Below are 72,089 nucleotides of genomic sequence, written 5' to 3'. Positions count from 1 at the left end.
TCAATTCTTTGGAGCTCAGCTTTCTTCACAGTCCAACTCTCACATCCATACGTGACCACTGGAAAAACCATAGCCTTGACTAGATGGACCTTTGTTGACAAAGTAATGTCTCTGCTTTTTAATATGCTGTCTAGGTTGGTCATAACTTTCCTTCCAAGGAGTAAGCGTCTTTTAATTTCATGGCTGCAATCACCATCTGCAACAATTTTGGAGCCCAGGAAAATAAAGTCAGCCACTGTTTCCACTATTTCCCCATCTATTTGCCATGAAGTGATGGGACTGGATGCCATGATCTTAGTTAAAAAAATAATATTTCAGGCTCCCTTTTACCTTGCCCTCTCTCCTTTTAAGTAAGGTTATGGAAAAACCTTTGGATGTCTAAAAGTATAAGAGTATGGCTAATATTACTCTCAAGAAAGAAGAATGATTCAAATAAGTGAAAGTGAAAGTCAGTTGCTCAGTCATGTCCCACTCTTTGTGACCCCATGGACTATACAGTCCATGGAATTCTGGACTGGAGTGGGTAGCCACTTCTCCAGGGGATCTTCCCAACCCAGGGATCGAACCCAGGTCTCCCACACTACAGGTGGTTTTTTACCAGCTGAGCCATGAGGGAAGCCAAGAATACTGGAGTGGGTAACCTATTCCTTCTCCAGCAGAAGTGAAACAAAGTCTGATCTATAGAGCCTTCAGTTCAGTTCAGTCGCTCAGTTGTGTCCGACTCTTTGTGACCCCATGAATCACAGCACACCAGGCCTCCCTGTCCATCACCATCTCCCAGACTTCACTCAACTCACGTCCATCCAGTTGGTGATGCCATCCAGCCTGGGGAGTTCCTCTTTCAGTATCCTATCATTTTGCCTTTTCATACTGTTCACAGGGTTCTCAAGGCAAGAATACTGAAGTGGTTTGCCATTCCCTTCTCCAGTGGACCACATTCTGTCAGACCTCTCCACCATGACCCGCCCGTCTTGGGTGGCCCCACGGGCATGGCTTAGTTTCATTGAGTTAGACAAGGCTGTGGTCCTAGTATGATTAGACTGGCTAGTTTTCTGTGATTATGGTTTCAGTGTGTCTGCCCTCTGATGCCCTCTTGCATCACCTACTGTCTTACTTGGGTTTCTCTTACCTTGGACATGTGGTATCTCTTCACGGCTGCTCCAGCAAAGCACAGCCGCTGCTCCTTACCTTGGACGAGGGGTATCTCCTCACTGCTGCCCCTCCTGACCTTGAACATGGAATAGCTCCTCTAGGCCCGCGCAGCCACCTCTCCTTGGATGTGGGGTTGCTCCTCTCGCCAGCCGCCCCTGACCTTGGGTGTGGGGTAGAGCCTTAACCAGCATCATAACTCACATTATATAATCTTCTATATACAGCCCTGCACTTCCCTCACCTCTCATGATTTTGGCTGTGGCTAACAATAAGTTAATGTCCAATTTAAACTGCTTTGAACTTTGATGTGGAAGAAACTCACCATTGAGGCAATATTTGTTTTAAAGTCAATACTTGCAGCATTTCCAAGATGCCTGAATGGTTGTATGGGTTTTTTGATGTAAAAGTCATCTCCTCAAATGTCAACAACAAAAAAATGCTACTCTGGCTGCAAGTATTTTCTCCCTCCCATAATCTTCATTAATTTTTCAAGTTCATTAACAAGTGAAATTATTAAACTAAGCTCTACTGACATCTGCTGGACAAAATCTGTTTTTCATTATATTATCAACTCATTAATGCTTACTATTTAATAGTTATTAATAGATGATTGCTTGTGCTTAATGGCTCACTTTTGTCTGACTCTCTTGCCACCCCATGGACTGTCGCCTGCCAGGCTCCTCTGTCCATGGGATTCTCTAGGCATGGAGTGGGTTGCAATGTCCTCCACCAGGGTATCTTCCCGACTCAAGGATCAAACTCACGTCTCTTTTGTCTCCTGCATTGGTAGGTGGGTTCTTTACCACTGGGAAGCCCAACTAGATGGTTACTACCAATCAAACAAAGCTGTATTAAACAAAATAGAAAATAGAACTAAGCTAAACATAAATCACTCATAAACAAGCAATAAATCTATGTAAAGTTTTCTAAGTCCATTTCTCCAGTCAGTTGAGCCATGTTGAGTTTGGTGGTTTAATACACACTTTCTGAGGGCCCTCTATGTATTGCCCTCTCTATATACACAGTAGGTTCAGTACTTGGACAGAGCCTTTTGCAAGAAGTGGAGAGTCTGGTGGGGAAAAACATATCTAAACAGATGATTTCAGAATGTGTTCTATCCAGAGGGCTTCGTTTCTTAGCAGCAGGGCAATCACATGGTACGCATTGTTCCAGGACCATCTTTGCAGAAAGAATAAAGCACAGCAGTATCATTGTTGCCATTAGGCAATACATAGAGCCTTGGGCCTAGGGATTTTTCCTTTGGTTTTTGTTTGTGCCCCTTTATTCTGGGCCTTTTAAATTTTTATTTATTTATTTTAATTGGCAGCTAATTACTTTATAATATTGTGGTGGTTTTTGCCCACTTTGAAATGAATCAGCCACGGGTGTACATGTGTCTCCCCATCCCAAACCCCTCTCCCACCTGCCTCCCCATCCCATCTCTCTGGATTGTCCCAGTGCACAGGCTTTGAGTGCCTTTTCACGCACGGAACTTGAACTGGCCATCTATTTCACATATGGTAATATACATGTTTCAATGCTATGCTCTCAAATCATCCCACCCTCGGCTTCTCCCACAGAGTCCAAACGTCTGTTCTTTACTCTGTGTCTCTTTTGCTGTCTTGCACATAGGGTCATGGTTACCACCTTCCTAAATTCCATATATATATATGTTAATATACTGTATTTGGTGTTTTTCTTTCTGATTTACTTCACTGTGTATAATAGGCTCCAGTTTCATCCACCTTATTAGAATGGACTCAAATGCTTTCTTATTTATAGCTGAGTAATATTCCATTGTGTATATGTACCACTACTTTCTAATCCATTCATCTGCCAATGGACATCTAGGTTGCTTCCATGTCCTAGCTATTGTAAACATGCTGCAATGAACATTGGGTACACGTGTCTCTTTCAATTCTGGTTTCTTTGGTGTGTATGCCCAGCAGTGGGATTGCTGGGTCATATAGCAGTTCTATTTCCAGTTTTTTAAGGAATCTCCACACTGTTCTCTATAGTAGTTGTACTAGTTTTCATCCCCACCAACAGTGTAAGAGGGTTCCCTTTTCTCCACACCCTCTCCAGCATTTATTGTTTGTAGACTTTTTGATGGCAGTCATTCTAACTGGTGTGAGATGGTACCTCATTGTGGTTTTGACTTACATTTATCTGATAGTGATTGATGTTGAACATCTTTTCATGTGTTCATTAGCCATCTGTATGTCTTCTTTGGAGAAATGTCTGTTTAGGTCTTTGGCCCTTTTTTTGATTGGGTCATTTATTTTTCTGGTATTATGCTACATGAGCTGCTTGTATATTTTGGAGATTAATTCTTTGTCAGTTGTTTTGTTTGCTATTATTTTCTCCCATAATGAAGACTGTCTTTTCACCTTGCTTATAGTTTTCTTTGTTGTGCAAAAGCTTTCAAGTTTAACTAAGTCCTATTTGTTTATTTTTGCTTTTACTTCCATTACTCTGGGAGGTGGGTTATAGGGTATCTTGCTGTGATTTATGTCAGTGAGTGTTCTGCCTATGTTTTCCTCTAGGAGTTTTATAGTTTCTGGTCTTACATTTAGATCTTTAATCTATTTTGAGTTTATTTTTGTGTATGGTGTTAGAAAGTGTTCTATCTAGTTTTATTCTTTTACAGGTGGTTGACCAGTTTTCCCAGCACCACTTGTTAAAGAGATTGTCTTTTCTCCATTGTATATTTTTGTCTCCTTTATCAAAGATAAGGTGTCTATATGTGTGTGGACTCATCTCTGGGCTTTCTATTTTGTTCCATTGATCTATATTTCTGTCTTTGTGCCAGTACCATACTGTCTTGATGACTGTAGCTTTGTAGTATAGTCTGAAGTCAGGCAGGTTGCTCCAAATCCATTCTTCTTTCTTAAGATTGCTTTGGCTATTCAAGTTTTTTTGTGTTTCCATACAAATTGTGAAATTATTTGTCCTAGTTCTGTGCAAAAAACCATTGGTAGCTTGATAGGGATTGCATTGAATCTATAGATTGCTTTGGATAGTATATTTATTTTCACTATATTGATTCTCCCAATCCATGAACATGGTATATTTCTCCATCTATTTGTGTCATCTTTGATTTCTTTTTATTAGTGTTTTATAGTTTTCTATATATAGGTCTTTTGTTTCTTTAGGTAAGTTTATTCCTAAGTATTTTATTCTTTTCATTGCAATGGTGAATGGGATTGTTTCCTTAATTTCTATTTCTGTTTTCTCATTGTTAGTGTATAGGAATGCAAGGGATTTCTGTGTGTTAATTTTATATCTTGCAACTTCACTATATTCATTGATTAACTAGTAATTTTCTGGTGGTGTCTTTAGGGTTTTCTCTGTAAAGGATCATGCCATTTGCAAACAGTGAGAGTTTTACTTCTTTTCCAGTCTGGATTCCTTTTATTTCTTTTTCTTCTCTGATTGCTGTGGCTAAACTTCCAAAACTATGTTGAATAGTAGTGGTGAGAGTGAGCACCCTTGTCTTGTTCCTGACTTTAGGGGAAATGCTTTCAATTTTTCACCATTGAGGATAATGTTTGCTGTGGTTTTATTGTAGATGACTTTAATTATATTGAGGTATGTTCCTTCCATGTCTGCTTTCTGGAGAGTTTTTTTTTTTTTTTTTTTCTTTTAATGATAAATAGGTATTGAATTTTGTCAAAGGCTTTCTCTGCATCTACTGAGATAAGCATATGGTTTTTATTTTTCAATTTGTTGATATGGTGTATCACATTGATTGCTTTGTGAATACTGAAGAATCCTTGCATCCCTGGGATAAAGCCCACTTGGTTATCATGTATAATCTTTTAAACATATTGTTGGATTCTGTTTGCTAGAATTGTGTTTGATAGAATTGAGTATTTTTGCATCTATGTTCATCAGTGATATTGGCCTGTAGTTTCCTTTTCTTGTGGCATCTTTCTTTGGTTTTTGTATTAGGGTGATGGTGGCCTCATAGAATGAATTTGGGAGTTTACCTTCCTCTGCAATTTTCTGGAAGAGTTTGAGTAGGATAGGTGTTGCTGCTGCTGCTGCTAAGTCACTTCAGTCGTGTCCAACTCTGTGTGACCCCATAGACGGCTGCCCACCAGGCTCCACCGTCCCTGGGATTCTCCAGGCAAGAACCTGGAGTGGGTTGCCATTTCCTTCTCCAATGCATGAAAGTGAAAAACGAAAGGGAAGTCCTTCAGTCATGTCCGACTCCCAGCGATCCCATGGACTGCAGCCTACCAGGCTCCTCCGTCCATAGGATTTTCCAGGCAAGAATACTGGAGTGGGGTGCCATTGCCTTCTCCGAGGATAGGTGTTAGCTCTTCTCTAAAGTTTTGGTAGAATTCAGCTGTGAAGCCATCTGGTCCTGGGCTTTTGTTTGTTGGAAGATTTTTGATTACAGTTTCAATTTCTGTGCTTGTGATGGGTCTGTTAAGATTTTGTATTTCTTCCTGGTTCAGTTTTGGAAGGTTATGCTTTTCAAAGAATTCATCCATTTCTTCCAAATTGTCCATTTTATTGGCATATATTTGCTGATAGTAGTCTCTTATGATTCCTTGTATTTCTGTGTTGTTTCTCCATTTTCATTTCTAATTTTATTGATTTGATTCTTCTCCCTCTTTTTTTTTCTTGATGAGTCTGGGTAATTGTTTGTCTATTTCATTTATCTTCTCAAAGAACCAGCTTTTAGTTTTGTTTATTTTTGCTATAGTCTTCTTCATTTCTTTTTATTTATTTCTGCTCTGATTTTTACAATTTCTTCCCTCTATTAACTTTGGGGTTCTTCATTTCTTCTTTTTCTAGTTGCTTTAGGTGTAAGGTTAGTTTATTTATTTGATGCTTCTCTTGTTACTTGAGGTAAGCTTGTATTGCTGTGAACCTTCTCTTAGCACTGCTTTGACTGAATCCTATAGGTTTTGGGTTGTTGTGTTTTCATTTTCATTTGCTTCTGTGCATATTTTTATTTCCTTTTTGATTTCTTCAGTGATCTGTTGGTTATTCAGAAGCATGCTGTTTAGCCTCCATATGTTTGTATTTTTGATAGTTTTTTTTTCCTGTAGTTGACATCTAATCTTACTGCATTGTGATCAGAAAAGATGCTTGAAATGATTTCAGTTTTTTTGAACTTATCAAGGCTAGATTTATGGCCCAGGATGTGATCTATCCTGGAGAATGTTCTGTGTGGACTTGAGAAAAAGGTGAAATTCAATGTTCTGGGGTGAAATGTCCTATAGATATCAGTTAGGTCTAACTGGTCCATTGTATCATTTAAAGTTTGTATATACTTGCTAACTTTCTGTTTGATTGATCTAGCCATTCGTGTGAGTGTGGTATTAAAGTCTCCCACTATTATTGTGTTACTGTTAATTTCTCATTTTGTACTTGTTAGCATTTGCCTATGTACTGAAATGCTCCTATGTTGACTGCATATATATTTATAATTGTTACATCTTCTTCTTGGATTGATCCTTTGATTTTTGATTATGTCATGTTCCTTGTCTCTTTTCACAGTCTTTATTTCAAAGTCTATTTTGTCTGATATGAGTATTGCTACTCCTGCTTTCTTTTGGTCTCTATTTGCATGAAATATCTTTTTCCAGCCCTTCGCTTTGAGTCTGTATATGTCCCTTGGTTTGAGGTGGGTCTCTTGTAGACAGCATATATAGGGGTCTTGTTTTCGTATCCATTCAGGCAGTCTTTGTCTTTTGGTTGGGGCATTCAACCCATTTACATTTAAGGTAATTATTGATAAGTATGAACTTCTAGATGTTCAAGCTGGTTTTAGAAAAGACAGAGGAACCAGAGACGAAATTGCCAACATCTGCTGGATCATCGAAAAAGCAAGAAAGTTCCAGGAAAACATCAATTTCTGCTTTATTGACTATGTCAAAGCCTTTGACTGTGTGGATCACAATAAACTGTGGAAAATTCTGAAAGAGATGGGAATACCAGACCACCTGATCTGCCTCTTGAGAAATTTGTATGCAGGTCAGGAAGCAACAGTTAGAACTGGACATGGAACAACTGACTGGCTCCAAATAGGAAAAGGAGTATGTCAAGGTTATATATTGTCACCCTGCTTATTTAACTTATATGCAGAGTACATCATGAGAAATGCTGGACTGGAAGAAGCACAAGCTGGAATCAAGATTGCAGGGAGAAATATCAATAACCTCAGATATGCAGATGACACCACCCTTATGGCAGAAAGTGAAGAGGAACTAAAAAGCCTCTTGATGAAAGTGAAGGAGGAGAGTGAAAAAGTTGGCTTAAAACTCAACATTCAGAAAACAAGGATCATGGCATCTGGTCCCATCGCTTCATGGCAAATAGATGGGGAAACAGTGGAAACAGTGTCAGACTTTATTTTTGGGGGCTCCAAAATCACTGCAGATGGTGACTGCAGCCATGAAATTAAAAGACGCTTACTCCTTGGAAGAAAAGTTATGACCAACCTAGATAGCATATTCAAAAGCAGAGACATTACTTTGCCAACAAAGGTTCGTCTAGTCAAGGCTATGGTTTTTCCAGTGGTCATGGATGTAAGAGTTGGACTGTGAAGAAAGCTGAGCACTGAAGAATTGATGCTTTTGAATTGTGGTGTTGGAGAAGACTCTTGAGAGTCCCTTGGACTGCAAGGAGATCCAACCAGTCCATTCTGAAGGAGATCAGCCCTGGAATTTCTTTGGAAGGAATGATGCTAAAGCTGGAACTCCAGTACTTTGGCCACCCCATGTGAAGAGTTGACTCATTGGAAAAGACTCTGATGCTGGGAGGGATTGGGGCAGGAGGAGAAGGGGACGACATAGGATGAGATGGCTGGATGGCATCACTGACTCAATGGACGTGAGTCTGAGTGAACTCTGGGGGTTGGTGATGGACAGGGAGGCTGGCATGCTGTGATTCATGGGGTTGCAAAGAGTTGGACACGACTGAGTGACTGAACTGAACTGAACTGATGATCCCATTGCCATTTACTTTGTTGTTTTGGGTTCAATTTTATGAATGTTTTCTGTGTTTCCCATCTAGAGAAATCCTTTAGCATTTGTTGAAGAGCTGGTTTGGTGGTGCTGAATTCTCTCAGCTTTTGCTTGTCTGTAAAGCTTTTGATTTCTCCTTCGTATCTGAATGAGATCCTTGCTGGGTACAGTATTCTTGGTTGTAGGTTTTTCTCTTTCATTACTTTCAGTATGTCCAGCCATTCCCTTCTGGTCTGAAGAGCTGCTATTGAAAGATCAGCTGTTATTCTTATGGGATCACCTTGTGTGTTATTTGCTGCTTTTCCCTTGCTGCTTTTAATATTTGCTCTTTGTGTTTGATCTTCGTTAGTTTGATTAATATGTGTCTTGGGTGTTTTGACACCCAATGATGACAGAGGATTGGATGGTTGGATGGCATTACTGACTCAGTGACATGAGTTTGAGTTGGTGATGGACAGGGAAGCCTGGTGTGCTGCAGTCCATGGGGTCGCAAAGAATTGGACATGACTGAGCAACTAATCTGAACTGAACTGCGGTGTTTTGCCTTGGTTTTATCCTTTTTGGGACTCTCTGGGTTTCTTGGACTTGGGTGGCTATTTCCTTCCCCATTTTAGGGAAGTTTTCAACTGGTATCTCCTCAAGTATTTTCTAATGCATTTTCTTTTAGTCTTCTTCTTCTGGGAACCCTATGATTTGAATGTAGGGGTGTTAAACATTGTCCCAGAAGTCTTTGAGATGGTCTTCACTTTTTAAAATTCTTCTTCTTCTTTTTTTTTTTTTTTTTGCCTCTCTGCTTCATTTATTTCCACCATTCTATCTTCCACCTCATTTATCCTCTCTTCTGCCTGAGTTATTCTACTGTTGGCTGCCTCCAGAGTGCTTTTGATCTCAATTATTCTATTATTAATTATTGATTGACTCTTCTTTATTTGTTCTAGGTCCTTGTTAAACATTACTTGTGTCTCCTCAGTCCTTGTCTCTATTTATCTGTAACTCCATTTTGTTTTCAAGATTTTGGATCATCTTTACTACAATTATTCTGAATTCTTTTTCATGTAGACTCCTTATCTTCTCCTCTTTTGTTTGGTTTGGTGGATATTTAAAATGTTCCTTTACCTACTGAATACTTCTCTGCTTTTTCATTTTGTTTAGATTGCTGTGTTTGGGATACACTTTCTGTAGGCTGGATGTTCGTGGTTCCTCTTTATTGTGGAGTCTTCTCCCAGTGGGTGGGGTTGGATTGGTGGCTTGTCGAGATTTCCTGGTTGGGGGAGCTTGTGTCTCTGTTCTGGTGGATGGAGCTGGATCTCTTCTTTCTAGAGTGCAATGAAGTGTCCAGTAATGAGTTTTGGGGTGTCTATGGGTTTGGCATGGCTTTGGGAAGCCTGTCTTTTAATGCTCAGGGTTGTGTTCCTGCTTTGCTGGAGAATTAGCATGGTATGTCTTGCACTGCAACTTGCTGGCTCTTGGGTGGGGCTTTATTTCAGTGTAGATATAGAGATTTTTAGGTGAACTCTTGTCTATTGATGTTCCCTGGAGTCAGGAGTTCTCTGATGTTCTCAAATTTTGGAGTTAAGCCTCCTGCTTCTGGCTTTCAGTCCTTCTCTTACAATAGCCTCAAGACTTCTCCCATCCACATAGCATAGATGATAAAACATCTAGGTTAATGGTGAAACAATTCCCCACAGCGAGGGACACCCAGAGAGGTTCATGGAGTTACATAGAGAAGACAAGAGGGAGGAGGTAGATAGAGTTGACCAGGAGGAGAAGAGAGGGAGTCAAAAGAGGAGAGAGCAATCTAGCCAGTAATCAATTCCCTAAGTGCTCTCCACAGCCCAGAAGACCCGGAGAGATTCAAGAGTTACACAGAGAAGAGACGAGGGAGAAAGGAGATAGACGTGACCTGGGGGAAAGATCAGTTGAGTCGCTCACTCGTGTCCTGACTCTTTGCAACCCCATGGACTGCAGCACAGCAGGCCTCCCTGTTGGTCCAACACCAACTCCTGGAGTTTACTCAAACTCATGTCCATTGAGTTGGTGATGCCATCCAATGATCTCATCTTCTATCATCCCCTTCTCCTCCCACTTTCAATCTTTCCCAGCATCAAGGTCTTTTCAAATGAGTCAGTTCTTCACATCAGGTAGCCAAAGTATTGGAGTTTCAGCTTCAGCATCAGTCCTTCCAATGAATATTCAGGACTGATTCCCTTTAGAATTGACTGGTTGGATCTCCTTGCAGTCCAAGGGACTCTCAAGAGTCTTCTCCAACACCACAGTTCAAAAGTATCAGTTCTTTGGCACTCAGCTTTCTTTATAGTCCAACTCACACATCCATATATGACTACTGGAAAAACCATAGCTTTGATTAGACGGATCTTTGTTGGCAAAGTAATGTCTCTGCTTTTGAGTATGCTATCTAGGTTGGTCATAACTTTCCTTCCAAGCAGTAGGCATCTTTTAATTTCATGGCTGCAGTCACCAGCTGCAGTGATTTTGGAGCCCTTAATAATAAATTCTGTCACTGTTTCCATTGTTTCCCCATCTATTTGCCATGAAGTGATGGGACCAGATGCCATGATCTTTGTTTTCTGAATGTTGAACTTTAAGCCAACATTTTCACTCTCCACTTTTACTTTCATCAAGAGGCTTTTTAGTTCCTCTTCACTTTCTGCCATAAGGGTGGTGTCATCTGCATATCTGAGGTTATTGATATTTCTCCTGGGAATCTTGATTCCAGCTTGTGCTTCTTCCAGCCCAGCTTTTCTCATGATGTATTCTGCATATAAGTTAAATAAGCAGGGTGACAATATACAGCCTTGACATACTCCTCTCCCAGTCTGTTGTTCCTTGTCCAGTTCTAACTCTTGCTTCCTAATCTGCATATAGATTTCTCAAGAGGCAGGTCAGGTGACCTGGTATTCCCATCTCTTTAAGAATTTTCCACAGTTTGTTGTGATCCACACAACCAAGGGCTTTGACTAGTCAATAAAGCAGAAGTAGAAGGTTTTTTTGGAACTCTCTTGTTTTTTTGATGATCCAACTGATGTTGGGGGAGAAAAGAGAGAATGAAAAGGGGAGACAGCAATCAAGCCAGTAATCAAATCCCTAAGTGAAAAATGGATACTTGAAGATTAGATTCTTAAAAATTCAAAATTGATAATAAATATCAAAAAGCAAAGATTAAAAATCTAGAATAGAGTTCAGACTCTCAAAAATACAATATGAAAAAACAAAACAAAGTCAGTCACAAAATTAATATATATATTTATAAAATTTGCTTTAAAAATAGAGTCTTTTTTGGCAAGGTAATAGTAGGGTATAAAAATGAAAATTGAAGGAGTAATAAAGAACTTAAATTTAAAAAAATTTTTTTAAGTGACAATAGTAAAAACATATCTAGGAATTTCTCTGGAGCTGTTGTGGGCAGTGTGGGGTCAGTTCAGTTTCAGATAGTTCCTTGTTCCAGCTTGTACTTGTTCTCAAGGTCTATAGGCCCCTCCAATGCTCAGTCAATATCAACTGATATTGATATTGTGCTTCCAGAGTAGTTCCCTCTTCTTTGTTTATTTTGGCTTCCTCTGTCTGCCAGTCTCTTCAGTGTCAAATTTCTGCCCTGACACAAGGAGGCTAGGTGGTCACTTATTTAGGTTCAGTTGTGTTGTGGGGAGGGAGGGACACTGCAAACAAATGTTGCTGGCATGTGTGGGGAGTGCTTGCAGTGTAGGGACCACACTGGGTTTGTTTGCCACATGCCAAGGTGGCGTGTGCTTCCCATGTCTCCACTGCTTAGGCTTCAGGGTGCTCTGCAAGGGCACTGTCCCAAGTGGGCCCCGCATTTTGTGCCCTCCCCAGGTCAAAGCCGCTCAGGTCCTTGGGTACTCTGCAAGGGCTCAGACCCTGTTGGGGTGTGCATTTTGTGCCCTTCCCAGGTCTGAGCAGCTCAGGTGACTGGATGCTTGGCAAGCGCCCTGTCCCAGGTAGGCCACGTGTCTCAATCACCTCCCTGGTCCAGCCGCGTGGTTTCCCGAGTGCCCCATGAGAGCACTGTCTCAGGTGTGCCATGTGTCTCCTCTGGGGAGCTGGTCTCAGGCTGTGACACTCCTGGCACATGTCAACCGTCCAGGATCCCAGGAAGACATCGTTAGCAACTGGGAGCCTGCTCACAGTTTGGTGGAAGATGCTGTCTCTGGGGCCGAGATTGCAGCAGCCCTCATCTTCTGGCTCTGGCTTTCACAAGCCTCCCCTCTGCCTCCAGCTGGGGAGGGGCCTATATGCAGCCAGCTAGCTCTCTTTTGGTATTCGCTCAATCCTTTGTTCTGTGAGCATGCCAGGGTGTGCGTTAGAGCATTTGTGGCAAAGTTTTTTTTTTTTTTTCTTCTCTCTGGTGATCCCATGATTTGGGTTGCTATCTCACGTTAGCGCCCTTGGATCATCCTTGGGGAATTCAGGCCCAGTTCTTACCCTAAGGTCCAATGATGCAACTCCTGCCTCCCTGGTGGGGGACTTGAGCCTCTGGGCTACTTCTCTGCTGGCAGTTGCGGTTAGGCATGTATTCTGTGGGGTTTTTTTTTTTTTTTTTCCTCCTGGTTATGTTGCCCTCTGAGATTCCAAAACTCCCCACAGACCCATCGAAGGGTTTCCTATTGTGGAAACTTCTCCTCCTTCACAACTTCCTCCCCAGGTTGCTGACTTTTGTTTCTGTTTTTTTTTTTTTTTTTTCTATTTTGTCCTACCTCCTTTTGAAGAGAATGGGTTGCCTTTCTGGGTGCCTGGTGTCCTCTGCCAGCATTGTCTTGTGGAAGTTGTTCAACATCCAAATGAGCTTTTGATGAATTTGTGGGAGAGAAAGTGGTCTCCTGTCCTATTCCTTCGCCATCTTGGGACCGCCCCGCGGTATTTTTCATGGGCCAACAGATTTGTGTGTGTGTTGTAAAATACAACAAGAAAACAGAAAATTGAAAACACTAAAGTTTAAGTTACATGGCTACAGAATATGTAATGTTAACCTCATTATTTTAAAATTTTTCTCAAGCTTGATCAGAATCATCTGGGGTTGTTAAAGCAGATTGCTTTCTATGTCAGCATATCTGACTTAGTTTGTCTTGGTTGGGTCCTAAAGTTTGCATTTCTAACAAGTTCCAGGTTATGCTAATTAACCTTATTGGGCCAGAGATTGCACTTTGAGAACCAACAATCTGAGAATGTTAATTCACGTTTATTGGCTTGAGCACCTATAAGTGAATTAGGAAATCATTAAGTGAATTAGGAAACTCAGCAAAAAGGGCAATTTGAAGTGACTGGTAGAAAGATGATGAATTTGGCTTTTTCAAGTAAACAGAAGAAAACACCATCAAAATCAGATAGTCATTAATATATTTCAGTAATATGCAAATGAAGCTAATTCTTAACGGGACAGGTGAGAACTGGTGAAGGTAAATTACGACACACTGCTCTTTCACTATAGTAAGTGGTAAACAATACATTGGTGATGTGAGTCATCTAATCTTACATCAATTTCTAGTACAGAACATCCCCTGCAGGAGCAAACTGGCAACCCACTCCAGTATTCTTGCCTGGAAATAATCCCATGGACAGAGGAGTTTGGCAGGCTACAGTTAATGGGGTTACAACAAGTTGGACACGACTGAGTGACTAATCATCATCACAAGCCTGAGTACAGAACATGCAGGGAACACACTAATGTGAATAAGAGTGTCTGCCTAGGCTTACTTGTATCAGTTTCAATTTAGAAGTTAAAAATGAATGAGATTTTCCTATTTCTAGTGACATTTCCAAACTTCCTGGTTCAGCCCTGTTCTTATGCACTGAAGTGTCCTTGGAAAAATGACCTCTGTGACACTATACATCACTTTATGAAATTCTCATTTAGGAAACATGGCAAATGACAGATGGTGGCAAATAAAGTGTAAATGACACCTCTGGTGTACATTTATTACTCAGAACATGCTAAGGAAAAAAAAAAACTGGAGAAAGGGATGTGATTTTTTTTTTTTTAAATACCTTTAACACCACCCTTATTGGCAGAAAGTGGAGAGGAACTAAAAAGCCTCTTGATGAAAGTGAAAAGTGGAGAGTGAAAAAGTTGGTTTAAAGCTCAACATTCAGAAAACAAAGATCATGGCATCTGGTCCCATCACTTCATGGCAAATAGATGGGGAAACAGTGGAAACAGTGTCAGACTTTATTTTTGGGGGCTCCAAAATCACTGCAGATGGTGACTGCAGCCATGAAATTAAAAGACACTTACTCCTTGGAAGGAAAGTTATGACCAACCTAGATAGCATATTCAAAAGCAGAGACATTACTTTGCCAATAAAGGTCCGTCTAACCAAGGCTATGGTTTTTCCAGTGGTCATGTATGGATGTGAGAGCTGGACTGTGAAGAAAGCTGAGCGCTGAAGAATTGATGCTTTTGAACTGAGGTTTTGGAGAAGACTCTTGAGAGTCCCTTGGACTGCATGGAGATCCAACCAGTCCATTCTGAAGGAGATCAGCCCTGGGATTTCTTTGGAGGGAATGATGCTGAAGCTGAAACTCCAGTACTTTGGCCACCTTATGCAACGAGTTGACTCATTGGAAAAGACTCTGATGCTGGGAGGGATTGGGGGCAGGAGGAGAAGGGGATGACAGGATGAGATGGCTGGATGGCATCACTGACTTGATGGACGTTGAGTCTGAGTGAACTCCGGGAGTTGGTGATGGACAGGGAGGCCTGGTGTGCTGCAATTCATGGGGTCGCAAAGAGTCGGACACGACTGAGCAACTGAACTGAACTGAACAATTAGTTGACTAGTCGTGGCTCCTTATAAACTCTAAACAATGGCAAGGGTCTAATTTTCCTCATACAAATCTTGATTCCAGATGATTCAAATTAATTATTTAGTATAGATTATCTTCCACATGATTCTCATATTACCAGAAGCTTAGGACTCTGAATTGAAAGATTCCAAACCCTTGGCAACTTTTCTATTAGAACTGTAAACACATATTTGTTCCAAGTTCATTCCTTTCCCTTGCTACAATCTATATCACAGACAATTGATCTCTTCAAGGCTGTACCCTTTGCTCTGACATGGTTTGGAATTGTGTCACATCAGTAATCAGACTCCAATCATCCCAGCTCTTTGATGCTCTTGCTATTAGTGCATGTGCTCTTTGATCAAAACATCAATCAGTTCTCTCAATTCATCAGCCAACTCCTGACCTTCCTTCCTTCTTCTCTAGAGTCAGGATTCTGTGATGCATTATCTAGTCCCGTGGTACTCAAATGCTCTGTGGCCAGCAGCATGGGCATTGTCTGGGAGCTTGTTAGACATGCAGACTCTGAGGGCTCACCAGACTGGCATTTTAGAATCATCTTAACAAGATTCCTAATGATTCGTATGCAGATAAGGTGGGATTCCCTGGTGATTTAGATGGTAAAGAATCTGCCTGCAATGTAGGAGACCCAGGTTGGATCCCTGGATCTGGAAGGTCCCCTGGAGAAGAAAATGGCTACCTACTCCAGTATGCTTCCCTGGAGAATCCCATAGAGGAGCCTGGCAGGCTGCAGTCCATGGGGTCACAAAGATTTAGTGACTAAAAATAACAACTCTCTGAATTCAGTACTCCTAGTACTGAACTCAGTTATCTACAAATACAGATAGAAACCATAGGTCATAGGAGAAACTTGGACACGCTTGAAATTTGTGGAATAAGGGAAAGACTAGTTGGAAGGTGAACAGGAATATTTAAAAATATTTCCTTGTAATCAGTTGTCTCTTCCCCCATCTTCTTCACCAGACTGAGTTGTCAGGGTGGGGACGTGTCTCATGCACACAGAATCCTCCGCCAGACATCTTGCTTATAACATATATGCTTAATGAACTTGGGGAATAGAATGGTTTTAAAGCATTTCTCAGGTATGATTAAATAAAATGGCAGTCTGAAGCATATGAATTTTGCCAGCAGTTCAGATTATACCAGCAAGGGGGTGATGTTAATACCTGAATGCCAGATACTCAATCAAAATTAACCATCAACTTTCACTGTGAGCCGTTATCAGTCTTTCTCTGGTTACAGATACCTTTCTTAATACCCCAGCTCCATTAGAGAAGAGAAATTATGCAACTACTTTATAAACTGATTTATCAAGAGTCCCGCTTTTCTCTGCATAATGACTAAGTGCCTTACAAATACTTTCTCTGCCGCTTACTTGTAGAGTGATAGAACATTTGCTGCAGATTTCATGTCACCATGCTTGTGATTTGCATGTGGATGAAAAGCTAACATAATGTAGAAATGTGAAATTAAACTGGTCGACTATGAGCAGCAGTCCTGCTAAGACCCATTCATCTATCCTCATTGTTCACCTCGTGGCTTACTGTGTTTGCTGCTTTCTTCCATTACTCACAAAATTGTCAGATAAGTCCCAGAAGACTCACTGGCACATGGCTTCTTCTGGAAAACAGTGTTTGCAAAGCTTACATAATGGGACCAATGAAGCCAACATGTGAAAAAGCCCAGTGTTCTCTTGCCTTGTTAACTGACCCTCGGCTTCAGAAGGAAGAGGGTGAATCTGGATAGGAAACAGAATGAGAAAGCAAATTATCAGGGGACTGACTTGTACTTTTTCTTACTTTAAATGATGCCTGTAAGAGTCGAAAATACATGAGACTTTATGACACAGTCCACAGTGGGAACTATCTTGGGGAAAAAGAAATGACACAAAACTGGTTATTCTATTCAGAGAGTATGGGAAGCAGGGGGTCAAAGGCTTTTTCGAATGCAAAGTGTAGGAAAAAATAAACCACTGTGGCTAAGTTGCAGGAGATGAATTACTTCTTCAAGTTTTGTTTGCTCATGAGATTACAACTGTGGTGCAACTGAAAGTGCTTATCATTGTTTTTCTTCTGGTAGGAAGATGAGCCAGGAAATGGTAAACCAGAGAACAAAGCTAGCTGCCTTACCAATTGAAATGTAATCTTGTGAAAAGGCAGGGGGAATGCTCCACACATAACTCTGGAGTCTCTGGGTGGCCTCTGCAAAGCACCATCCTCTCCACAGCCCTGTACCCACATGTCAAGATGGGGTGCCCTCATCTCTACCTTCATTTGATCAAAGGAGCAAAATAAAAATAACTCAATTTAGCCTTAGCAATGTAAGTCATTCAAATGATAGACAAGGGGAATGAAGGGCATTTTAATCAGAGGTACAGGGAACAAAATGTAACTTGGGGTTGGAAAAAAGTATCTTATAATTTGGCAAATTCTGGTGTGCCAAGTGACACTAAATGGCTGAGTCATGAAAGGAAGTAGTACAGTCATGCCAGGTGACTGACCAGAACTCCTTTCCAACCTCTGTACACACATTTTATAATTATGCCTCATTTAATCTCCCCCTCCATTCAAAGTGCCCTTCAGAACTGGTCAGCAGGGAAATCAATTTCTAGAATGAGACTTTTATTAACCACAGGGTGGATTCTCATACGTATGGGATCGTTAATATACTGCCCTGCTTGAAGCCTAGTAGATTCTTCTTAATTCTATTAATGATCAGATTTTAAAATGTTTTCCTCTTTATATTCATAAAGTACTTCAAATCTTGTTTGACTCAACAATGAAGAAAAAGTCAGCAGCAAGTCCTAGGGAATGAGTATAAAGAAAAAGCCATCATTTACCACTGAAAGAAAATATTTCTTAAGTTTAAACCAAAGTAAACAAGAAGCAGATGACAATGTATGGTCGTAATAAAATTTTATTGAGAAGCAGTACGATAAATCCTTTATAGAACATAGAAATACATACAATTCCAGCCCTTTCCAATAAATGGCAATGTAACATTGGCGTAGGATTCCTGAATATCCCAAATGCTTTGTTTTGTTATCTGTTGGAGAGAAGCAGTTCTTCTACAGCTTAACAACACAGAAGTGGGGTGCTCTGACCTATTTAGGGTGGGCAGCACTGGAGACAGAACTCGGCATGAATAAAGGAGGACTACAGATGAGTTCAAGTGGCTGAAAGAGTAGATGAATAAATGTTCACTCTTCTCATCGTGTACTTCAAACTCAGTCAAGAGAAGGCAAGGCATTATAAAATCAGACACAAATTAACTCGAGGACATAAGAGCAAAGCATATCTCTCAATTAAGTTATACAGGAACGCTGTAATAAAAGAGAGAAAATAGCCACTTTTACCTAAAACTCTACCTACCGTGAAGGCTTTTGATGCCAAGTAATTGGAACTGACATCAAAGATGAAAAGGGAGTCAAATGACTCTAAGGATTAAAGACTGACTTCTTGATGGGACCACAGATCAATAGGATTGATGTAAATAATTGATGTGACACTCACAGAAACACACGAGAGGATAAATGAATACTGCCTGACACAGTTTTAAGGTTTTACTACCTAGTTTTTACATAGAGATAAAAGATACTACTGAGTTTTCTGGAAAGCAATTTTGAGAAGTTTTTCATTTTGTTTTGCTTTTTTAACAAGGAGAAAAATATCTGAGGGAAAAATGATATAACAGAAACAGAACTGAAATGATGCCTCTTCCTTTCAAAACTAAGAAAACTAGTATAAAATTTCAGTTTCTTCCATGCTGTTAGGTTATTAGTCTGAGTTTTATACCCTTTGCCTGAGTTTAAAATCCTATCAAACTTTCTGCGCTCATAAACATAAATAAAACAAACAATGGCACAAGTATAAAATCTTGCCTGTTTAATAACTGAAACTTAATGTCAATATTGATAAATTTGCTAATGGATGACAGTAGCTAAACTGCAATCGAAATACACATAAGAATCTTACTCAAAACGTTCTACTCCCTGCCTTGATGTCTTCCTGGAGTTAAACTAATTAAGATGTTTGGTGAAGCACTGTGATCACTGTCCTCTGGTTAGTAGAGAGTGTTTTTTGTTCTTTCTCCCTTGGTTAGTAAATACAGAAGCTGAAAGTGCAGGTAGCGTATAGTAAGACATGTAACTAAACCATACGGGCTCTGTTCTTTCAAGTTGGACACCCAGCCAAAGGCAAATTAGCTTTACGGTGAATACTGACCCCTTTGATCTGAAATGCTCACGCTCAAGAGAAAGGCAAAGCTGGCACATAGCTTACCAGCAGCACTTCAAAATCTGAGAAGCACAAGGTTGTCCTGACTAACACAAGTCACAGAGTAAGCTAATCCTGGGAACTGAGCCAGTGGACTGTGTCTTAGATCCCACTGTCATTAGCCTTTAAAGGGTCAGGCAGTTTCCAACAATATTAGCTATTTTGGTGCTACATGGAAAATAATAGGGGATTTCTACTCACAGGAATCAACATACACTCAGTGGGAATTTGGTTCAAAGTTCCAGTTAAAAATAGCATATTTTTGTGACCCAGAGAGCTGTGAAATAGGCACATTTAAAATTCTTAGACCCTGTTTTTTAAAGTGGCGAAATGTTTCAAAATCAGTGGATATACACAGAAAAGACGAAACAAGCCTGGGAAAATCAGCAATGGAAGGAGGAGGAATGGGAGCTGATAAGTCAAAACATTGGTATGGAATTTAAAGCACCAGGAATTCTTCACCTACCATATAAATAACCGATCCTGAGGGCTCAGAAACTGATGAGTGTTAAAGCCTAGAGTATGCAGAGACAAAAGCTATTTGTTCTAAGAACGATCACTGGGTAATACTGTCTCAATAAACAGCATTTCTATCAAAAGCTTAGCGATTCTGCCATATAGCATCCTGTCCTCCCTCTTTAAACAAGTAGAATGCTCTACTATCTAGTGAAAAGACCAACATCTAGATAGATAGGAAGGAAAATATCTGATGGCTTGTACCAAGCAGGCAACACTTTACAAAGCATAGTCTTTGCAAGATAAGTAGAACACAAGTTAAAGTTTAGAAGGTCAGTCAGAAAGGGTGGACTCAAATCCTGGGTCATAATATATTCACACATAGAAATCTCATTTCCTGATCTTACTAATTCCAAAGAAGGAACACATTTATATTAAGTAATTCCAAAATGTATTAGCTTATCTGGAAAAAACAAACTTTTTGTTAGTTTATCTTGAAATAACCATCAAATCATAATTTTCATATAACGACCATCCCATTTTAGAAGTTTTTGATAAAGGCGTTGGATTATAGAGCCTGAATGCTCCCTAAAAGGGGCAAATTTGAAAGTATGTTTAGGTAAAGATTGTGAATTTGAAAAATGGTGCTTAGGTCCCTAGCCCAGTTGACAACTTTTCCAAATTTTGTCCCCTTTCATAATCAACCACTTAGAGAAAAGCAAAGTCATAAAACTGTTATTAAAATACTAAAGAGAAGAGGTGGAGGGCACTATCAAACAAGAAGCATGTCTTTATCTACATTTAGTTTCTTTTAAATATTTTTAGAACAGTAACAGATGATTATATTCATAAGCTTAAGTAAGAATACAATTGCCCCTAAGTTCTGAAATATATACAAATATGCCCTCAAAATACTATACATATCACCTACCTTCCCTTTAGAAGAAACTGAAGTTACTTAAGATTTCCTTGGATACTTTAAAATAAAAGTCAATAACAAAAAGGAACTGAACTAAAGACATATTCTGAAAAAACAGTCAACTAAATTACATACAGAGCCTGACTCTATTGTTGCTTTAGCCAAGGTTTGATAAGAGAGGTTCATGCAGTGAGGCGCAGAGGGGGAGCTTTCCTTTTACAGTTCAAATGCGGGGAACCTGGCTTTTGTGGGCACTAGGAGGTCAGCCAAGAAATATATTGTTCCAGCCATTCCTGAAGGAAAAGAAAGAGTCAGAAGTTATTACACCAAAAGATGATATTTTTTATAGAGTGGCTTCATTTTGCATCATAAACAACATGACAATATAATTTATATGATTTGAATGAAGTAGGTGTCTGTTTTTATATGTTGCAGCTCATTAGAGGGGAACACTAGTAAGGTGCCCAGCCTCTTTATGCAGGTAGGAGACAGGAGGGGGAGTGGAGCCAGACTGGTTTAAGGCACGGCCCTACCATCTACCATATGTGAGCTCCTTCATCATGGCCTGACTTCCCTGTTTGAGCCTCAGAGATCTCATCTATGACATGAGGATAATAATACATATTTCTGATGAGATGATTTATGATGACATCTACAAAATGCCTAGCATGTGCCTGGCTCCATAAACAGCAGTCATCATAATTACTACTATTGGATCCACAGTGGTCTGGGTGCTAATGGATTTTTAATACTGAGCTATCATATTAGGAAATAAAGAAGTAGTTTAAAAATAACTATAAAATTAACTTGATAAAATGCAACATATTACTAAGGAGAGAAGTGGATGCTGATATTATAAGTCAAATAAGTAATGTGTGGAAAATACCTTCAAAGAGGGAGAAGGGGGTGTCTGGTGTCCGGCATCCGTGTTCTCCATAATCTAAGCACCATTCAGCAAACTAAAAACGAGACCAAGTTAAATTATTGAAATGACTTCTTCTAGAGACTCCTAAAAGTTGACAGAGGTTGTCTCTAAGATTTACTCTGAAAAGTCAAAAACTATTCTCAAGGCAGGGAAAGGGTTTAATCCAGAGAAATGGATGGTCTAAAAAGAAACTACAAAGCATGGGAGGAATTTAATGAGCTTCTGAGTCACGTCTCCAGGGCTATCAAAGAAGAAAGGAACAAAACCACCTTACAGCTTCCAGCAAAACAACATCCCCCACCAATGCTGTTGAGTAGAATTATATCCTTTAAAAAAAACAAAAACAAACACCTAATTCAATTGAATGATTTTTCTTAAACTGTGTCTGTTCTATAGACTTATGGTTTAAAAAAATAAATGAATTAAATCAGATTAACCAGAGCCATTTCTGCAAAGGTGTGCTGTGTTTGGCGGTCCTGAATCCTACCTTACAGGCCCTGTACAGGTACTTCGCATCCTGCGTGAGGCTGTACAGTGACAGGAAGGCGTAGGCATTCCCTGCAGTGCCGTGGCACAGCCCATACCCCTTCTTCAGCAAGCCGTACTGCCAGATCACGTCCGCACACTGATAGGCATCATTGAGATACCGTTCTTCTTTGAACACCTGCAGAGTCACGGGACAGAGTTTAGTATAAGGGATATAAAAGACACTTCTATTGACCTTCCTTCCTGATAGGAGACAAAAGGAAATGGGAAAAGGGAGGAAGAGAAAGGGAGGTGGCTTAGTAAGAAAGGGTAAAGAATTCAGAGACACAGAGATATGTTATATTGGTGGGGAAAAATTACAATAATTTATTAGCAATTTTTGTTTTTAAATACATAACTGGACATGATCTCGTCTATATGATCTAAGTTTTATATGCATGTGTGTTTGTGTTGTTGCTGTTTTTTAGTTGCTAAGTCTTTTCAGACTCTCTGTGACCCCATGGACTGCAGCCCACCAGGATCCTCTGTCCATGGGATTTCCCACATAAGAATGCTGGAGTGGGTTGCCATTTCCTTTTGCAGGGGATCTTCCCAACCCAGGGATCAAACCCATGTCTCCTGCATTGGCAGGTGGATTCTTTATCATGGAGCCATAGTGTTTGTATAACTGAATGTTACTGGCGAAGTAGCCTTATTTACTTGCAACTTGCTATTATCCTTAGTCACTTTGCAAAGGATAAACACTATTCTCTCTGTAACAATGATGCTCTTCACTATTAGAAAGTTTCTTTATACCCTGAAGAAGAAACTGTTTATAAAATTGATTATAAACACTATACTTTGTCAGAAAAATAGAGATACATCTTTACAATCTTTGTGACCTCCTAACTCTTGATTAAAGATGTGAAAAATACATGTGTGTGTGTTTGTGTGTGTATTTTTTTCCCATGCCATGTAGCTTGTGGGATCTTAGTTTCCCAACCAGGGACTGAACCCATATCCTCTGCAATAGGACACAGTCCCAACCACTGGACTGCCAGGGAATTCCTGAGAAATATTTTCTGAGTAGATATTTTTAATATCTCATTACAGTATAAAAGTAGAGCTAGACAGTTTAAAAAAATTTTTGTATTATATTTGACTTTCTGAAGGCAAAATCTGAGGGCTTATTCAGACCGTAAGATGCCAGAGACTATTTAGAGTCTATAAAACTGTCATTCGTAGAACACGTACCAATGAACATCAATATCTTGGTGTACTTCCATTTTCCCCCCTCAAATAAAAACCTTTGCTTCTTTGATTATGGCTCTGTCATAAAATACTTTTTCAGAAGTGATACTTGCATTTTAAAAATTATGGTGAAATATATGTATGAAAGTTACCATTTTATAAAGTGGACAGTTCAATGGCACTAATTACATCCCCTGTGTTGTTTCAAGATGGTTTAAGAATAGGACGGGCAGACCACTTTCTCCCCCACAAATTCATCAAAAGATTGTGTGAATGCTGAGCAACTTCCACAAAACAACTTCTGAACACTGGCGGAGGACAACAGGCAGAAAGGCAGCCCATTCTCTTGGAAAGGAGGTAGGACAAAATATAAAAGACAAAAGGAGAGACAAAAGAGCTAGGGATGGAGACCTGTCCTGGGGAGGGAGTCGTGAGGGAGAAGTTTCCATACAGTAGGAAATGCTCTCACAGGTGGGTCCATGGGGAGTTTTGGAATCTCAGAAAGCAACATAACCGGGAGAAAAGAAAAAAACAAACAAATCACAGAAAACATGCCTAACTGCAACTGCGGAAAAGAACTAGCCCATGAAAGGCTCCAAGTGGAAGTGAAAGTGAAGTCGCTCAGCTGTGTCGGACTGTTTGCGACCTCGTGGACTGCAGCCCACCAGGATCCTCGTGGACTGTAGCCCACCAGGCTCCTCCGTCCATGGGATTCTCCAGGCCAGAATACTGGAGTGGGTTGCCATTTCCTTCTCCAGGGGATCTTCCCGACCCAGGGTTGAACCCAGGTCTCTCACATTGCAGGCAGACGCTTTAACATCTGAGCCACCAGGGAAGCCCAACCTAACCCCTAATGCACAGTCTGGCCTGCTCACAGAACAAAGGATTGAGGGAATACCAAAGTACAGCTAGCCCCCTGCACACTGGTCCCTCCCCGCCCAGAGGCAGAGAGGCAGGCTTGAGCCAGAGGCAAGGGTCTGCTGCAACCTCAGCCACAGAGATGGCATCTTCCACCAAACTGTGAGCAGGCTCCCAGCTGCTAACCAAATCTTCCTGAGATTCTGGATGGCTGACACCTGCCAGGAGGGTCACAGCCTGAGATCAGGTCTACAGAGGAGACATACAGCACATCTGAGATGGAGTTCTTGTGGCACACCTGGGAAACCAAGAGGCCGGGACCGGGGAGGTGATTAAGACGCATGGCCCACCTTGGACAGCGCACTCACCAAGAACCTGGTCATCTGAGCTGCCCAGATCTGGGAAAGGGCACAAAACGCACGCCCAACCCACAGAGACTGAGCCAGAACTGTGTCTGAGTGTCTCCTGAGGAGGTATGTGGCCTGCTGCAGGGACAGGGGCTCTGGGTGCAGCAGACCTGGATATGGCAGAACTCTAGGAGGAGGTTGCCAGTAACCCCACCAAAGAACTACCAGAACTTAAACAGGATTGCGGAAAGAGATTCTTGGAGGGCACAAATAAAATCTTGTGCACACCAGGACCCAGGAGAAAGGAGCAGTGACCCCATAAGAAACTGACCCAGATATGCCCATGAGTGTCCAGGAGTCTCTGGCAGAGGTGTGGGTCGGTGGTGGCCTGTGGCAAGGTTGTGGGCACTGAGTGCAGCAGTGACTGCATCGGACCTTTTGAAGGAGGTCACCATTATCTTCAAAACCTCCACCATAGTTTGGCTTCAGGTCAAGCAACAGAGAGGGAACACAGCCCAGCCCACCAACAAAAGCCGGATTAAAGATTTACTGAACATGGCCCCACACATCAGGACAAGACCCAGTTTCCCCCACAGCCAGTCTCTCCATCAGGAAGCTTCCATAAGCCTCTTATCCTTATCCATCAGAGGACAGACAGAATGAAAAGCACAATCACAGTAAACTAACCAATCTGATCACATGGACCACAGCCTGGTCTAGCTCAATGCAACTATGAGCCAGCCTGTAGGGCCACCCAAGATGGACGGGTCATGGTGGAGAGTTCTGACAAAGTGTGGTCCACTGAAGAAGGGAATGCAAACCACTTCAGTATTCTTGCCCTGAGAACCCCATGAATAGTATGAAAAGGCAAAAAGACAGGACAGTGATAGATGAACTCCCCAGGGCGGTAGATGCCCAATATGCTACTAGAGAAGAATGGAGAAATAACTCCAAAAACAATGAAGAAATGGAGCCAAAACAAACACAACACCCAGTTGTGGATGTGAAGGGTGATGGAAGCAAGGTCCAATGCTGTAAAGAGCAATATTGCATAGGAACCTTGAATGTTACATCTATGAATCAAGGCAAATTGGAAGTGGTCAAACAGGAGATGGCAAGAGTGAACATTGACATTTTAGGAATCAATGAACTAAAACGAACTGGAATGGGTGATTTAACTCAGATGACCATTATATCTACTACAGCGGGCAAGAATCCCTTAGAAGAAATGGAGTAGCCATCACAGTTAACTAAAAGAGTCCAGAATGCAGTACTTGTTTGTAATCTCAAAAAGGAGAGAATGATCTCTGTTCGTTTCCAAGGCAAACCATGCAATATAACAGTAATCCAAGTCTAGGCCCTGACCAATAATGCTGAAGAAGCTGAAGCTGAATGGTTCTATGAATACCTATTAGACCTTCTAGAACTAACACCAAAAAAAATGTCCTCTTCGTTATAGGGTCTGGAATGCAAAAGTTGGAAGTCAAGAACTACCTGGAATAACAGGCAAATTTGGCTGTGGAATACAAATAAACAGGTCAAAGGCTAACAGAGTTTTGGCAAGGGAACACACTGGTCATAGCAAACACCCTCTTCCAACAATACAAGAGAAGACTCTACACATGGACATCACCAGATGGTCCACACTGAAATCAGATTGATTATATTCTTTGTAGCCAAAGATGGAGAAGCTCTATACAGTCAGCAAAAACAAGACTGGGAGCTGACTGTGGCTCAGATCATGAACACCTATTTGCCAAATTCAGACTGAAATTGAACAAAGTAGGGAAAACCACTAGACCATTCAGGTATGACCTAAATCAAATCCCTTATGATTATACAGTGAAAGTGACAAATAGATTCAAGGGATTAGAACTGATAGACAGAGTGCCTGAAGAACTATGGACAGAGGTTTGTGACATTGTACCAGAGGCAGTGATCAAGACCATCCCTAAGAAAAAGAAATGCAAAAAGGCAAAATGGCTGTCTGAGGAGGCATTACAAATAGCTGAGAAAAGAAGAGAAGCTAAAGGCAAAGGAGAAAAGGAAAGATATACCCATTTGAATGCAGAGTTCTAAAGAATAGCAAGGAGAGATAAGAAAGCCTTCCTCGGTGATCAATGCAAAGAAACAGAGGAAAACAATAGCATGGGAAAGACTAGAGATCTCTTCAAGAAAATTAGAGATACCAAGGGAACATTTCATGCAAAGTTGAGCACAATGAAGGACAGAAATGGTACGGACCTAACAGAAGCAGAAGATATTAAGAAGAGGTGGCAAGAATACACAGAAGAACTATACAAAAAAGATCTTCATGACCCAGATAATCACGATGGTGTGATCACTCACCTAGAGCCAGACATACTGGAATGCAAAGTCAAGTGGGCCTTAGGAAGCATCACTATGAACAAAGCTAGTGGAAATGACAGCATTCCAGCTGAGCGATTTCAAATCCTAAAAGATGATGCTGTGAAAGTGCTGCACTCAGTATGCCAGCAAATTTTGCATATTGAGTCTCCCGATCCCAAAGAAAGGCAATGCCAAAGAATGTTCAAACTACTGCACAAATGCACTCATCTCACACGCTAGCAAAGTAATGCTCAAAATTCTCCAAGCCAGGCTTCAACAGTATGTGAACAGTGAACTTCCAGATGTTCATGCTGGTATTAGAAAAGGCATAGGAACCAGAGATTAAATTGCCAACATCTGTTGGATCATCGAAAAAGCAAGAGAGTTCCAGAAAAACATCTACTTTTGTTTTACTGACTATGCCAAAGTCTTTGACTGTGTGGATCACAACAAGCTGGAAAATTCTTAAAGAGATGGGAATACTAGACCACCAGACCTGCTTCCTGAGAAATCTGTATGCAAGTCAAGAAGCAACAGTTAGAACTGGACATGGAGCAACAGACTGGGAACAACAGACTGGTTCCATATCGGGAAAGGAGTACGTCAAGGCTGTATACTGTTACTCTGCTTATTTAACTTCTATGCAGAGTACATCATGTGAAATGCTGGGCTGGATGAAGCCCAAGCTGGAATCAAGATTGCTGGGAGAAATATCAATAACCTCAGATATGCAGATGACACCACCCTTATGGCAGAAAGTGAAGAACTAAAGAGCGTCTTGATTAAAGTCAAAGAGGAGAGTGAAAAAGTTGGTTTAAAACTCAACATTCAGAAAACTAAGATCATGGCATCTTAGTTCACGAAGTGATGGTCCCATCACTTCATGGCAAATAGATGGGGAAGCAATGGAAACACCAAGAGACTTTATTTTGGGGGGCTCCAAAATCACTGCAGGTGATGACTGCAGCCATGAAATTAAAAGATGCCTGCTCCTTGGAAGAAAAGTTATGACCAACCTAGACAGCATATTAGAAAGCAGAGACATTACTTTACCAACAAAGGTCCGTCTAGTCAAAGCTACGGTTTTTCCATTAGTCATGCATGGATGTGAGAGTTGGACTATAAAGAAAGCTGAGCGCGGAAGAATTGATGCTTTTGAAGTGTGGTGTTGGAGAAGACTCTTGAGAGTCCCTTGGACTGCAAGGAGATCCAACCAGTCCATCCTAAAGGAAATCAGTCCTGAATATTCATTGGAAGGACTGATGCTGAAGCAGAAACTCTAATACTTTGGCCCCATGATGTCAAGAACCAACTCACTGGACAAGACCCTGATGCTGGGAAAGATTGAAGGCAGGAGGAGAAGGGGATGACAGAGGATGAGATGGTTGGATGGCATCACTGACACGATGGACATGAGTTTGAGTAGGCTCCAGGAGTTGGTTATGGGCGTGCTGCAATCCATGGGTTTGCAGTTGGACACGACTAACCGACTGAACTGAACTGATGTTGTATTAATACAACCATCACCATTATCTATTTCTAAAACCTTTTCAACATCCCAGACAGAAACTCTGTACCCATGAAGTAATCATTCTCAGCCCCTAGCCTTTGGTAACTTTTACGCTACTCTCTCACTATGAATATGTCTATTTTATATATCTCACATTACCCATCACAGCAAGTAAGTGGAGTTATACTGGATCTGCCCTTTTGTTTCTGGCGTGTTTCACTTGGCATCATGTTTTCAACGTTCATGCATGTTGTAGTATGGATCAGAAGTTAATTCTTTTTTAGGGATAAATCATATTCTGTTGCATGTAGACACCGTATTTTGCCCAACCATTTATCTGCTGATGGACACTTGGATTGTTTCCACTTTTTGGCTACTGTGAACAATGCTGCTAGGGAACGCTGGTGTACATATACCTGTTTGAAACCTCATTTTCACTTCTTTTAGGTATATACCAAGGAGTGGAATTGCTTGAGCATATGTTTAATCCTGTGTTTAATTTTTTGATGAACTGTCAAACTGCTTTTTATAGTAGCTGTACCATTTTATATTGCCACCATCAATGTCCAGGGAGAATCCTTTCTATTTTTAATTGAGCTCCTGGGATATTTATCTTGTCTTTGCCACTAACACTATAGATCTTGGCTACTCTACCCGTCAAGTGAAGTGGTTCCCTGTTCTGTGAAATAATGTGTGCTATGGTATAAAAGGATACTGTGAGAATGAATTATAACTCATATAGCCAAATGAGGTTAGGTCCAACAAATGGTTTGTCTATGTATCCTTGAAGAATTATACAGGAAACTAATTAAGGTGATAGAATTTTATACTCTGCTAACTTATCTCTAAACATGAGAAAGCTCGTATTACCTTGTAGGCCTGAGTGAGCATGTAGATTACCCCGGGAGCACCATGGCACCAGTGGATCAGCAGATCACGACTGTCGTCCACGCAAGGAGGGTAATTGCCTGAAGGGAATTTCAGTTGGCAGACGTAGTCTACACTGGGCTTGACCAAATTATGTAGCTTCGCATGGCTCACTTGAAGGCTGGGCTAGAAACAAAAATGAGAATTATTAGTTTTGCTGAAACAAACAGTCCTTTTTAACGCTCCAAGTCAAAGAGTTAGTCACTCAGTCCTGTCAGGGATGGGTTTAAAAAGAGAGGAAAAGATGACCAAAATGAATTGGAAGTCATTAAATGGTTTTGGATTCCAGCCAATTTTTTCACCTACTGGCACAAACCAAAATTAGGCTATCAGTTTACATCTGGAACCTTATATACATATTATTTTCAATATTTATTTTTATCTAGATACATATAAAAATGTCCAAAGCCAATGCTTAAGAATGTGAGCTAAGAGAAGTTTCCTAAGGTCTTAGTACCTTAAGCACACTTTAAGGACCACAAAGAGATGCATTAGATAAATCAGGTACAACTTTCATCTAAAGTAGTAGCAGTGTTTAGTTGCTAAATCATGTCCAACTCTTCGAGACCCCATGGACTGTAGCCCATCAGGCCCCTCTGTCCATGGGATTTCCCAGGCAAGAATACTGGAGTGGGTTGTCATTTCTTTCTGCAGGGAATATTCCCGACCCAGGTACTGAACCTGGGTCTCCTGCATTACAGGCAGATTCTTCACTGACTGAGCCACCAGTGAAGCCCATTTAGAGTAATGGTGGGTGATATTTCCAACAGAAGATGCTAACAAGTTGGGAAACCTAGGATCTAAATCCCCAATTGGTGTGACTCTAGATTAAGTCTTTCTGCAAAAGATTTGGAACTGATACTTATGAAGGCTTATTTAGATACAATAATGAACAGAATTACAGGATTTGGTGTCATATGGCATATGAGCCTATACTTTTGATATAATTTTTAGTTTTGGTCCTGGTCCTAATTCAGTGTACCTCATACTTCTTTTAAACAACAAATGCAGTGCTGTCTTTGCCAGGCAGGGGCCGGGCATTTGGGGTGGGAGGGGGCAGTGCTGTGAAGTCAGGCAGGAGGCAGTGGTGGCAGGGCATGAGACGATACCGACCATAGGCTTTCATGGACACTGAACATGCACTAAGTTCTGCAGACACACTCAGATTCCACTTTATGCAAAGAACATTGTTCAAGCGCAGTTTAAAGTGTGAGAGCTGAATGGCTGGATTCTCCTCAAACTTGCAGAAGTTCTCAAAATGGCCTAAAAACTACATTTCATGTTGATACTTATGCACCTATCAGAATGGACTTTGAGGATTAAAAATTAAATCATTTCAAATAGATAATAATGTACAAATGGAAAATGCAATACTTGGGTTTCCAGATTTCTTATTATAACCAAATGCATGGAAGCCGAGGGTAAGACACCTCCTGATGATCTGCTTCGAAGAAAGGTCATGAAGCCATCGTCACTGACACGTATGACTCTAACTCACCTTGGCACATCGAAGTTGTTCTTCTTTTCTGAAAACTTTGAAGAATCTGTATTTACTTCCGGAAATAGAGAGTCAGTGAGGGAAGTGTGCCAGAAAAAAGAATTTAAGCTTAAAATGTCAAAACCCCTAATTATATAACTCTGATTTGAGAAGTGCAGAATAAACGTCACTGCTGGTCTCTTACTGCCAGTAACACTCCAAGTATGGTTATGCATTCAAAAGCAATAATAAGGTTTTATTTTTCAGCTCTGCTGTTCTTGTTTAGTTACAGGGAAATGACAGGTGTGAGGTTGATTTGGCATTATTACAGCTGCTCAACCAGCTATGAGCATTTATATCCAAGCTCTCTTGTTGAATGTATTAATGAAACATTTTTCGTTATGTTACACTGTAGTTTGGGAAATTGACGGGGGGGGGGGGGCACCTTTACCATCATTAAAAATCAGTATTCTTTTGCCGTGAATTCTTATTCTTAAGCACAAGTGCCGATATCTCCTTCAGCAGAGCTAGACAAGCCCCTGGAAATGATGCTCTCATGAGAAGCCCTCTTCTGACCTCCCCTTCCAGGTTATGCTTGCTGTAATACTCTATTTGCCCTCGGTCTATCTGGCTTTGGCTGATGTCTCCCAACAGTATTAGCACCAAAGAACTGTTGAACATGGCATGTGCTGTGCTTAGTCGCTCAGTCACGTACAATTCTTTACAACCCCTTGACTACAGCTTGCCAGGCTCCTCTGTCCATGGGGATTCTCCAGGCAAGAATACTGGAGTGGGTTGCCAAGCCCTCCTCCAGCGGATCTTCCCAAACCAGGGATCCAACCCAGGTCTCCCACATTGCAGGCAGATTCTTTACCATCTGAGCCATCAGGGAAGCCCCAAAATACTAGAGCGGGTAGCCTATCCATTCTCCAGGGGATCTTCCCGATCCAGGAATTGAACTGGGATCTCCTGCATTGCAGGAAGATTCTTTACCAGTTGAGCTACCAGGGAAATCCTGGAACATGGCATATTCAGCTATTTTTCAGGTAAATTACACAAAATCCACTGAAAAGGCTCCTCAGTTTTGCTCTCTAACTGCGCTTTAGGTAGCAGATCCTTCCTTGTTTTCTACTGATTTTGTTCTTACTCCTGCAACTTCTTTCAATGGGTTGTACATTATAATGAGGAGCAGTATTAATTCAAGGCATCTGCTGAAAGAGCAGAGCAGAGCAGAGGGCACTTCATATAGAAGAATAGGTCAAAACACTTACTCTGCACAAGTGGCATGAGGTGGGCAAGTATGGTCACCTACAAATCAAACATCATCTCAAAGCACAGCGCCTTTTACGCTAATACACTTCAAATACACTTTGGCAAGTGCTGTTGTTATTAAGTCATTGCATTGTGTCTGACTCTTTGCAACCCCATGGACTGTAGCCTGCCAGGCTCCTCTGTCCATGGGATTTCCCAGGCAAGAAACTACAGTGGGTTGTGATTTCCTTCTCCAGGGGATCTTCCTGACCCAGGGATCGAACCTGCATCTCCTGCATTGGCAGGCAGGTTCTTTACCACTGAGGCACCAGGGACGCCCTTGGCAGGCACTACTCGTTTATCTAGGCCAGGTAATTACCAGAAGAGTGATGAAGCAGTTGATAGAATGAAAAAACTGAGCTGGAGCACATGTCTTCTCACCCTAGATAGTACCATAGGAACCACATTCTAGTTTCATTGTTACCACCTCTTACCTGCATCAGGTAGTAATAAATTCCTGCCAGGCCATGAGCAGCCCCCACGTAATATTCTTGGTACCATTCATACATCAGTGGAGTCTTTCCTGTGAACCTTCTCTTTCTAGCTAGATCTTCTCCAGAAGTTAAGACTGTTTCACAAATCTACAGAGAGAAACCCAACCAGAATAAGGAAAGAATTAGAATGGAGACAAGGGATTTTTGCTAACAGGTACTGGGGAACATGACAAGTTAGACATCACCTTATGGCCATGAATGGGCACAGTTTGACTCTGTACTCAGAGAAGCACACGGGATTATTCTGGCCCTTATCTTCCTCTGAATGGCCCCTGAACTCTCAAATGGAGCAGCTGGACTTCTTACTCTGAGTCACTCCCTTCAGTGTCCCACAGCACCCCATGTGAAGCTGGTGGTGCTGGGATCATGCCTGACCTTCAGAGGTCAAGATACACCTTCCCGGCCAGCTACCTGGGATGTGCCAACAGGGAAACCAACAGTTTAGGCAGACAGGAAGTGGGGTCATAAAAAGACGCTAGAAAGCACAAAACGTGGTACCTGCTGAATATGGCTCTGAGGAATCTTTTCCTCTCCAAAGTTCTTATTAACAAACAGGAGAGCACTGATATAGCCCATTCGTCCATAGAGCATCTCACTTGGAGCATGGGGATCAATCTTATTTAAGTGAATTAGCCTGGGAATAAAAATACATGCCTAAGACAATGTGAAAGGGATTGAATAGAGATAGTTACTTTAAAATGGTACAATTAAAACACACACATACAAATATATACAGAGAGTTATATATATACACACATATTGAGATTATTATATTAAATATATAAAATATAATATTTAAATATATTTACATAAAATATAATACTTAAATATATTTACATATAACTTACAATAGTATACTCTAAATATTAAGTAAGCTGGGCCAGACCATAAAGGGGTAATCAGGGGTCAGTGATTAACCATCAACTACATTTCTTTTCTTCAGTTCACTGACAGACAAGAAATTCAAAGAATGAAGAACACATGATTATCGCTGGGACCACCTACAGTTCCCCTAGCCCCTCATGGCAGTATACCTGGAGACCAGCAATTGATATCCGAGAAGCCAAGAACTACTGGCTATTATAACATTCAGTCTGAGGAAATGACAAAAGTCAACACTCAAAGGGCCATCTGTTTCCATAAAATGCAATGCCTGCTGCACTTTCCTGGTTTACTTCTGAAATGTGTCATGTGGCCTGGCTGAAGTGTTTGTACAGCAGCCTGACCCACCACTATCAGTTACACATACAAACAGCACAAGGGGATCAGTCAGGCTCCCTGCTTCCTCGGTCTCCCAGCATTTGGTCCTTCCTTTCAGAAATAACCCTGGTTACCAATTTCTTGTATATTCCAAGAATTATTTTATGCACAGATAAGAATACATAAACTTATTTATAAACATATTTCCCCAAATGTTTCATGACTCTACTTAACAATTCATCTTGACAATCATTCCTGATCAGCACACACAGAGTAATCTTCTTTATCATAGGTGCATAGTATTCCATTGAATGATTATAACTTATTAGTTCCCTATTGATAGACTCAGTTCAGCTTCCCCCCCAAAAAAGTTATTTTTGGTTCTGGTCCTAGGCGAGATGGACTAAGCCTATACCATCCTGCCTCTCACAGCACATGTAGGTCCAGAACCTACAGAGAATGAGTGAAGCTCTTTGAAAACCCTGAAAAATAAAGAGTAGCCAGCAGAATGCGGATGACCAGAGCTTGAAGTACTGCCAAACCAGTGGTGAGTTTACCACATTTTCCCCTCTGATGTTTCCCTGGCCTGAACTCAGTGCTGCTTGAAGCCTGGAAGTGTGCATCAGTGGGCTGAAAGAGTCCTGGAAGAAGCCCTTCAGTTCTGTCTCAGAAAAGAAGAGGAAAGGGAACTCTTAATAGCAGAGAGTGGTAAAACACTTCATTTTTCTGTTCACTCCCCAGGCCACAAGCAATCTCATGCTGGCAGCAGAAGTGAAGGCAACTGGAGCCCACAGGGGCCACAACTCTGAGAGAGGGACCTGTCCACACATCCTGGAGAGGCTGTAGTCCCAGGAGTGTTGAGGGTGCAGGAGGCCCTTTGCCTCACTTCTCTTTCCAGCCTCCCATCACTTGAACCTCCAGATACAGACACAATCGTGGGAAGTGTGTGGCTGAGTAGGGTAACCAAAGCCTCATTTCTTTCTGGAGAATCAAAAAAGGAAGCTCCAGGGAACCAGAAAGCAGGTGGAGTTCACAGAGGGATAAGAGCTAAGAGAAGCAGCTATACTTGTTGTCTGAACTCTGACAATGAACTTTTTTTTTCTTTTTCTCTTTTGGTGAGGGGCAGGAAATATGACAGTGAGGGAAAATGTCCATGCTATTTTACATTTTTCATCACATGAAATTTTGACAGCACATCTCAATTATCCCTAAATTATCCTACAAATTCAATGTGAGATCATTTTAATTATTAAAATGATTTAGGTTTTGATGAAACTTGACAAAATGATTTTAGTATACCAAAAAAGCATGGAGGGAGAGAGTCAGGGGACTTCTGGAAAAGAGGAGTAATGAGAGGACATCAGTCTTACCAAAAAAAAATGATCTTGTCATCAGGTAGCTTATGATACTAAAGATGCTATTTAATCTCTATACTTTAAATTTCTCAACTATAAAATGAATGATGCCTTCCAATTTAAACATTTATTTTTAAAGCAGTGAAGTATAAATAATGCCTGCATATATATTATCTAACTTTAGTCTACATACTAAAAATGTTTAATAAGCATTTGAAGTAACAAAAAAATCATACCCCTAGAGTGATTGGTTATATCTCAAGTATTTTATAAAGAAAGCTGAGTGCCAAAAAATTTGATGCGTTTGAACTGTGGTGTGGGAGAAGACTTGAGAGTCCCTTGGACTGCAAGGAGATCAAACTAGTCCATCCTAAAGGAAATCAGTCCTGAATATTCATCGGAAGGACTGATGCTGAAGCTGAAGCTCCAATATTTTGGCCACCTGATGCAAAGAGCTGACTCACTGGAAAAGACGCTGATGGGAGGAGACGGGGATGACAGAGCATGAGATGGTTGGATGGCATCACTGACTCAATGGACATGAGTTGAGTAAGCTCTGGGAGTTGGTGATGGACAGGAAAGCCTGGAGTGCTGCAGTCCATGGGGTCACAAAGAGTTGGACACGAGTGAGTGAACTGAAGTATTCTAGTAAGGAATCAACATTCAGAGATACCTGGCACTTCAAATAACTTTATCAAAATTTACACCAGAGGATTTGATAACATGGGCAGAAAAGAATGTTAGGAAATATTGGTGGAGTGAGTGGTGAAGATGGGTGGGATGTTTGGGAGATGGTACAGGCTCCAGCCACTGTTTGATGAGTAAGATCCAAGAAGGATCAGAGGAGGATGTGGTTTTATCTGAGCCACAGAACAGGCAGAGGACTAACTGTGTGTGAGTCTTCTTCCTAATAAATGTTTGTACATTTGGTAGAGTTTGCTTAACTGCTTGTGCCTTCATTTACTCAGTGGTAAAATGAAGGTCATAGCTGAGAGGGTGCACAGCCCCCTACCTCTGATTTCTGGAGGCCACCAGTATCTACAAACAACAAAGACAAACAGTAAAACAAGAATCTAACAATTGCTACCACCAGGCTATACATCAGTAGATAGAGTCCTAGCTCTGAAAGGAAGGTACTTGTGAAGAGAAAACAACTCTCCTCTCCTGAACCCTCCCCAACCACCTCCACAAGACTGTGGTGGGAGGGGAACTCTTAGGATTAAAAATGAAGAAGACACACTTTAATAAGCAGAATGAATTGTTTTTTTTGTTGCTGTTTACAGCAGTTTTATTCACAATTACCAAAACTCAGAATCAACCAAGCTGTCCATCAGTAGGTGAGGTGGAAAAGCGAACTGTGGCGCATCCAGAGGAATGAGATGACTTTAGTGAGTAAGAAGGGCTGACAGTTATGAAACAATAACTGAGAAAAAGTTAGGCAAGCATCCTTAAGGTGACCTACTCCCCTATAGGAAAGAGAGGTTTGCAAGAGCTTGGCTGGTTGCAGTTACTGACAAAGTTAGAGTTTCCATATTTATACCTCAACAAATGGAGTCATCTCAATCAAATTGGTTAAACATGCAAATGCTGGCTCATGCATTTCTTTTCTATTACAAACACAGGCATTAAACTCTCAGTGGAATAATGGCTATCAGTAATAGGGACACAGTGGTCAGAGGTTGCTTTCAATTTTCTCGTAATACCTTGCTTGATTTTTTCCCTCTCCAATGCCAACAGGGTTATCTGATCTATAACCACAGGGTGGTTTTTTTCTACTTTAATACTCTCCCTCATCCCCACAAATCGCTAATAATTTTAAATAATTTAAAAACATTTATTAAGAAAAATTTTATTTTTTTTCTCACTCCAGAACTGGAAGCTCAGTAATGTTGAGAACTTAATAAATAAAATCTGTTAACTAGATACAAACCCAACTGTTGCAGTAAACAGAATAAACATCCCAGAGTTTTCATAAGAATTTATTATAAAGTATTAATATAAATGCATCAAACTATATAGAATTTAGAGATAGAAAAGCACTTTTGATTTTTGTAAAGGGTATTATTGAAAGAACTATTCAAAGAGTGAAATCACTAGCAATTTTTTAAATAAACACTGCTCTATGGAAGTTACTAAAAACAATTACTACATATTGCAATAACTCCAATGATGTTCTCATCTAAATAAAATGTGTTTGAACCACTGAATTAGAAAATACCATTCTTTTACTTGCCATTGTCATGACCTGTATCACACTAGGTATGTGCTTGGTCTCTCAGTCATGTCCGACTCTTTGTGACCCCATGGACTGTAGCCCACCAGGCTCCTCTGTCCATGGGGATTCTCCAGGCAAGAATACTGGAGTGGCTTGCCATGCCCTTCTACAGGGGACCTTCGCAACCCAGGGATCCAACCCAAATCTCCCACATTGCCAGCAGATTCTTTATTGTTTGAGCCACCAGGAAAGCCCGGTAGCTTCCACAAGGAACCACTAGGTGGCGATATATAATTAGCACACCAATTATTTTGCAACCAAACATTTGGTTGTTCAAAGGAGACCGAAAGTACTTATTTTCAAATACTTGAAAATGAAAGTACTGTTCAGTGCATCTCATTATAATGAGTACTTAAGAAGGAAGTACTTAAGAAGGAAGTACCTCATTTTTTTATGGATTTGAATTAATTAAAACTCACCGCTGCTGCTGCTGCTGCTGCTGCTGCTGAGTCACTTCAGTTGTGTCTGACTCTGTGCGACCCCATAGACGGCAGCCCACTAGGCTCTCCCGTCCCTGGATTCTCTAGGCAGGAACACTGGAGTGGGTTGCCATTTCCTTCTCCATAAAACTCACTAGTTGCATTTATTTAACTGTGAAGAAAGCTGAGCGCCGAAGAATTGATGCTTTTGAACTGTGGTGTTGGAGAAGACTCTTGAGAGTCCCTTGAACTGCAAGGAGATCCAACCAGTCCATTCTAAAGGAGATCAGTCCTGGGTGTTCTTTGGAAGGAATGATGCTAAAGCTGAAACTCCAGTACTTTGGCCACCTCATGCGAAGAGTTGACTCAATGGAAAAGACTCTGATGCTGGGAGGGGTTGGAGGCAGGAGGAGAAGGGGACGGCAGAGGATGAGATGGCTGGATGGCATCACCGACTCAATGGACCTGAGTCTGAGTGAATTCCGGGAGTTGGTGATGGACAGGGAGGCCTGGTGTGCTGTGATTCATGGGGTCGCAAAGAGTTGGACACGACTGAGCGACTGAACTGAGCTGAACTGAACACAGTGTTCATAGAGCACTATTTACAATAACCAAGACATGGAAGCCACCTCAGAGTCCAGGCATAGATGAATGGATAAAGAAGATGTAGTACATATATACAATGGAATATCACTCAGTCATAAAAAGGATGAAATGATGCCATCTGCAGCAACATGGGCGGACCTAGAGATTACCATACTAAATGAAGTTGGGCAGAGAAAGACAAACATTATATGGTATCCCTTATATGTGGAATCTAAAAAATGATATCAACGAATTTATTTACAAAACAGAAACAGTCTCACAAACACAGTTAACAAACATATGGTTACCAAAGGGGAAAGGGTCAGGGAGGAATTAATTAGGAGTTTGGGGTTAAAATATAAACACTACTATAGATAAAATAGACAATCAACAAGGATATACTATGTAGCACAGGGAACTCATATACATACATACATATATATATGTATGTATGTGTGTGTGTGTGTATATATATATATATATATTTAATCATTAAGTCGTGTCTGACTCTTTTGTAACCCCACAGACTGTAGCCCACCAGGTTCCTCTGTCCATGGGATTTCCCAGGTAAGAATACTGGAGTGGATTGCCATTTCTTTCTCTAGGGGATCTTTCTCATCCAGAGACTGAACCTGTGTCTCCTGCTTAGCAGGCAGATTCTTTACCACTGAGCCACCTGGGAAGCCCATGTGTATATAAAATCAAGTATACGTCAGTAAGTGCTTCCCTGGAGGCTCAGACAATAAGAATCTGCCTGCAATGCTGGAGACCCAGGACTGATCCCTGGGTCAGGAAGATCCTCTGGAGAAGGGAATGGCTACCCACGCCAATATCCTCGTCTGGAAAATTCCATGGACAGAGGAGCCTGGTGGGCTGCAGTCCATGGGGTCGCAAAGAGTCGGACACAACTGAGTGACTAACACACGCTATACTTCAATAAAAATTAAAAACAAAGTCAGAAAGAGACTAAAACAATTACTAAAATTAGGACTTTTAACATCATGCTTTAGATGCTATATTATTAAGACAAAATGAAGAAATGATAGCATTTATCGATCGTAATGGTTATTTTATGTGTTTTCAGAAACTCTCAAACCCAGAAGCACATCATTGCAGCTCCATGTATTTGTTTTGCTATGTGGATATTAATAGCAACCGATCTTTAGAAGAGACAAATCATTGAAATGTCACTGAAGCAAGAATAAAGACATAAAAACAGGATAATTCTGTTCCACTACTAGCAGTATTTCCCCAGAGTGTTACTGGGAAGAGTTTTTGCCTTTTATCATCAAAAGGTTTGTAACTTTTAAAAAAGAAGTCCTTTTCTTATTCATCACTACAAAAGAGAAAGGGTATACATCTTCTGACCAGAAATCCAAAGTTCTTTGTCACTCTAAGTACTAGCTTGAAAGCATGCTGTGTGTGAGGGTAAGTCACTTAACTGGGCACAAAACAGGCAACGCTCTTTATTCGTGTAGTAGCACCAACTATCTCTGTGTAGAAGGGAGGGAGAAGACAGTACAAATCAAGCGCTGGAAGAGCCAGCACTATTTGCTGCCTTCCTCTCCACCTGCCTCAGCCAACTGCCCGGCAGTTCTGAACAAGCACACACACGTGTACACACATTCCTTTTGGGGAGTCACAGACCCCTCCAAGAAAAGTACAGTACATAATTTAGGAGTTTTCTATATATCCCCGGAAGCCCTAAGTTTCTCAAGATCCCAAAGCTAAGAAGCTCTACCTTAAGGAAACACTGATTTCTTTAGATTTCAATTCGTCTAAGGATTAATCCCAAAGTCCCTTTGGTTTCTAAAACTCAAACCATGGTTCTGGAAGACTGCTATATTAAGAAAATATAGGAATGGTAAGCTGAAATACATGCTGGCAGTGGAGTACATGGATGGCACATGGAGAATATGAATGTCTCTGGACACAAAAGGACTGTGTGATGAGAGGAAGAAGGTTAGGCACAAAGTAAAACAAGTAAGTGGTGGTGGTTTAGTCACCAGGTTGTGTCCAACTCTTGAGACCCTATGGACTGGAGCCCACCAGGCTCCTCTGTCCATAGGATTTACCAGGCAAGAATGCTGGAGTGGGTGCCATTTCCACCTCCAGGGGATCTTCCTGATCAGGAGTCGAACGCAGGTGTCCTGCACTGCAGGCAGATTCTTTACCGACTGAGCTACCAAGGAAGCCTCCAAGTTTAATAAACAAGTGAGCAGGTTTATTATATAACTGATGTCATGTCATCAAGTAATTTTGGATTTCCTGAAGTTAAACTGAAAAGACTTTGAAACTTTTCTCTTAAAAGGGAGGAGATGTGAAAGTAATTTATAAATAATTCTGTTTCTTTTTGGTCTGCGATGAACTTCAGGAATCTAAAAAATCAAACCTGAGGCCCAAAAGAGGTAATTTCCTATCATACGCCTGCATTCTATATTTTTAACCTTAAGTCTATAAATAAAATATTGCTGAAATGTCATAAAACAAAAAATGATATAAATAACACTTTTAATACCAAAGTATCAAGAAAAAAGAAATTTTATTCTAAGTGTTTTATAATAAGCCAATATTAATAAATGGTATTATTCCCCAAAGAGTGTTTCTTAGAACAATAGACCCTAAGATGTCCTAAGGTGGCCTAAGAGACAACTGTGGCAAATTCTGCTCCCTACAGTCACCTGAGTTTCCCCTGTGTTTAAAAGCTACTAAAGACTCTCAGCAGCCAGTAAATGCATGTAACTTTAATTAGTATTTCCACACTGCATCTGAATACACAAATCTTGTTTTCATTTAATGCCTCATAACATTCGTCACTTATGAAACTATTACTGTTTGGCTGTACGTATTTTGAGATAGGTTGACATTATATGTAGAATTTCAGTTCAGTTGCTTAGTCGTTTCCGACTCTTTGTGACCCCATGGACTGCAGCATACCAGGCCTCCCTGTCCATCACCAACTCCTGGAGATTACTCAAACTCATGTCCATTGAGTCGGTGATGCCATCCAACCATCTCAACCTCTGTTGTCCCTTTTTCCTCCTGCCTTCAATCTTTGCCAGCATCAGGGTCTTTTCTAATGAGTCAGTTCTTCGCATCAGGTGGCCGAAGTATTGGGGCTTCAGCTTCAGCATCAGTCCTTCCAATGAGTATTCAGGACTGACTTCCTTTAGGATGGACTGGTTGGATCTCCTTGCAGTCCAAGGGACTCTCAAGAGTCTTTTCCAACACCACAGTTCAAAAGCATTAATTCTTCAGTGCTCAGCTTTCTTTATAGTCCAACTCTCACATCCATACATGACCACAGGAAAAACCATAGCTTTGACTAGATGTACCTTTGTTGGCAAAGTAATGTCTCTGCTTTTGAATATGCTCTCTAGGTTGGTCATAACTTTTCTTCCAAGGAGCAGGCGTCTTTTAATTTCATGGCTGCAGTCACTGTTTTCAGTGATTTTGGAGCCCCCCAAAATAAAGTCTGTCACTGTTTCCATTGTTTCCCCATCTACTTCCCATGAAGTGATGGGACCAGATGCCATGATCTTAGTTTTCTGAATGTTGAGCTTTAAGCCAACTTTTTCACTCTCCTCTTTCACTTTCATCAAGAGGCTCTTTAGCTCTTCTTTGCTGTCTGCCATAAGGGTGGTGTCATCTACATATCTGAGGTTATTGATATTTCTCCTGGCAATCTGATTCCAGCTTGTGCTTCATCCAGCCCAGCATTTCTCATGATGTACTCTGCATATAAGTTAAATAAGCAGGCTGACAATATACAGCCTTGACGTACTCCTTTCCTGATTTGGAACCAGTCTGTTGTTCTATGTCCAGTTCTAACTGCTGCTTCTTGACCTGCATACAGATTTCTCAGGAGGCAGGTCGGGTGCTCTGGTATTTCCATCTGTTTAAGAATTTTCCACAGTTTGTTGTGATCCACACAGTCAAAGGCTTTGGCATAGTCAATAAAGCAGAAGTAGATGTTCTTCTGCAACTCTCTTGCTTTTTCGATGATCCAACAGACATTGGCAAATTTGATCTCTCGTTCCTCTGCCTTTTCTAAATCCAGCTTGAACATCTGGAAGTTCATGGTTCACATAGTGTTGAAGCCTGGGTTGGAAAATTTTGAGCATTACTTTGCTAGCATGTGAGATGAGTGCAATCGTGTGGTAGTTTGAGCATTATTTGGCATTGCTTTTTTTGGGATTGGAATGAAAACTGACCTTTTCCAGTCCTATAGCCACTGCTGAGTTTTCAAGGCTACTACAATTTATTTTTATGAAACTTAAGAATGATTTATTGAATGAGACTTTCTTGCAAACCTCTAAAGCAGAGGGATCCTCAGCAAATAAAACCAGAAATACTAATGCTATTCTAACAATAATTTATAGGAATGAAGAGTGGGAATCAAAACCCATGGTCAATTTGGAGATGATCACTCATTAAAATCTTGGATCCACTTGAAAAATGGGCTAAACCTTTACCAAAGAAGATATACAAATGGTGCACTGGGATGACCCTGAGGGATGAGATGGGGAGGGACGTGGGAAGGGGCTTCAGGATGGGGGACACATATATACCCATGGCTGATTCATGTCAGTGTTTGGCAAAAACCACTTCAATACTGTAAAGTAATTAGCCTCCAATTTAAAATTATTAAAAAAAATGGCATGTAAGTATATGAAAAGATGCCCCTCAACATATGTCATCACAGAAATGCAAATTAAGACAATGAGATACCAATACACATCTATTTAAATGGCCAAAATTTGGAACACTGACAACACCAAATGCTGACAAAGATGGTGGGAATGCAAAATGGTACAGCCCTCTGGAAGACAGTTTTTTCCAAAACGAAACATAGTCTTATCATCAGTTCAGTTCAGTCACTCCAACTCTTTGCGACCCCCCCATGAATTGCAGCACGCCAGGCCTCCCTGTCCATCACCAACTCCCAGAGTTCACCCAGACTCATGTCCATCGAGTCAGTGATGCCATCCAGCTATCTCATCCTATGTCGTCCCCTTCTCCTCCTGCCCCCAATCCCTCCCAGCATCAGAGTCTTTTCCAATGAGTCAACTCTTCGCATGAGGTGGCCAAAGTACTGGAGTTTCAGCATTAGCACCATGCCTTCCAAAGAAATCCCAGGGTTGATCTCCTTCAGAATGGGCTGGTTGGATCTCCTTGCAGTCCAAGGGACTCTCAAGAGTCTTCTCCAACACCACAGTTCAAAACCATCAATTCTTCGGCGCTCAGCCTTCTTCACAGTCCAACTCTCACATCCATACATGACCACTGGAAAAACCATAGCCTTGACTAGACGGACCTTTGCTGCACAATCCAGCAATTATGATCCTTGGTATTTCACCGCAAAGAGCTGGAAATATACGTCCACACAAAAACTTGAATATGGATGTTTTTCATAGCTTTGTTTATAGTTGGTAAAACTTGAAAGAAACCAAAGTGTTCTTCAATAGGTGAATGAATACATAAACTATGGTACCTTTAGACAGTGGAATATTATTCAGTGCTACAAATAAGAGCTATCAAGCCATGAATAGACATGGAGAAGTCTAAATGCATACTAATGAAAGGAGCCAATCTGAAAACGCTATATATTATACGATTCCAACTCTAACACTCTGGAAAAGGCAAAACCATGGAGATGGTAAAAAGAACAATAGGAAGAAGGGAGGAGAGGTTAATAGGCACAGCACAGAGGATTTCAAGGGCAGTGAAACTACTCTGTATGATACTGTACGATGTATACATGTCATTATACACTTACCCAATCCCATAAAACGTACAAAGCCAAGAGCAAACTACACTTTGGGTGATATGGTGTGTCAACACAGGTTCATCACCTGTGGCTAGTGTGCTCTGCGGAGGATGTCAATAATGGTGGGGGGTGCGGTGGTGCTATGCATGTACAGAGCAGAGGATGTATGGGAAGTTTCTGTACCTTCCTCTCAGTTTTGCTGTGAACAGAAAACTGCTCTGAAAAGTCAGGTCTGTTAAACAACAAAACAAAACAAAAACCTTTGCTGGAATTGCAACTCTCTCTGTGTTAGAATATTTAGGGGGAGCCTTGGGCTTCCCTGGTAGCTCAGCTGGTAAAGAATCCGCCTGCAACGCAGGAGATCCTGGTTCGATTCCTGGGTTGGGAAGACCCCTGGAGAAGGGATAGGCTACCCACTCCAGTATTCTTGGGCTTCCCTGGTGGCTCAGCTGGTAAAGAATCCGCCTGCAATGTGAGAGACCTGGGTTCGATCCCTGGGTTGGGAAGATCCCCTGGAGAAGGGAGAGGCTACCCACTCCAGTACTCTGGCCTGGAGAATTCCATGGACTACAGTCCATGGGGTCTCAAAGAGTCACACATGACTGAGCGACTTTCACTTTAACGGTATGGCATGCAGAGTTGCACGGCAGACAGACTTCTTAGTAGAATTCTGAAAGTGTTCAATAAACTTTACTAAAGCAAAAACTGTAGTTTGTTGGTATAAAAGTTTCATAATTTTTCATTATTCACAAGCTTCTCCGGGCTGCCCTGATTTATACTAAAATGAAACTGGATTTGCAAGTTGTTATTTCTGTAAGAAGAGCCATTTTGGCTGTGATCCGTTGGGAGGCCTCTCCCAGCCCACTACAGCACATGCACCACATTTCTTCCAATTACTGATCCTGGATAGCACCCTGGACTAGTAATCACATGACTAGGCTTTTGATCTCATTTATGTTAAGGAACTGATGTTTGATCTGGAACATGTCGGTGTCATTACATTTGGCAATAAATAAGGATTACAAAGATTGTTTCTTAACTACAATTCAGGAATAATGTGGGAATTGATCAAATGACAGCAGTTAAGATTTACTGCTGAGAGAAAAGTACATTCAATAAAATGTTTTTCTGCTCACACACACAGAGTTACGGCAAAATGTCTAGACAGTAGTTCTCAAAAAGAAACCTGATTACCGGGTGATGCACTCTTCCGCCTGCTTCTCATTGTTCATCTTGTGATGCACCACAGCAGCCACTGCCAGGGGGCCCCCGTCCCCGCAGAGGAAAGTTATGGAATGCTTGCTCAAAGAGTTCAGACTTTGCTTTACGTAGCCATGTGCCATCTGTAGGTAGTTAGGGTCCCCGAACACGTCGTAGAGGTGTAAGTAAAGCACAGCAATACCTGAAAAGCAAAAAGAAGATCATGTACAGATAAGGAAAGAGCAGCTGACTGTATTATTCTGGGGTACCGTCTACTCAGCAGTGTTGATTTTTGATAAGCTAACAGCAAATATATAAATTATCTGGAAATTCAGATGACCTTAGTTCTAGACTCAACTTTATTACTCAGCAGCTCTAAGAACAGTAGGAAAATACTCACTTTTTCTCAGTTTCCTCATCAATTCAAAATTAAAATAGGAACTCTAAACCCAAGTTTACTATGAATCCTGGTTACACTCCAGCTATTGTGTTCGTTTTCTGAGAGTCCTCCTATTCTATTTATTTATTTTTGGCCGTCGTGGGTCTTCACTGCCGCAGGGGCTTTTCTGTAGTCGCGTCGAGCAGGGGCTGCTCTCTGGTTGCAGTGCTCTGGCTTCTCACGGTGGTGGCTCTTGTGCTGTGGAGCATGGACTTCAGGGCACTTGAGTTCCAGTAGTTGCGGCACATGGGCTCAGTAGTTGTGGCTCCGGGGCTATGGAGCGCAGGCTCAAGAGTTGTGGTGCATGGGCTTAGTTGCCCCATGGCACGTGGGATCTTCCCAGATCAGGGTTGAAACCTGCGTCTCCTGCAATGGCAGGTGGATTCTTTAACACTGAGTCACCAGGGAAGCCCCTGATGTATTGTTTTTGATAGCAAAATTATACGTCACCAATTTTTGGTATAATAAATCATCACCTATCTATTTTACAAATAATAATTTCCTTAATAATAAACAAGAAACGTTTGTTCTTATGAGCTGAAAAAATTCAAAGACTGGGGAATGAAAAACTCAATTTTTCTTTGTATAGAAGATCATTTTTTGCATGAGAAGGTAGGTAGAGTAATAACCAAATCCTCCAACCCAGTACCGTTCCAGGCAGGGATTATATGAAAACTATTAAGTTATTTGAGATCTAAGAAAATAAATTCAGTTTCTCAATTTTTTTTTTAACCCTGTTGAAGACCCAGCCACTTTAGGAACTATACTAGAAAAGCTGCCAATAACTTTTGCTTTGGGCTTTGATTTGCTTCTTATCCTGCTCTTGAAGGCTGTTATATGTAACTGAGGCCTTGTGTGCATGTCCTCATTCCAAATGCCTGTCACAGTAGATAGAGCCTTTTCTCGGAAGCCGACTGGTTTCAGGGCAGACTCAGAGAGGTGGGGTAGAGAGCCTGCCTGCCTGCAGCATTTCCAGAAACTCATTTCTTCCCTTAAAGTACATTTTCCATCTCATTTACCATTTTTAGACGATACAGAGCCTCTGTTTAAATCTAAATTAATAGAGCCAATCTCTTCATGGATTTTGGGGCTGTAAAAATGCAGTCTGCAAAATTACTTTTCACTGTACTGAGGATAATTTTAAATTTAGATAGTTTTCTCATTTTGCATGGGTAACCTCCAAAGCTTTGTGCTACAGACAATTCAATTTCGCATGTATATTAAGGCCAAATTTTCATTTCCTGCCAAAGTTAATAACCTTGTCTGCTCTTTCAAAGTGGCCTGGTGTTAGTAATTCCACAAGCTGCTGATCAGACATACCAATACTTAAGGTTTGTAGACGTAAGTGTACAAAACCATGCATGTGGGTTAGAAAAAAAAAATTCTCCTTTTCACAAATGATCAACGTCAAGAGCTTCTTCTAGAATTAGGTTCTTAATAGGCTTCATCTCCATCCATACCAGGCGTCTGCAGACAATCTGTTTAAACTGTTACTCTTTGATTTTGCCCTCCTGTTCCCATCACTGCCTGAACTCCCTTAATTAAGTTATGCAGGCACCAAAGCCAGATAATGACATGACTGAGATCTGAGAAAATAAAAAGTGATTAAATACAAGCCCAATGATTGTTTTCCTTTTCAGACCTTTGTCTCTCATCAACAATTCCTTTTGGACTGAACATTTAACAAACAAAACTCATTAAAGGTATGTTCAATTTTAAAATCTAATGCATTTCTCGTGAAAAAACGTAATCATTTACAAGTCTCATGATACTTCACTTAGATGGAAATTTTTTTTATTTCTTTTTGATCAGCAGAAAATTACCTTTCCACAGCTTCAGCTTCTGTTTCTGTGTTTTCATTCTGGGCCTCTGTGTCCACATATTTTGATTAACCAATCTTCTGCAGGTTTATCGTTTACACTAACTACATTCTTCCCTGCTATGAGACACTCAAGGTGAAAAGGGTTTCGAGTAAGGAGTGCTACTGCCAATTAGAAAAATCTACCTGGCCAAGCTTATTATAAATCAGTCTGTGTGTGTGTGGTAGTCATCAGTCGTGTCAGACTCTTTGAGACCCCGTGGACTGTAGCTCACCAGGCTCCTCTGTCCATGGGGACTCTCCAGGAAAGAATACTGGAGTGGACTGCTATTTCCTTCTTCAGGGGATCTTCCCTGACCCAGGGATTGAACCCAGGTCTCCTACATTGCAGGCAGATTTCTTTACCATCTGCGTTACCAGGGAAGCATAAATCAGTCTAGGTCAGGCAAATAAGGCAAAATGCATTAAATCAAAGACATTTGATGTCCCATCAATATTTTATACCCCAGGGAGCCTAATAATAGAAAAAATGAGGGAACTGTCTGTGACCAAACATCTTGAACTTGATTATGATCTTGTAACCTTTGACAACAGTCATGTATACATCATCATCTTTGCATAATACTGAAAGCTGACTGATAACTGGCAAGGTGGGAAATAAAAGATATAACCTCAATGCTCTCAGAGTAAACTCGAGTACTTACATTTCCTCACAACCCTGGCCTCAATCCAGGCTTTTAAACTCTTTTCAAATGGAATTCTTAAATCAAAATGTGTTCTTCATGGAAAAAGTCAAACAGTACTGCAACGCTTAATATACATTTGCAGTCTCTTGCCCTACTTCTATTCCTGCCTCCCAGAAGCAACCACTTTCAATAATTTTAGTTATTTCCTGTAGTATCTGCCTCCATATTTCCGATAATATGCTATGTGCTTTCTCTTGATTTTTCTTCATCAAATACTTCTGATTCACATTTCACTCCAGAAAATAAGGATTTAACTCTTGCAATAGAGACAGCTAAGTGGAACCCCGAAATTTATCTCCCTTTTCTGTAAACAATAATGCCTTGGATTTTAGCTAGGCACACGGTTACCAGGAACAATCTGGGTAAGAACGTGTGCATGGGTAAGTTCTGACCAATGAGACAGAGTGCAAATAATAGGGGTAACTTCAGAAAATGTTCTTGAAGGGAGCAGACCGGCTGTTTCTTTTTTCCTGGTTGGAATGTAGAGGTGATGGTGTACCTAGAGTAGCCATTTCAGACCATGAAGTGGTAGTTCTGTGATGAGGATGGTAAAACATCAAGATCAAAGAAGTTTAGAACCCAGAGGGCTGTGAAGGTGCCACACCATGACTATCTTACCCAAGACAGAAATTCTGTTGTGTTAAAGCCACTGTTATTTTAGGTGTATTCCCTTTATGCGAGCAAGCCTAATCCTAAAGAACATAGCTCTCTTCAAAGCTCAGGAGGTAGGCAGAAGGTAGACCACACAGGGTCTTGTAAACCAGTTAAGGATTTGGGGTTTTATTTGAAAAGCAACATTTAAGAGCACAACTAAATTTGTGTTTTTTATATTTCACTGCAGAGGGAGGTGGCAAGGATGTTCAAGTGGGAGGGACATGGGCAAACCTATGGCTGATGCATGTTGATGTTTGGTAGAAACCAATGTAATACTATAAAGCAATTATCCTTCAGTTAAAAATAAATAAATATTTTATACAAAAAAAAATTCACTGCAATTGCACTGTAAGATTTGGAAAAGAATATATGGAACAGTGGATGCAGGAGGAGCAGTTAGGAGGATCGCTGAGGAGTACAAGTGAGAGGCAGAGTGGCTGTAGTGGAGATGAAGTAAGACTGAATGGGAAAGATACCTGTCCGGAAGGTACAAGTCAACAGAACCTGTTGGGGAATGACTGAGAGGGAAATATCAAGATGACTCCCAGATGCCTAACTTCAGTGGCTGGATGGGCGATGGTGCAAGGGGAGGGCCACTTAGGAGGGAAGACTACAGCTATATCCATTCATAAACTCACCCCCAAATATAATTCCAATTCCTATCGGACATTTAATGTAATGAGAAAAAATGTTTTTTAGTGGTTTCTAGAATAACACCCATCAGAACTGGTCATGAGGCTCAATGCAGGATGATATATGGAGTTTAAACTTTTTAATGTTTTCATCAATCACAGAATATGTTACATAATCAAGACTATCCTTGGGTTCAAATTTAAGCAGCAGATAAAATGTCCTTCTCTACTGTTTGGTAAGCAAATGGTAGAATAATCAAGATTTCCTTCCTTTTTCTACCCTTTCACCGAAAAGGTAGAATTTTCTAGAAAAAAATTCTAGACCAGAAAAGACTGAAATGAGATTTAAAATCTGTTTGCAGTTAATTGTAAAAATATGCTCCAGATTGCTTTAGACTTTAGAATTATGTTTTTAAGGAAAGACTGCCCCACCTTTTATGAATCTGGATGAAGTTTTCATTGATATAAAATTTAAGTTAAAATATTCTTCTATTATTTTAGTTGGTCCACTCCATGATAACCACTGTCACTAAACTATGAAAACTAATGCTTTTTGGTCTTAATTTGACTATCTGGTTAGGAAACATACTGACCTATTTTAAAAGAGAAAATAATCCACATGAAACTATACACTGAGATTATTAGTAAAGCAAAATCGAATCCATTATTTTCCCATTAATCTTCAAGTCATTAAAGGTGACTTTATAAGAAGTATTGGGGATAATATTCTAATTCTGTTAAGTAATGAGTACTTTTCTTCAGGAACAAGAGACCATTCCTACTCTGGATGGTGTCTTTATTTCCCAAAGAGTACAGGAAAGTTGTTATTGGGCTGCCAACTCTAGTTTACATGTAAAATCAGACACATTTAAGTAATATCAGTAAAAATGAATCAATAAAGTGTCCTTTAGAAGCAAGCATGGTAAGTCAGTAATTGTTTTAGAAATCGCATGTTAATTCTGTAGTTATCCATAGCCTCAGATGCTGACTTGGTGGAGAAGGAACAGACAGGTGGACACAGTACCCTCTTCTACCCCAGAGATAAAAAATCATCATCAGGAAGTAGGTATGCGAAGAGTGTGGACTGAAAGGGAAGCTTCATTTGTGGGAAGCCTGAAACAGAGCAAATGCAGAGAGTGCTCCCAGCACGTGGAATCATCTAAGCAAATCCACGTGGACAAGAAGACTAGGGGATGACCTGGCTAGTAAGACTGGACTCCTTGGGGGTTCAAATTGTTAAAAACTAGACACAGAAATTTAGATTTAATGCTAATCTAACAGAGTCAGACACGACTGAAGTGACTTAGCAGCAATTGTCAATTTATGTGAAGAAGAAGTATTCAAAAACAGTATTTTTCAAAGATAAATTTAGCTATATGTGTTAGTCTAGGTCCTGCAAGATGGGACTGAACATGTAGGACTTCACTAGGGACATACATAACATGAAGGGGACTGCAGGGCATCATGCCAGCAACTGCATGCTGCTTCCACGTGCAGCCCCTGGACCACAAGAGGTGGCCTCACCTAACCAGAAAGAAGTTGAGAGGTCTAACCCTCCTGGAAACCAAGAAGGAGAGGGACAACCAGATATGAATGAGCACTGGAAGTGTCTGACACAGGGCATGGCAGGAAAGTGGCAGAAAGAGGAAGCCGAATCTTGGACAGGTCAGTTCTGAGATGCTCATTAGACATCTCAGTGGAGATATCAAGTAGGCAGCAGGATGCATGGGTCTGAGTTTAGGGAAGAGAGGTTGGACAAATGTCCTCCAGAAAACAAAAAAAAAGAACCTACATATCTCCTGTGATCTCAGAGGCCAGTAGAAACCCAGATACCTATTACTTTGATCTAATAACTTGTGGAATCTGTCTGGTTGCTCAAAACTACAGTGTTCACTATGACAGACTGCAACCATAAGTATCTACAGAAACCTAAGGTAGTTAAAATTAACAAATTTAAAATTCAGTTTCCCAGTCACACTGGCCACATTTCCAACACTTGGAAATGTAATTAACATATGGCTAGTGTAATTAACACATGGCTAGTGGCTGCTGAATGGACAGCAAAGAAAGAGATTAATCACTGCAGAAAGGTTCAAGGACATTACTGCATTAGGGACAGATGTCCTTCTTTATATAAAAAGTTCAGATGTCTGGCACTGCTCACAGATCATCCCAGGAATCTCCTGGCTTTAAACTGTTGAAAGCTAATTTACTTGAAAGACAAAAAACAAATAAAACTTTGTTGTAACAGAATCCATCCTGGCTTTCAGTATAGATGCTCTGAACCAGATTTTTTTCTGTTCTGTTTCCTTCTGTAGCTACAACTCTGGCAAGGGAGGGTGAATTGTTTAGGGACACTTCTAAATCTGCAATTTCCTTACTCAGCTACTTATCCCCAGCAGCACTATAAATATAGCCAGCTGTTGAGAGGTAATTAATAGGAAGCCTTTGAATTTCTGAGGGATCATTAGTCCTATTCATCTTGACCAATCAAGACCTTGATGCATCTCAAATGTCTATGGAGATGATAAAAATCTCCACAGATGTATGAAGCTCTCAAAGCACTTCTCTGTAATTCTGCATTTGAGATTATTCCCTAACATTATTTATTTATTTTACAACCAGCCTACACTGATATAAAAACCTCTGCCATGGTACTTCAGTTCTGCAAGTTATTTCCTCATAGGTTAGGTGCTTTTGAAGACTCTTCTTCATGTATGCTCTGGTGGGAAAAATCACGTTCAGATTATGGATACTGCTGCAACCACTGGAGATATTCTGTCAACGGCCAAGAATGGGTCTTAATAGTTTCGAGTGATACAGAGACAAGGACTTCCTAAAGGAGGGGGGATGGGTTGCTTCACCCTAAGTTTCAAACAAACTGTTCCCTAGGTGAAATTTTTAAAGCTCATCAATTTTTTTTTCATTCAGATTAATGGAAATATGAGAAATGCAAGTTTTCTCTAAATAACCCCATATAGTATGTTCACCTGCTTTCTAAGCAGGCTGGTATTTACTAATGCAGTATTTTTAATAATTATCTTAACCTTGTGTGTGTTTTGCGTGTGTGTGTTTCCATTTCCTCAACAAAATGACAATGTCTTTAGTGCAGGGTTCCCAGTCCCTGAAGTTATTCTCCACAAAGCCTGGATGTGAACACTGCACTGACTAGTACATTCAGCCTGTCTTCAGATTAAAGCTGGGCATAGTGCTGGCTTTCCAAATACTCCAGTACTTTTAATACAGGTAATCTGAGGGGGAAACTAGCTGTGACTTTAAATCCTTAATTTAAAAATATTGACCCAAATGAAGAGGTGGAATTGTAAATAAAAAAAGGCAAATGAGCTGAAGAGGTGTCTTCTTTTCTCCATTATCTATTTCCAGAGCTAAACAGGAAAAGGGATTAAAATTTTTAAAAAGGGGGATATTATACTTTCCTCCTTCCTTCCCTTAGTGCCTTGCAGTGTACTGCTTCCTAACTGTCAAATTAGGAAGTGCTCCTATTCTGTTATTCAGACTACCATGAAAAGTGAAAGTGTTAGTCACTCAGTTGTATCCGACTCTTTGTGACCCCATGCACTGCAGCCCGCTAGGCTCCTCTATCCATGGGATTCTCCAGGCAAGAATACTGGGGTGGGTGGCCATTCCCTTCTCCAGGGGGTCTTCCTGACCCAGGGATAGAATGGGGTCCCCCACATTGCAGGAAGATTCTTTACCGTTTGAGCCACCCAGTAGGCCTTAGACTACCGTGTGTGTGTGTGTTAGTTGCTCAGTCGTGTCCGACTCCTTGCAACCCCATAGACGGCAGCCCACCAGGCCCCTCTGCCCATGGGATTCTCCAGGTAAGAACACTGGAGTGGGTTGCCATTTCCTTCTCCAAAAGGAACTATAGAAAGAAAGAAAGTGAAGTCACTCAGTTGTGTCCGACTCTTTGCAACCCCATGGACTGTATGTAGCCTACCAGGCTCCTCCATCTATGGAATTTTCCAGGCAATAGGTGATAAATCCTTTAACACAATAGTTATTAAGAGTAACTTAATTCAGGTTCATGAATCACTGCTTGAGATCGAAGCCTATCTATGCTACTTCCTAGCTGTGTGATCTTACCCCACTTACTAAACCTCTCTGTGCCTGAGCATCTTTATGTATTAAATAACAGTAGCTACTCCATATATGTGTGTGTGCGTGCTAAGTCGCTTCAGTCATGTCCGACTCTTTGTGACTCCATGGACTATAGCCTGCTAGGCTCCTCTGTCCATGGGATTCTCCATGCAAGAATACTAGAGTGGGTTGCTATGCCTCCTCCAGGGGATCTTCCAGACCCAGGGATTGAACCTGTGTCTCTTACATCTCCTGCACTGGCAGGCAGGTTCTTTAACACTAGCATTATCTGGGAAGCCCAGCTACTCCATAGTTACTGTAAATCATTCTGATAAGTACAATAGTCTCCAGCACCCAGTAACTACTCAACAAATGCCCAACCCCCAATAGTCTGTGATTCTGAGTGCTGAATGAGTTGCTTTGTCTCATCACTGATGCCTGATCTAAAGGGACATAAATACAGACGGAACCATATTCTTCTTCCTCCTCCTATCTCCTGCCTCTCTCCTCTCTCACTGGCTCCTCTGAGGAGGGTTAGCAAAGTGTTCCCTGCACATGTTCTGAAAATCTTCCCCGCATCAGGCCGTCTCTCTTCTCCTCAATCCTGTTTTCATGTTGTCATCCACTCTTTGGCTGTCCAGAGGCTCTTTAAGTCTAGGGAGTTCTCAGCTGGCATGGTGGTAAAGAATCCACCTGACAATGCAGGAGATGCAGGTGACTTCGGTTTTGATCCCTGGGTCAGGAAGATCCTCTGGAGCAGGAAATGGCAACACACTCCAGTATTCTTGCCTGGAGAACCCCTTGGTCAGAGGAGCTAGGTGGGCTATAGTCCACTGGGTCGCAAAGACCTGGACACAACTGAGCACACGTGCACATGAGAGCAGGTAAGTGTAAACTGGGGTCGAGAAGGAGGAAGCCTGCCTCATGGCCGGGTCTAAGCGATATACTCTGTATCCAACTCTGACACGTATAGAGTGAGTATTATATATGAGCCCTGTCTCATTGCTGAGTTCACTTCTCAACTGCATCAGAGGTTGAAGGGAATGGGATGTGATTAACTCTTCACATCCTTGAGACATGAAATGAGTTGGATTCTCACACTTTCCCCATTCTGCCTAGTTTTGTTATTGTTTTTAGTTTACACAGATGGTAGCTAGAGTAGTAAAAGAGGTTATTTCCCTTTCATTCATCCATTCATTCATTCAACAAATATTTATTAAGCACCAACTATGGACCTGGCATTGTGTTAACTGCTAAAGTTAATGGAATGAAATTGACAAGACATGCCACCTGGTATTGTGGGTAAAAATCAAATGCTTAGATATATGTCTTCTTTCTTTACCTGCTGTCAGTTCTTCTGACCTACCTACAAACACTTACATCCTGCTCTGTGCTTCACGCAAGCACACTGGTGATATCTAAACCCTACAGCTGTTTCAAGCCTGTGTGTCAGCCATTTATTAATAAGATCACTGACAGCACAATGACATCAGCACCTTATAAATTGTAGGCAAAAAGAAAGCAGGCAACATTCATGGTGCATTCATCTATCTAGTGATCATTGTGAAGGGCCCTCACAGACCCAGTGGAGATCCACGCCACTGATTCCTTCCATTTGTCCTCACAGTGCTGGGTGGGAGGCACAGATGCCTCTCATGATGGCGAAGGACACTTGGTCAAGGCTCAAATTAGACACTGAAATGCTGGTTCTGATGAAGAGCTAGTTAGAAGAATATCAAATTGCAAAGAAAAGACACCTGGCCAGAGCAATTCCTTTCAAATATCTGGCATCAGCAGAAACTAAGACCCACATGCTAAAACTGTAGCTCAGAGGCTATACATTTGGCAGATCAGAGGAACAGCATCTTGAAACACTTTAATAACTTGCATTTAGAGCGTGAGTTAATATTACTCTAGGGATTATGCTGCACATCCTCTTATTTAAAATGTTATCTAACACTTGAAAAGAGGAAATATATGCCAATCTTAGCCTCATTAACTTTGCGAGTTGGTACAGAAGACTGGGTCATGTCTCTTAGAACTAAAGCTGCTAGAGTCCTGTGTGTATTTTTTAAGTGTGAGTCGATCATTATTTTCCTTGGGAATTATCATAGTTGAGAGTGGGAAAAAATGAAACTAAATGAGGGCTAGCACTTCTCCTCATTCCCTCTTAAGACACTAGAGATCAGCCGTCCCCTGGGCTTACTTTTCTTACTTTGTTATCTGCAAGGGAAGCAATCTTTCCTACTAAACGCTAATTTCTAATGTGAGAGAACTTTATCTGCTCACTTAATCCTTTGTAATAACAGTACCTCAGCAGTGCTTCATGTTTTCCACTTTATAAAGCACTTTACAATCTTCTCCCTCCTAGAACAAATCTACTTGGAGCAAAACCCAGATGGCAGGGGGAGTCATGTCCTCTGGTGAGTCCCCATAGATTCCTGGACATCACCCATGTGCGTGCTTGCTCAGTCCTGTATGACTCTTTGGGACCCTAGACTGTAGCCCACCAGGTTCCCCTGTCCATGGGATTTCCCAAGCAAGAATACTGGAGTGGGTTGCCATTTCCTTCTTCCTGACCCAGGGACTGAACCCGTGTCTCCTGCACCTCTTGCAGTGGCAGGCAGATTCTTCACTACTGAGACACATGGGAAGCCCACTGTCAAGGAAGTCCCTATTCATTTTAAAAATGCGAGCAAGTTATTAGATGAATTTTTTTTAAGTTAACTCATTTACCCATAATTTACTTAAAAGTTATTGATACCTTGTCTTCTGTTAGTGCTTCAGGATAGTTCAAAAAACAAGCTACTGGACAGAAATAGATTAACCCTTGCTGGGTCTTTGATCTGGAGTTATCTCTGAAAAATAACCTTTGAAAACAATCTCAATTTGTGATTAAGTATATTTACTAGTATAGGAATTTCCTGGCGGTCCAGTGGTTAGGATCCCATGATTCCACTGCAGGGGGCATGGGTTCAGTCCCTGGCAGGGGCATCACCTACCATCACTTAATAGCTGGACTTCAGATTTGATCTTAAGGGGTTTCCATGCCTGCTATTTTTCTACACTATCTGCTGTGTGCATGGGCACACTGAAAGGTTCTTGACAGGGCACCTAAAGATCTAAATGGCTTCCCTTGCCTCCCAAGCTGGGAGTGTATAGCAAAGAACTCTTAAAACTCTATTGGGTAAGGAATAAAGCTAAAAATGAACAACTCAGTGCTTACTGCTGGTGTTTGTCATACATCAATATCATGATGCAGTATACTTCAGTGTATTCGATTTTACAGAGGAGGATTTCAGTGAAAAGAACTGAGGCTGTTCATTTCAAATATCACTTATTAACAGTTCCAAGAGCTACTGATTGCTTTCAGACTATGGGTAATGTTTTACACAAGAGGATCCTCAACAAGCCTTTTCAAATACAAGCAATTATAAGGAAAAGCTTCTGTTTTGGCCCAGTAAATTTTCTATCCTGAAGCCATGCTCTGAATATATTAATTTAGGATTAGAAAGGGGAAGAACGCTCTAAGGAACAAAGCCGAAGATTACACTTTTCTAGCTGCAAATGCCCATAAATCTTTCTAGGGTTTTTACTCTATGTCCAGTCTCAAATAACTTTTTCCTATAGACATTTTAATAGTAGTTATTCTTGCCTTTCTAACAAGCCATGATTCCCTCAATCTTTCCAAATTCCTGTCATGTTTTTGCAGGGCTTATTCTGATTTTTTCTAAAACACTTATAACTGACTAGTCATTAGCCATTTCTAAAAAGTTGGTATGGTTCACATTACTTCATTTCCTAGCTTATGTGTTGGTCTTCTTCACTTTTTTACCTATCAAATGTATGGAGTAAACCCAAATGTAGGAGTGGAGAGTAAACTCCAACCTTCGCCCTGCCTCCCACCACCACACACACCCACACACATACACACACACACACACTCTCAGGGACTAAAGAGCAGGGCTCTATCTTTGTCACTAACTAGCTGTGTAACCTTGAACAAGGTACTCAGCCTCCCTTTGATTCAGTTTTCTCATCTGCAAAATCAGGGTATGAATAGTATGCATGCCATGGAGTTGTTTTGAGATGTAGACGCGTTATTTAATGCAAAGCACTAGTGTGGAGACTGGCATATAACATCAGTGACTGGCATACGTGCACACACATACCAGCTCCTGTCATTCAAATGTAAATCCTATTAGCATTTTATTAACAAGAATCAAATTTTAATTTTTCCTCTTATCTTTCCACAGTCAAATAATCATGAAATTACATACTGATGATCCTCATTCCTTTAGAAGCCAAAATTCATTCAATCAATGTATTTTATTATTAAAGTATTGAATTGTTTTTTGAACATTAATGTATAGTAATAATGTGTTAACTCTCAATTACTGACTGAAAAAATTGATTATTCATAACACTTCATTCCTGAATAAGCAAAAAAGAGACCAGAGGGATTTGTGGTAAAAATTGCTTCATTTGCCAATAAGAGATAGTTATGGGATTTTAAAATTATTCTTTCTTTTCTACTTAAGGATCAAAGCATATTCTCTCTCTGCGGTGTATAAAAAAAGATAAACGCCAAAGAATACAGCTTGTAAAACTGCACTATGACAACCCACAGGGATAAATAAAAGCTTCAGAGATGATATCTGAATCCTATTAAAAGTTTATGTTAATCACTCGCATCACCATATTATATCCTCTGCTTTTATTTAAAAATAAAAGCCAAGATAATTGTAGCTGTAAAAGAGTTTGTAAAGTGTATGTTAAGTACTTTCTAAAGCAATGATTGCTTCTTTTGAGCGTCAATCTAAACTTGTATTCCCCCCTTACCAGTAAAGCAGTACCTGCTTTCTAAGGCGCACACAGCACACAGAGGTACTCTAGCAGAAAAGCACTCTATCACTATTAGTCTCAGTTTTTGTTGGAAAATTAAAACCTGATGCGAATCCCGTTTTTCAGTTTTAAGTTCATATGTAACATTAAAAACATATGGGTGCTTTTTCTCTTGAGTGAAACTCTTTCAAGATCAAGCTGAACAACTGAGACACATCTAGGCACAGCATGAATGAAGTACCATGAAGCTGGGCAGCCTAGCCCTGTGGTTTTCTTTGGAGTCAAGAACCAGAAACACAGATACATGACTACAGGGTGTACTGTGGATTGATAAATGTTACAAACAAATTAAGGACTTCATAACCCTGTGACAAGCCAGTGAGACTTTGAGAGGAAGCGGAAAGGAGAGGCAGAGAGCTATTTACTCAGGCTGAGAAACCACTAATGTTTCACAGTGTTTAGAGCCTGCTGGAGCCCCATTTCTAAGTTTAAGCTACACTTGGCTCTAGAAAAATGATTTATGATTTGGCATTTCTAGAATACTTCCTTTCTATTGCAGGCTTTATAAAAAGACTATTACTTACAGAAATTAAGGAACTTAATTTGTGAGTAAATGAGTAAGAAATTTGTGAGTAAGAAATTTTCAATCAAAATCCAAATATTAATCTCCCTAGAAATACAGAGTAGGCAAAATATTGCTTAGCATATTTCAAACATTTATCAGTTCAGTTCAGAAGTTCAGTCTGAGAAACAGTCGGACTCTTCGTGACTCCATGGACTGCAGCATGCCAGGCTTCCCCGTCCATTGCCAACCCTCGGAGCTTACTCAAACTCATGTTAATGATAAATTTATCCTTATAAAAATTCTCCCAAATTAGTCAGCCAGGTTAGAGAGCCTTTTGCAGATAGAAAAATTGTGGCTTACTGTCTACATGCCTTGTGCAAACATAGGAACAAAAAAGGATCCTTTTTCATGTTGTACAGAACTTATAGGAGAGATTGCTAGGTCTTACCCCAAATCCACGCTCCTCTTTCCTTCAGTAACAGACCCCAGCTTAGACTACATTCACCATCCTTCCTTGTTAAGGGTATGACCATGTGACTAAGTTCTACCCAATGCAAAGAACGTAGAATTGAAATGCTGACTAGGACTTCCTGGAAGTCTTATTTTAAAGGAAAGAAATGCATTTTTTCTTTGCCTTTTTCCTCCCTGCAGCCTTGAAAAGTCGATATAATGGCTGGATATTCAGTTGCTATTTGGTCAAAGGAGAGAAGCTAGTGCTGAGGAATGTTGTAGCTATTGCTGAGTCGCTAAGTGGTGTCTGACTCTCTGAAATCCAAAAAAGGGCCATGCCAGAGGACTGGCTGAGGGATGATGGAGAGAAAGAAATAAGCCTGGGTTCCTTCTGACATCCTGAGGCCAGCACCATAGCTCTGGACCACCTCCCTCTGGCTTTCTTTTACATCTTTTTTGTTTTGTTCAGTTGCTAAGTCATGTCTGACTCTTTGCTACCTCATAGACTGCAGCATGCCAGGCTTCCCTGTCCTTCACTATCTTCCTGAGTTTGCTCAAACTCATGTCCATTGAGTTGGTGATGCTATCTAACCATTTCAACCTTTACTTCCCTCTTCTCCTCTTGCCCTCCATCTTTCCCAGAATCAGGGTCTTTTCCAATGAGTTGGCTCTTCGCATCAGGTGGCCAAAGTATTGGAGTTTCAGCATCAGTCCTTTCAATGAATATTCAGGGTTGATTTCCTTTAGGATTGATTGGTTTGATCTACTTGCTGTCCAAGGGACTCTCAGGAGTCTTCTCCAGCACCACAGCTCAAAAGCATCAATTCTTTGGCACTCAGCTTTCTTTATGATGCAACTCTCACATCCACACTTGACTACTGGAAAAACCATAGCTTTGACTACACAGACCTTTCTCAGCAAAGCGATGACTCTTCTTTTACATCAGAGGAAAAAAAATGTTATGGTGTTTGAGCCACTGTAATTTTGATTATTTTGGGTATATGAAACTGAACCCAATCCTATTCCAAAAACAATCCTATCCAAATTAGCACAGAAAGCAGACCGTATTTCTACTGGGGAATGAAACTTAACAAAATAAGATAGAAATTTAAGGTTCTAATTGTAACAATCATGTTTCAATCATAGTTTCTCAAATAAACTACATATTATATGAGAAGAGTTTCACTGTATGTGATAATAAATATTTAATAGATGTGAATGCTGAAGAAGGAAATAAAGTTTTAAAAAATTTCTATAATTAGTGTTTCCCAAAGGAATGTTATTTTGGAAAAATTAATAACAAGAGCAAATAATAATGTTTATAGAAATATGACCCTAAATTTGGTGAACAAGGTTAAAAATACATAATCCTCTTTTCCTCAAAAGAGTTACTTTTTGAAAGATAATGAGGCACAAAAGTAGCATACAAAGCCACCCATTATTATGCAAACACTGCTTTGAGACAGAACACAAAGTGTTTTTATTGTGTTAAGATGGTCATGAATGTATTTTTGCTAATAAAATTGCAACTATGAATAGATGATACTTGATAAGACATAATATGATATTATGATAGTCTGTGGTTGAATCAGCTTTAGTTTCTCTCCCAACAAATTTTATGTTATTCAGATGGAACATTTGCATAGGAAAGCATTTTACTTAGGAAAACACTGGAGGAGACAATCCATTCTATGTGGGAACAATGGCTTTATAACAGTGCTTGATCAGGAGGCATTAGGAACCTTGCCTTGAAAGCCATTATCAAATTTATCTAGAAAACCCAATGCTGTATCATAAAATAACCAGCGACTGAAGCAATCCTTACCTGCTTACTATACCGATTTGCCCCTGCTTTCAGGAGACAGCAATGAATATCAGATACTGAAGGATAGAAGAGTTGAAAGACACAGGCAATTCAAAGAAAATGATGCCAAAAACTCCATATTGCCAGAAAAATTTTAAACAAACTTGCATTCTACTTTGGAGTAATTTTTTCTTTTTTCTATTTCCAAGGAAATTTTAATTTCCTTTGATTCTCAACCAGCTCTGCCAATAGTAAAGATTTTCCTTATGTTGTCAAACGATCAATTCAAACTTGAAATCAATCACCACTTCTTTTACTCCTAAAGCAAGGTACCTTATGATATATAATAATATAAGCTCACCTGAAGGAGGTGAGTTACAGATTTATGTCATTCTTTTAACAATCAGTTATGGAATGAAATCCAACCGTCTGTCTTCAGTTGTCCTGTTCTGTTCAAATCTTCATAATTTTAAATAAAGAAGAGTAATACTAATCAATAAGATTCATTTACCAATGACTACACTCCTGGAACACAGTATAGCTACTCGATAAATGACAGCTGTTGCTATAATGTCTCTCTTGAAACAAAATACTTTCATTTTATTCTCATCTTAACATTTGTGTTAAGCTTCTAAATCCACAAAAATTATAACACTATACTATAAAAGGGAGGGTCCAACATGTAGCTCAGATAGTAAAGAATCTGCCTGCGATGCAGGAGACCCAGGTTCAACCTCTGGTTCGGGAAGATCCTCTGGAGAAGGGAATGGCAATCCCTCCAGTATTTTTGCCTGGAAAATCCTATGGACAGAGAAGCCTGGCAGGCCATAGTCTATGGGGTCTCAAAGAGTCGACATAACTGAAAAACTAATAATAACACTATCTAGACCGCTCCTTTTATTTTATAAAATACTGACTTTAAATGTCCCTGAGAGATTAAAATTTTACTGATTTTCTCTGTCTTCCCATACTCAGGAGAAGGAACAGAATCACTTGCCATAACAGAGGATTACTAAGAGACTGCTATTATTAACAGTAAATTCCTCTCCTAGAAAAGCTCTCAAAGTATGCTCTGAGAAAGACCATCACCATCTGCATCAGGACCACGGAGGCTTGTAAACTGCAGATTCCTGGGTCCTGCTCAAGACTACTGAAGCAGAATCTTGCTGTGAGGCCTAAGAACCTGCATTTTTATGATAAGCACCATTGCCTTAAAATCAAATCCAAATTCCTTAAGCTAAAAACCTATTCCTCCTTATCCTCTTTTCAGAATAACTGGGAAACACTAAGTCTCCAAGCTGTGTTTCCTTCAAGACCAGAAAGCTGTCTTTCCGCTCTCTGCATTTGTAAGCTAGCTGCAGTTCAACTTTGCTTCTTTGGTTTCCCTCTTTCTCACTTCTTTGACATCTATGTACAGTTTCCTCCCAAACTTTCTCAACCTCTCAATGACCAGCAAAACAGTGAATGTACATCAATGAGCAATGACTATATTGGAGGATGAGTTCATGGAATCTATACTCTACCCTGAGTTCCTGTATAGACACCTGTTCCATGGTAACTTAAAAAAAAAAAAAAATGACAATTTTGGACATGTTTTAGTTTCCATGGGTAAATTCTGTTTCATGCACTGCATTTTGGGAATCTTCCCAACTCTTCTCAGTGAAATTCCGTTTCTGAATTAACTATGTAACACTGAACATCAATTTTTCACCCAAGTACGAAAGCCATCCAAATTTGTGTCAGGCATGAATTCTAGGAATATGCTTACTCTGCTCTAAATTCTGGACACCATTAAAGATCCAGAAGATACCAGGTTAGGCTGAGAGCACAGCATTCTCCCCAGAAGCAATTACTCCTTAATTCTCAACCAGCAGATGCAGGAAGCACTTAAGGGTGTACGATTAAGCCAGGCAGCTCTCCTCTCCTATGCTTGTGCCAGCGCCCAGTCAGCACTTCATACCTGCCCAGCCAGTGTAAACAGTGCTATCCCGAGGGTCTGCTGACTTCAGGCCTCTCTCCATTTGCTGAAGAAGCTCTCGAATCTTATTGTTCAAGCGTTGTGAAAACTCAGGAGTCAGCTGTAGATAGTAAAGGGAAAACAAGTATCAAAAAATATATGCCATTTGGTGTCCTAGACTATAGGCTGTTAGAAATAGGAGGGTGCTTCATTTCCTTTCAAGCTGCAGTTTTTTTGCCTGAGAGAACGGGACAATTACTTTATTCTTAAACAACAAGGATGAATTAACAAAATGTAAAAGGTCTACTGTATTTTCTTACTCAAGTGAGGAAATATTTTTGATGTAACTTAAATGTTTTACATAAAAATTTTAATCCAATATTAGACTGCCAGTGATAAACAGGATCACAGTAATTTCCATTCACTAGGAATCATCTATTACTTATATCAATATTTCTTTTTATAATAAAAACCATTTTATTAAACTTAAGCATAAAACAGAAGATATTTGCTGTTTTCAAGCAACTGGATTTTCAGTATTCAGATGCAATGTTAATTCCCTAAAGAAATACTAATTGCTTCTGTTGTTTAAAAAATGATAATTATTTATAAAAAAATCCATTTAGAAAAAAATGTATAAACATTAAAAAAAAAACTGTAGAAGTAGCATAAGAAAAGCTAAATAAATTCACAGATATTAGGAGCCTTCAGCAGAGTGGAAAGAGCACTGGATCAAGACACAAAAACCCACGCCCAGCACAGTGCCTGGCAGGCTACGGGCCTCACAAATATCGCTCAGTGAATGAGCCAGGCCACATCCTTGTCTGCTATTAGCTGAGTGACCACGCTCAACCTGTAACTTCTTTATGCTTCAGCTGCCTTGTAAGTCAGGATAATAACACCTGACTACCAATGTCAAAGGTGCACTGAGGACCAAATGAGACCGTGGGTCTCATACCCTTTGCCTTCAGGGATTCAAATGCTGACATTTTTACTATTTTAAGCAATCCAATGGTCTATAAAAATATTTTGGCTATAGACTGAAAACACACTAAGACTGGGGTGTGGAGTTGGTGATATCCATATAAAGGACCATAGGTGAAGGGCAAATGGTGAGGGTTACCAAAAAGTTATGTTATTTGTTCTAATAACTGGAAAACATTTAGAAAGTTCTGGATACATTGAATCATGAAGCGTCTTAAAAGGTCAGTTTAATATATACCTCTATTTTTAGTAATCTGCTCTGATTCTCAGATTTGGATTTCACCAAGCAGTAAAATGGTGAAATAATGTTGGGGAACATTACAAAGGTACAAACATTTCATCACATAAGGATGGTAAAAACATATGTAACAATGACCTGCAGGCATCATAACCTCATTTTTTTAAAAAAGGGCATTTTTAAAAAATGTAGGAAGGCAGTAGGAAAAAAAATGTAGGAAAGGCAGTATCAGAATTATTACTGGTAATAAAAGACATTAAATTTTACTGATAACTTAAGGCAAATCATCTAATAAGGCAAATCAGATGATCAACCATATCTGGGTTATTTATTCTAAAGCATCACTATGATCCCTTATTTCACACTCTGAGGAAGAAACCACATTGTTCGACGGACACATTCGCATCATTTAACAATGTCTGCCAAGATGTTAAGATTTTAACAAGCCTTAAAAATACATTTAGTAAGATAAAATATACTTCAGTATTAATATAAAAGGCCTATAAATCTTAACTAGATAGAAGTGTGCATCTACATAAGAACATGTCATATTCTGTTCGTAGATCATGGATAATTTATCATCTTGCCTGACCTTACTGTAAGCGACAAAGAATAATGAGAATGCCTCAGCCTCAAGAACGGACATTACCTTCTATTTGGCACATAATTGCATTTAATAAAAGCGACCTGCCTAAGAATATTGATTGCTTGTGGCAGACCAAAAAATTATTCAAATCTAGCAATAATATGAAGAGTTTCTAAAAGCCCTTTTTCAATAGATGCCAGAAAACAGAGCAGTTTCTTATTGAAATATTTGCATTAACAAGTTAAGGAGGACAGATCTCTAGGGTCTGTTCCTTAGTGTTCAACATTAAACAATTTTAGAAGTGGGAGGAGGACTGTCCAAAAACCATGTGACAGGCAATAAATTACACTATTATTTTGGGGCCAGAGTTCAAATTTATGAGTATTGTTTTTTTTCTCCCTTAGATACAGACTTAAATTTGTAATTAGCATTTACTTTATAAACATCCTAAACAGCGAGCTACGTTCCATTGAAGGGTTCTGTCATTAGGATGTATATTCAACTGTTCTCTTTGCCAAGAAACATGAAGCTTCAGATCTTCCTCCAAAAAGACAAGACAAGACAAGACAAATGGTTCAGCTTCAAGATCTGCAGAGCTAGTCAGAACACAGGTCCAAAAAGCCAAAAGGAAGCCATCTGGCTTCAAGGTAATGATTAGAAGCTTTGTTTCAGCAGTTAATTCTGGTCTTAAAAGAATATTGATTCCAGCTCCATATACACTTAGGCAGCCCTCTATCTTACAACTCTCTGCCATCTCTTTCATTCCTCCTACTTGCACTATTCAAGTTAAACTACAATGCTAAGTTTTTTAAGGAAAGAATCAACAGAATTACTGAAAGTTCACTTGGCAGATATGGAATCTCTAAGGCCCTTCAATCACAAGCAAAATGCTTTTTGTATGGCTGATGAGCCTAGAAGAAATTAGCTGGTAAAATCTGAAAATGTGTGCACATTTAAAGAGATCACTCTTCCCACTTAACACTTAAGATTTCTCGAGTAGGTGTATATTCTCTTAACAATTATGTTCACAGGCATGAGAAAACACAGGCCTCTGGAATCTCAAACCCAGGTTCTCTTTGTAACCTTACAGTGACTTGTGAGGTGCCCATCAGTTTAGCTGACCACTTTCATGTATTCATTTATTTATTTATTTTCCAGTTGTGGGGTTGAGTGGAAATGGGACAAAGATTTCAGGCCTCTGTCCCAAACCTCTCTTAGCAGCTGCAGTTTAAAGATGTCTTCATTGCATTCTGGTTTACTCTCGTCCTCATCCTGCCCGTACTCCAGTTCAATCATAAAACAGTAACACTGCGCATGTGAAAAGCCAGCAGGATTTCTCACCTCTCTTAAAAAACAAACCAAAAAAAAAAAAAAAAAAAAAGGCAAGATCACACAGTAAATTGCAGAGCTGCCAATTTTTATAATTTAAATATCAATGACTGAAGTTATTTCAATGATCAATTTCTATTACAAATATTATCAACAACTTCTTATATAAGTTCAACATGTTAGAGCTCAAACTATTTTAATAGGTACTTTATATATTTAAAGTATTTTATATGTTTATACTGAAATTATGTATTTTTAAAAAAGGGATGGTCATCCCTTTCTTTCAGGCAAAATCGAACTTCTTTCCAAACACTGGGGTTTGGAGGTAGGGATGGAGGCAGATATTTCCCAAACTCACCCTCCCAGCAGAATCAAAGTAGCCTTCGGCCAGGGATTTGTTATAATCAGCATAAGGATTCGGGAAGGCCCTTTGCGCCATGATGCCAGAAACGAGCCTGCAGAACAGGGGAAAAAGAGAATCTACGTTGAGATACGGGCCAAGGCCGCGTTGCGAAGGCGGAGGCCAGCGCCCGGGGAACACCTTCCTTCCAGTCCCTCGGCCACTGCGCGGTCCTGGCGGTTCGAGTGGACCCCTGGCCCCCGGCGGCCCAGCCGTCAGGGTGTGGCACCTCCGCAAAAGGGCTGCCAGGGCTCCCAACCCACCGCGACGAAGGGGTTCCGTTTTGCACCCCACGTTCGCACTCTTGGGATTTCAAGCAACTGCTCGTGCACGGTCCCAAAGCCCTGTACGGTCTCTGGCCACTCACCCCGCCGCCTCCGGACAAAAACTGAAGCGACGCTTTCACTGCCCACTTCCTGCCAGCTGGACCAATCAGAGCCTTCGCCAATCCGGAGGCCCGCCCCTGTCTCATTTTCAGTTTGTTAAAGAGACAGAAGTGTTGTTTCTAAAGGGTGGGGCAGGTGATTTAATTCCCGGAGAGCTGGAGAGGGAACATATCTTAGAGTAATGTGCAACTGTGGGCAATGTTTCCTACCCTTATTCTCCTTTAAATTAAAAAAAAAATCAAGTAAGCTAATTCAAGTCCAGATGATTCGTAAGAATTCTTTTTTTTTTTTTTTTAATTTAGAGAAGAAAACTGAGTTCTGAACACATTCATAGTCCTACTGCTAGGACTGAAGGACTGAATAAAATTGAGGAGGATTATGTCTCTCCAGAGATTTGCCAAGCTTTTTTTTTTTTTTTCTTAAACAAACAAAAAATGTAATAAAACACCGTCATCACTCTTAGTGACAAAGATCTTTGGAGATAATTTATGATAATTTAACCTCAAAGGCACTCAGTCAATGTGAGTGGCCAATGGCCAGGGATCACATGGCAGCTGCTGAAACTTAAAGGAAAATAACATGAAAGCACAAATCACAACTCTTAAGAACTTTAATCTGCTCCTTTAGTTTAAATTAGACCATAATACTGTATATCCAAGCCCTTTAAAAAGATAACAGTGTCCGATAGAGCAAGACGTAACATTCAATTCATAACATTCAATTTCAATGTTTAACAGTCTCTAGTATTTGAAAAATTTTGCTTTCATTTAAATCACACCTGGTACACATTAGGTCCATTCTGTTGCTCAGAGAATTTTGAATTTCAGTTCAATGATCAAAAATAGTCATTTTCTCTTCTCTTTCCTTCTTTATGTTTCAGTGAAGGTCCCTAGCCCCAAACCTCTTGTGGAAGCTCAATCCCCAGCCCACCCCCACCTTGGCCTAAGCTTGTTCCTCTGTGGCTGTCATCCCGAAGTCTCCTCCTGCCCTTGCTCTGGCTCAGTTTGTTCTTTTGAACCACTGCCCTACTAGGATACTTGTTAGCTCCTTCATCAAATTCATGAAAATTTAGTAGAAGCCCTCAGTGAATCTTAAATTGGAACTCCTCTTATTATAATAGATGAGTATGTGGAGGAGCAACTTGTAAGAGGAAAGAAATGGAATGAGAGCCATTTTCAGTTGTTTTTCTTTAATTATTTAAGGCTCACTACCAGTTTATCCTATTCACAGTCTTTGAGAGATTAAAATCAGAGTGATATTTATGTGTACTCATGACTACTAGAGGAGTCGGGCTTCCCAGGTGGCTCAGTGGTAAAGAATCCACCTGCCAATGCAGAAGACTAGGAATCTATCTCTGGGTCGGGAAGAGTCCCCTGGAGAAGGAAATGGCAACCCACCAGTATTCTTGCCTGGGAAATCCCATGGACAGAGGAGCCTCGTGAGCCCCAGTGCATGGGGTTGCAAGAGAGTCAGACACAACTTAGCTGCTGAGAAGAAGGAAGGCATCAAAGAACAGTAAATTGTGCTTGAGCAGAAATGAAAGAAGAGTGGAAGGAGGATGCAGGGAGAGAAAGTAGAAGAGGAAGGTGGGAAAGAAGAAAGAAACATTTTAGTCAGCTTGAAAGGTAGCCTCTCAACCAAAGAAAGGAGTAGATAATGTGAGACAGTGTAGGGGCCCTCATGCTCACATTATTGACATTTTGGAAGGGATGACTCTTTGTTGTGGAAGCTATCCTGTTCACTGTAGTGTACTTAGCAGCATCCCTGTCCCCTGCCCATTAGACGACAGTAGTACCTTGTCACTGAGTAGTGATACTAACAATGTTTTCAGACTTTGCCAAATGCCAAGTATCCCTGGGGAAAGAGAAGTACAAAATTGACCCTGGTTGTAAACCACTGAAACTCATGAAAGATGATATTCTATTTCAATTTTTCCCTTAATTTCCTTTTCTCACTCATTTTTCTCCTTCAGGAGGCAATCACAACATTATATTTACTTTAGATAATATTTGGAAAATATGTCAGGGGTTGTGTACGTATGCATTTTTAATAAGTGGGGTAGTGCTATAAATAACAACTTGTGTTTTATATCTATTCATGTTGCTCTATGTATACTTGGTTGTTTTAGATACCTGTATCAGTTCAGTTCAGTCATTTAATCCTGTCCGACTCTTTGCGACCCCATGAACTGCAGCACGCCAGGCCTCCCTGTCCATCACCAACTCCTGGAGTTCACTCAGACTCACGTCCATTGAGTCGGTGATGCCATCCAGCCATCTCATCCTCTGTCGTCCCCTTCTCCTCCTGCCCCCAATCCCTCCCAGCATCAGAGTCTTTACCAATGACTCAACTCTTCGCATGAAGTGGCCAAAGTATTGGAGTTTCAGCTTCAGCATCAGTCCTTCCAAAGAACACCCAGGACTGATCTCCTTCAGAATGGACTGGTTGGATCTCCTTGCAGTCCAAGGGACTCTCAAGATTCTTCTCCAACACCACAGTTCAAAAGCATCAATTCTTTGGCGCTCAGCTTTCTTCACAGTCCAACTCGCACATCCATACGTGACCAGTGGAAAAACCATAGCCTTGACTAGACGGACCTTTGTTGGCAAAGTAATGTCTCTGCTTCTGAATATGCTGTCTAGGTTGGTCATAACTTTCCTTCCAAGGAGTAAGCATCTATTAATTTCATGACTGCAATCGCCATCTGCAGTGATTTTGGAGCCCCCCAAAATAAAGTCAACCACTGTTTCCACTGTTTCCCCTGTTTCCCCTGTTTCCCCATCTATTTGCCATGAAGTGATGAGACTGGATGCCATGATCTTTGTTTTCTGAATGTTGAGCTTTAAAGCCAACTTTTTCACTCTCCTCTTTCACTTTCATCAAGAGGCTTTTTAGTTCCTCTTCACTGTCTGCCATAAGGGTGGTGTCATCTGCATATCTCAGGTTATTGATATTTCTCCTGGGAATCTTGATTCCAGCTTGTGTTTCTTCCAGCCCAGCGTTTCTCATGATGTTCTCTGCATATAAGTTAAACAAGCAGGGTGACAATATACAGCCTTGACGTACTCCTTTCCCTATTTGAAACCAGTCTGTTGTTCCATGCCCAGTTCTAACTGTTGCTTCCTGACCTGCATACAGGTTTTTTATGACATGTCTCCAACTCATCTTACTTATCCTTTCCCTCAAGGATAAGCATTGATTCTAACTTCCGTATCACAAATAATACAGCCAGGAATATCCAAGCACTTGTGCTTAAAAGGATCTGGTTGTGATTTTTTTCTGAGATAGGTACCGTAAATGGATTTCTAGATCATAGGATGTCTTCATACTTAATTTTCCCAGTACTGTTAGATTGCTCTTCAGAACTAATGGACAAGTTTATATTCCCTCCAACAGTATCTAATAGCTTCTGACATTCCCATGTCCTCTCCAAGACTTGATATTATCTAGTATTCTGTTTTTGCAATTCCAATGGGCAATGTGGAATCTCATTGATTGTTAAACTTTCAGGATTTTTATTGCTAATAGTGTTGAGTTCTTTGTATACTTGTTAGACAATCTGACCTTTCCCTAAGATTTACCTACCTGCATATTTTACCCATTTTTCTTTGGGCATTGTATTATTTTCTTGTTGATTTACAGCAGCTGTTTTTTGTTTTTGTTTTGTTTTTTTGGATGGAGGGAGAGTTTATTCCAGTTATTAATTCCTTTGGCTTTAGATGTTACAGATATCTTCTCATCTGTTAACTTTTTCTAAGATTTTCTCCATTGAATCAAAATTCTTCATTTGAATGAAGGCAAACCAATTCAACTTTAACATTGTAATTTCAGGATTAACTTCATGCTCAAAAAGTCTTTATCCATTCTTAAGTTTCAAAGGTGACTTACATTTTATTTTATTAGCTTTTTACTTTTTTTTTTTTTTTAGTTTTTTACTTTTATGTTTAGGTCTTTAATCTCTCTGGAGTTAAGTTATGAATATAGTGTAAAGCCTGGATCCAAAATTATTTTGGAAGGGTATAGAATTGTTTTGAAAGTTCAGATATAGTCAAAGCAGGACAAGTCCTCTCTTTGTTAATCAGAAAAAACCAAAGATTGGAATGACTAGAAATCAAATAGAACTCATGTGTCTTGTTTTAGAAGCAACCCAAAGAATTTCTCCTTGATTCTGACTCAGAAGAAAAGTGATTGACACTGACATACTGTATAACCTTCTGGGGTGGCCATAACAGAGTACAATCAGACAGGTTGGTTTAAACAACAGGAATTATCATCTCAGAGTTCTGAGATTGGAAATCCAAGACAGTGTTCCAGCAGGCTTGATCTCTCCTGAATCCTCTCTCCTTCCGTGCACATGGTTGTTTTCTCCTGTGTCTTAACGTGGTATTCTCTCTGTAAGTGTCTGCGAACAAATCTTCTCTTGTTATAAGAACACCAGTCATACTGGATTAGGACCCACCCCATGACCTCATTTCACCTTAATTATCTCCTTGAAAAGCCTACATCTCCAAATTTAGCCATGTGCTTAGGTACTGGGATTCAGGAATTCAACAAATGAATTTGGGGAAACACAATTCAACCCATAATGGTGCTTACGTTTTCATATATGGCAATGGTGTCTGCTCACACAGACCACAGCCTTGTCTAACTCAGTGAAACTAAGCCATGCCGTGTGGCGCCACCCAAGACGGGCGGGTCATGGTGGAGAGGTCTGACAGAATGTGGTCCACTGGAGAAGGGAATGGTAAACCGCTTCAGTATTCTTGCCTTGAGAACCCCATGAACAGTATGAAAAGGAAAAATGATAGG

The 72,089-nt window shown here is 40.4% G+C and overlaps 1 protein-coding gene across 2 annotated transcripts; it reads right to left on the bottom strand.

Moving 5' to 3' along the window:
- Positions 1-17,876: 17,876 nt before the first annotated feature.
- Positions 17,877-67,301, bottom strand: LANCL1 (LanC like glutathione S-transferase 1). Of its 2 annotated transcripts, none has more exons than XM_070387198.1 (10): positions 67,262-67,301; positions 66,853-66,949; positions 63,361-63,478; positions 45,340-45,547; positions 33,040-33,175; positions 32,482-32,628; positions 29,203-29,385; positions 22,040-22,216; positions 21,514-21,586; positions 17,877-20,920 (listed from the first exon to the last, which is right to left on the bottom strand). In XM_070387198.1, the coding sequence occupies exons 2-10, from the start codon at positions 66,931-66,933 to the stop codon at positions 20,844-20,846; spliced, it is 1,200 nt and encodes a 399-aa protein (XP_070243299.1). In that variant the 5' UTR covers positions 66,934-66,949; positions 67,262-67,301; the 3' UTR covers positions 17,877-20,843. The 2 variants fall into 2 exon arrangements, with proteins under 2 accessions (XP_070243299.1, XP_070243294.1); XM_070387193.1 differs by having other exon boundaries at positions 67,158-67,269.
- Positions 67,302-72,089: the final 4,788 nt, after the last annotated feature.

This window comes from Bos mutus, chromosome 2 (genome assembly GCF_027580195.1).
Source record: "Bos mutus isolate GX-2022 chromosome 2, NWIPB_WYAK_1.1, whole genome shotgun sequence".
Classification (NCBI taxonomy): Eukaryota; Metazoa; Chordata; class Mammalia; order Artiodactyla; family Bovidae; genus Bos; species Bos mutus.
Note: the sequence above shows the minus strand (reverse complement) of the source record. Positions and strands in the feature narration are given on the sequence as shown.

Excerpts from the sequence above, each read along its gene's own strand:
- LANCL1 (XM_070387198.1), bottom strand. The coding sequence starts at position 66,933 with ATGGCGCAAAGGGCCTTCCCGAATCCTTATGCTGATTATAACAAATCC. Across the intron at positions 33,176-45,339 it reads GCGGAAGAGTGCATCACCCG|GCTAATTCACTTAAATAAGA; the intron begins GTAATCAGGTTT and ends TTTTATTCCCAG. Across the intron at positions 22,217-29,202 it reads TGCTCACTCAGGCCTACAAG|GTGTTCAAAGAAGAACGGTA; the intron begins GTAATACGAGCT and ends GTGACTCTGCAG.